This window comes from Rhinatrema bivittatum, chromosome 5 (genome assembly GCF_901001135.1).
Source record: "Rhinatrema bivittatum chromosome 5, aRhiBiv1.1, whole genome shotgun sequence".
Taxonomy (NCBI): Eukaryota; Metazoa; Chordata; class Amphibia; order Gymnophiona; family Rhinatrematidae; genus Rhinatrema; species Rhinatrema bivittatum.
The window spans coordinates 192,874,466-192,946,554 of NC_042619.1; the positions used below are offsets into that span (position 1 = coordinate 192,874,466).

The window sequence follows — 72,089 nt, forward strand, 5'->3', positions numbered from 1 at the left end:
GAGGGCCATACCAATCCTGCACCAGGCCAAGGGTCCACCTCCAGCGCAACATTAGCTGTCTCTTCTTCATGCTGAACAGCCCTAACCTCTTTATCCTTTCCTCATAGGGGAATCATTCCATCACATTTATCATTTTGGTCACCCTTCTTTGTATCTTTTCGAATTTAATTATATCATTATTGAGAAGTGGTGACCGGAATTGCCTGTTTATAATGTCCGTGTTACTTTGAAGTTTTTTTTTTTTTTAACTGTTTCCATTTGAAAATAAAACATTTTGCTTTATTAATAATTATCCCCTTCAATCCCTGACACAGGTCTATGTTTTGAAGTAATTGCTATGCATCAAGAGCCGCTTTCACAAATATGAGTCGTATCACAATAATATTAGCTTGATATATCTGTAAATAAGGCAAACACAGGGATTAAAACATATTCTTGCTTCACACAAAATAAACTGTAACATACTCAGCTTTCATGAAAGTCAATAATGGCTGTGTCTCTATCAATATACTTCACTGTGAATTATGCGAGTCAGCAAGTGTCTCATGAAACAGTTCATAAAAAAACTATCCTAGGACATGATGGGGAAAAGGGCACCTGAGGTCAACCAGTGCTATTGTGAAAATGGTGTGGGCCATAACAGGAGTCCAAGGGGGTACTCCTGCCACAGCTGGAATACTTGGGATGTACAGTAAGATTTTAAAGGTGTCTTAGGGGGTGGGAATATCAGATCATGTGTTAGCATTTTGATGCTCCAGTGGTGAAATTAACCATATCTTTTCAGTTGTGGTTAATTGTCCATCAAATAATGTGGTTTGATAACATTCCTACTGATTTCAATGCTTTTTTATGCAATTAATTCATAAATATACCCTTGTTGCAATGACTTTGTGAATATACAGACAATGTGCAGAATTGCTATCTGTGCTGTAACACCTATGCTGATTGTTAACATATTACTGCAGCTTAGTAGTTTGTATTTCAGAATCTTTGTTTCCAAACTCAAAAGGGATTAATGTCTTCTAATTATGCCCCAGGTTATTCATTACTTCATCAGCTAAGAACAGGAAAAAGAGGGAGTGGTGTGGTAATAATTTACTGCTCCACCTTAGCTATAGTTAAAAAGAACAAAACAGCAGTCAGTGGGCTGTGTTTGTGTGTTATATTGGGGATAGCAGATGGGGATGTTAAATTTTACTGACTCCACCTCCAACTGAACTGGTGAGTACATTATAAGATGTTTGATTTGACAGCTGATTTGATTTTATCCTCTCTTAGGGTTATTGACATAGGAGATTTTCATGTGCACTTAGATGAGCCTAATTGTGTAGCTTCTCAATATCTTTTTTCTGCTATGTGAAATTTAGGGCTCCTGCAATTAATCACAGTACCTACCCATACCATGGGACACATTTTGGATCAGTTTTGGTGTACCCAGGAGTCTGAGGCTCTGAATTGGGGTCAAATTTATTGGTCTACCATCTTACCTGGTTGGACCATTACTGATTATAGTTCCCTTTATTGATGAACTACCAACATCAATATATATAATGCACTTAGCTGCATTAAATGATGTCTGTCTGTTGAGGACAGGTAGGGTGCAATGTGAGTAGGTTAAAATGTTAGAAATTAAAAAAAGTTTTGCACTAAATCATTTACTACTTCTCATTAATATGTAGAAGACTTAATGATTGAGAGTAAGGATATATTTGATTTCCAAAAGGTGAATGCTGTCAAACTCAAGGTTAATCTAATGAATATGAAGTTTACCACTTGTCCTTTGAACCCATGTCTTTCATGGTTCCTGAAGAGAACTGATTCAGAGATCAGGATAAAGAAGAAACTTAAGTGAGAGTAATTAAGCTAACTAGTAGACTATGCATGGCATTTGGTTTGCAAAAGCTGTAGGGTTTGCAATTTAATGAAAGTATAAACTAATATATAAATTATCCATCTCTAATTTAGCCATTCTCTACAGCTGCTATAGCCCTGAATGTGAGAGAATAAAAGAATCATGGCATTGTCCAGAAAAAATAATTGCTACATTAAAAATGAAATCTTTGGCTGCATATGCCACATACATGATAAGGAAGTGGAAACATTTCTTGATCCTGTACCTTCTCTCAGTAGCAGTTGGTGACTTGATTGCATTTTGAAGACTAAAGTGAATTTTAAAAGCTCGACATGCACATAAAATAGGGGATGTGCATACAAGTCAGGCTTAGATGCCTAGATGCATGCATATCTCCCACTGCATGCACATCTCACTTAATTTCAAAAAGGGGCATGTTGTGAGCATGGTCTGGGTGGGGCGTGCACATTTCAGGGCATGGCCAAGAGATTTGTATGTAAATACTTATACAACTTTGCGTGCACCCAAGTCCACCACTGCTTAAGTTTACTTTTGCTAGAGGACGTGTGTAAGTTTAAAAAATATTAAAACCAGTCATTTTGACTGGAGTTAAAGAGTTTGGGGAAACTGGGGGAAGTGCAGGCTATCAAACTAGGAGGGTTTGGAGGACCTTGCTCTTAACTGGGTGAACTGGTGAATGAACTGGTGAAGCTGGCAATGGCATGAAATGCTCACCCATTATAAAATAGGAATGTGCAGGCAAAATGTTTTCGTTGCTTACGCAATAGGTATTTGTGGGGGGTCAATTCCGTTTCATGCGGAAGTATGGAGAATTCAATAAGTTGTCGATCTGTAAATACATTACTACTAAATTAACTACAACCCCCCACCCTCCTGAGCACCCCAAGACTTACCAAAACTCCCTGGTGGTCCAGCGGTGGGGTCCGGGAACTCACTCACACCCTCGGCGCCGATAGCCTTTGTCACAGGGGCTACCGGTGCCATTGGTCAGCCCCTGTCACATGGCCATCGGCGCCATCTTGTGCTCCTACCATGTGACAGGGGCTGACCAATGGCACCGGTAGCCCCTGTGACATAGTATGGGCAAAAGCTATCAGCGCCATTTTGAGTCCTGGCGTCGGACAGCAGGTCGCTCCGGGACCCCCGTTGGACCCACAGGTACTTTTGGCCAGCTTGGGGGGTCCTCCTGACCCCCACAAGACTTGCCAAAAGTCCAGCGGGGGTCGGGAAGCGACCTCCTTGCATGCTGGCCGTCCGATCCCAATACTCAAAATGGCGCCGATCACCTTTGCCCTCACTATGACGGCGATCGGCGCCATTTTGAGTATTGGCGGGATGGCGATGTTGAGTCTCAAAATGGCGCCGATCGCCGTCATAGTGAGGGCAAAGGCGATCGGTGCCATTTTGAGTATTGGGATCGGACGGCCGGCGTGAAAGGAGGTCGCTCCCGGACCCCCGCTGGACTTTTGGCAAGTCTTGTGGGGGTCAGGAGGCCCCCCCAAGCTGGCCAAAAGTCCCTGTGGGTCCAACGGGGGTCCCGGAGTAACCTGCCGTCCGACGCCAGGACTCAAAATGGCACTGATAGCCTTTGCCCATACTATGTCACAGGGGCTACCGGTGCCATTGGTCAGCCCCTGTCACATGGTAGGAGCACAAGATGGCGCCGATGGCCATGTGACAGGGGCTGACCAATGGCACCGGTAGCCCCTGTGACAAAGGCTATCGGCGCCGAGGGTGTGAGTGAGTTCCCGGACCCCACCGCTGGACCACCAGAGAGTTTTGGTAAGTCTTGGGGGGGTCAGGAGGGTGGAGGGGTTAAATTTTTATTTAGGCCGAATAAAAGAGAAATCTGTTTAATATGTGGGGAGTCGTGATGCGTTTCGCCTCCCCACGTATTTAACAGATAGCAAAAAATAAGTTGTGGATTACAAATACGTGGAAAACGGATGCACACCTCTATTATAAAATACCCTAACTTAATTGTTAGAATTGTGATTATTGTGCCTAGGTCCATGCTCACTTACAATTGACCACACTTGTGCAAAGCCAGGCTATTTTATAACTTGCGTGCATATGTGTGAGCAAATTATAATATGGCCACATATCTAGGTGTGCATTGAAGAATTAGGTTAAATTATTGCTTTAAGAAAACTGCCTCATGTTGACTAGTAACTGGAATAAAAAGGCCTGAAGAGGGAAAAATGTAATTGTCAGCCCAAGGCTGAAAATGGCGTGAAAGTGCAGAGTTAATTCCTGATAAAGAAAGTGCCAAGAAAGTTTCTAGAGACAAAGGAAGTACCGAGTAAGCAGAATGTGTGATGTTTGAGAAGTGCATGAAGGGAATTTACCAGCAAACGTAGGGGGTGAGCGAGGTGAGTTTTAGGCAGTTTCTGCTACTCTCCTTTCTTGCTTGCTTTTATTAATAAAGAGAGCTATAAGGCTGAGATATTTCTTTGGTTACCAGTCATATAACCCGAGAGGTATGGTCCTCGGGATGTAAACACAGGAGATAAGGGCCCCGGATGAATGTAAACACGGGAGATAAGGTCCCCAGTTGAACATTCTTGGTGCTTACTTTTTGCTGAATTTTTGTTTCATTGCTGACTATTACATAGTAGCTTAACGTTGGCAGTTTGTATTTTCTAAGGCATTCTAAGTTTAAATTTATTATTTCACAAGGTACAGGATTCCTCAGTTCCCTAGCATTAGTTTGTGAATTTTTCCCACATGATGTTAAAATCATTACTAAGCATTGTAAGAAATGGGCAGTGTGAGGACGGCAGTTTTACAACCCTGGTTTTGCAACAATTGCCATAATTCATTAAGCATAAAAGCCAGGAAAGTATTTAACATGGCATTTGCATTATTTTAACATGTTTATGGTTATACGGGAGCATAAGATAGGCACCAGATTAGATTCCTAAGAGTTCAGGATCAGTTCCACACTCCCCTTCCCCTTGAGAGAGCAAAGAATCAGAATGTAACCCTTGGTTAGGCTATAATACAGGGAACCTTACATTTACTGTTTATTTTTATAATTTGTAAAGATATTTGTATTAGGGATGTGAATCGTTTTTTGACGATTTAAAATATCGTCCGATATATTTTAAATCGTCAAAAATCGTTAGGGCCACGATACAATACCAATTCCCCCGATTTATCGTCAAAAAATCGTAAATCGGGGGAAGGGGGAGGGCAGGAAAACCGGCACACTAAAACCCCCTAAAACCCACCCCCGACCCTTTAAATTAAATCCCCCACCCTCCCGAACCCCCCCCCCCAAATGCCTTAAATTACCTGGGGGTCCAGCGGCGGTCCGGAACGGCCTCCTGCAATTGAATCGTGTTGTCTTCAGCCGGCGCCATTCTGCGCCGCCATTTTGCAAAATGGCGGCGCAAAATGGCGGCGGCCATAGACCAACACGATTCGACTGCAGGAGGTCGTTCCGGACCCCCGCTGGAATTTGGCAAGTCTTGTGGGGGTCAGGAGGCCCCCCCCAAGCTGGCCAAAAGTCCCTGGGGGTCCAGCGGGGGTCCGGGAGCAATCTCCTGCTGCGAATCGTTTTCCGTACGGAAAATGGCGCCGGCAGGAGATCGACTGCAGGAGGTCGTTCAGCCGGGGTCCGGAACCCCCGTGGGTTTTAGGGGTTTTAGGGGGTTTTAGTGTGCCGGTTTTCCTGCCCTCCCCCTTCCCCCGATTTAGCTACGGATCGCCGCTGGACCCCCAGGTAATTTAAGGCATTTGGGGGGGGGGGGGTCAGGAGGAGGCCCCTGACCCCCATCCCAAGGCTTGCCAATAATCCCTGGGGGTCCGGGAGTGATTTCCTTGTCGGCCGCCAGAAATCAAAATGACGCCGATAGCCTTTGCCCATACTATGTCACAGGGGCTTTTGGCGCCATTGGTCGGTTCTCCTACCATGTGACAGGAGCTGACCAATGGCGCCGGTAGCCCCTGTGACATAGTAATTCAGAGGCTGTTCGGCACCATTTTGAGCAAGGCTGACAATGGCGCACATGTGCACAGAGGAACAAATGGCACCAGGGACCCCGCTGGACCACCAGGGATGTTGGCAAGTCTTGGGAGGGATCGGGATTGGGGGGGGGGGGGTTGTATTATAGTTAATCTTAATGTTTGGGGTGGTTTTTAAATTGGAAAAAAAAAAATTGCCTCTCTCCCCATGCAAACCCGAAAAACGGATTTTCCCCGAAGTTCGGTGAAAATCCTTTTCGGGTTTCGGGGCCCCCGAACCACGACGAACTAGGCAATTTCGTTGTAATTGCCTAGTTCGTCATAAACAATTGCACATCTCTAAATGAGAGAAGTGTTGTGCCCGTCGGTCTCAGACGGCTTCGACCTCTGTGCCTCACCTTTCCTCCTTCTCGCTCCTCAAGCCTTGGGAAGATGGCTGCTGCCATGTCTTCATGCCACTCTCTCCAGTGTCGCCAGATCATCAACGGCGATGGTGTTCGCCATGATTTTCCTGAGGGCCTCCTAGGGTGCATGCACACACGCCACCCACGTCTTTATCCACGTCATGGCAGGAACCTCGGGGTTGTCCCCTCCGAGTGACATCATCACATCCTGGTATTTAGCCTGCACTTCATTTTCTAACAAACTGAGTTAGCAAGGATTGGATTGCCTCCGGTCTAAACTGCTCTGCCACTTCCCAGCTGCTGCAGGAAGCTCTCTCTGCCCTTTGGGGTATTTCTTCACTAATGTGGGTACCCATTCTTTGTGGGCCTCTCTGCTTTATTTCAGGTACCTATCTTGGGATACCGGATACTCACTCCTCGAGGGCCTTCTCTCCTTAATCTGGTGCCTGCCACTGAACAACTTCTGCCTGCCAGGACCTTCAACAATACAGCTTTCTGCTTCAGTGAGAACTAACCCTTTCAGTCTGTCTCACCTTCAACTTCAGCGCTCTGTGTCTACATCCGGGACCTGTCCCTGCTATGCCGCGCTGCCTATCACCTACTCGAGTGTGAGACTGGTCTCCTCTGCTGAGGACAACTGGACTACTTTACTGGGTTACTTTCACTGCTGCCTGCTCCCCGGGCAGTACCATTGAGCTGTACGATAAATACAACTTCTCTGGGTCTGCATGTATAGAGACTAGCGGTTCCTCATGGGGCACCTCCCCATGGGAGTGGCCATCACCACAATACCCAAGAATCCACTCCAACACCACATAACCATAACAATAAGATTCCTTTTTACTTTTCTGCTTTAATATATTAAAAATCACGTGGTTAGAACGGATTAGGATTTCTTTAGGTAAAACAATTCAAAGTAGTTTCTTTAGTAAATGAAAAACAAACAAACAGTTTTCCCATGTGATTAGACTTAAAAAGTAAGTGTTTCTACTATTTGCCTTTATTTTGGATATGATCTATTGGCATTCCTGCTTCCTGCTCTGCACTATATAATTGTGAGACATGTTTGTGCAAAATGTGCTCATTTGAAGCTATTTTCATATAATAATTAGATTTTGAAAGGCTATGAGTATTTAATTTATTATCAGAAAAGGATATATTACTTTTCTTTGCTTCAGAATTCCTAAGGGAGTTAATTACTAATGTTAAAGTTTAAAACTTGAAAGTACAAGGCAGTTAAGGGGTGAACAGCAGAGAGAAAGGTGGGTGAGTGGTTGATGCAGGAAAATGTTTCTCAGAAGAATACAAACGGAGGAGAAAACTCCATTCAATAAATTAATATTTTAGTTTAAAAAACAGATTGTGAGGAATTAAAAGATTTTAAGAATACTAATAATAATAATAACCTTGATTTGGCAAGAATGTTTAATTTCATTTGCAGTGAGTGGAAATCTGTCTTGTCGGTGCAGGGAATGCAGAATTGAATGGGCTCTTCCTTTTTTTGGAAAGAGTATTGCTTGTTTGTGTTAAGAAGGGGGTGTTTTAGTGTGCCCTTGGGCCTCAGCCTGACCTCAGACAAATCCAGGACTGAACCGAGGGTTGGCGACATGTCCCAGGATGGCAGAGACACAGTCTTGCCCTCTGCTGGGCCTGCAAGCTCCCAGCGCCAACAACATGATGATGTTGGTAGGAGAACAGTCCTCCAACTGTTCCGAACCCTTTCGGACCTGCTGCTTGGATCGGCATGGAGCAGCAGACCGGCCTGAGGTTGAGGGCAGATGGAGGCCTTGACACAAAGACATGACACCAAGGTTGATGCGACAGCATCACAGACAAGGGTTGAAGCGAAGACATGACACCAGGGCTGTTGAAGACATGACACCAAGGCTGTTTGAAGACATGACACCAGGGCTTTTGAAGACATAACACCAGGGCTGTTGAAGACATGACACCAAGGCTGTTTGAAGACATGACACCAGGGCTGTTGAAGACATGACACCAAGGCTATGGATGACATGACACCAAGGCTGATGCAACGGCATCAGAGACAAGATGAGGAACTTGACAACATCCAGACAAGATGAGAAGCTAGGCAGGAAGACATTGGCACTGTCTCTCAGTGCACCCTACTCAGCCCACCTTAATGGGCGGACCCAATGGGCTGGTTGTGGACCACCCTGTCCCACTACGTGCCCTACACAACCCAAGGAGGCTGGTCATGGACCACGAGGAGAGCGGGACGAGCACAGGGAAGAATCCAGCCGAGGCAGAACTTTGACGACGGAGCCAGATGTCATCCAAAGCACCACAAAGGCTGGCAGGATAAGACAGCACGGGAGCACAGGACACCAGTCCACTGCCAGCATCTCCCATGATGAAGCTGTGTCACCTGGAGATCCACAGCCGGCAGAACAGAAGGATCTGGAGCAAGAATGAACACCAAGGAGGGCTGGAACACCAGGAAACGATAAACCAGGAGATGAGACACCAGGACACCTGGACGGGGACTTCAGGCAATGAAGACATGACACGAAGACATGGTACAAAGCAGACAAGACGAGGAGCTCCACGAAGAAGACAGAAGACCTGACGGAGCTCTGGCAGACAGGAGCCTCCAGACTGAAGTCACTCCGATGCAAGGCAAAGAACAATGGAAAGACCAGCTCTTTTATAGGGCTGCAACAGGAAATAGTCACAAAGGTGAGGCCCAGGGCATATCCGGCCGTGGGCCCTTTAAATATAGAAGAGAGGCGCAGCCGCGCGCCTAGGAGGAAGGAGGCAGGAAGCTGTGCAGGACCATGGACAGCGGTCCTGCTCGACGTCGATGTCGCGAAGCAGCAGGACTGAGCCTAAAGGAAGGCCCCGATGATGGCAGTGGCTCCAGCTGCTGCAGAAGGCCCCGGGGGCAGCTCCAGCCACCAATGCAGTCCGGGGCTTGCTGCCTCAGCCGCAAAGATGAAGACGACGTCGGCGGCAGCTCCTTGCTGCATAGAAGAACAGAGAAGTCCGCAGCTCTGGCCGACGTGAAGAGAGTGAGAGGAGCGGCCTCTGTGCCGCAAGAGGAAATTGAGTCTGCGGCTCCCGTCGCGTAGGCAGGCCCGACGTTGGCGGTGACCAGCTGTGACGGGAAGGCAGCAGCACGGGGTAAGCGAGGCCTGCTCATGGGGATTAACTCCGCGGCAGGTTTATAACAGTTTAAGCAGAGCGTTACTACTGTGAGGTTTTCTGAGGGTACATGTAAGTGAACCTGATAGACTAGGTTATGGCATGGCGATGTTATTCAATGTTGAAGCAAGTTAGTTAAAGAGTATGTTATATCCTAAAGATGCCAGATCATATCCCTGTTTTTCTAAGTGTCTATAATAAGAGTTAATCACACAAAAATAAATCCTGGCCAGTATTAAATGACTACTGAGAGAATTAAGGCTGTTTTGCAAGTACAGCTTCCTTGGGACATTGAAAAAGTTACGAGCAATCCTTGGCATGGTATCATTGGTGGGAATAGTTTCAGCAGTCAGGGTTCCTGCTATTACAAAGCATCCAAGATTTGGTCATCACACCGACACACCTATAGCACCCCCTAGGCCTTTTCTTGCAAATACAAATTGATTTTATCAAATTGCCTTTATGTCAAAATTGCAAGTATTCACTAACAATGTTTGCTGTTTCTCAGGGTGGAGAAGACTTTCCCAGTAGTGAAGGCAGATATCTCTGAAGCTAAGATTCTGCTGAGAGAATTTATTCCAAGGTTAAAAAATAAAACTGGAATTATTCTACACCAGAACATGTGGTAGTGCCTACTAGAGGCATAACAATAGAAACAAGAAAGTAGCTTTATGACCGCTATTTGCTGAAGGCATATCAGAATGTTTAGTTTCAATGGAACTGTAATTTCACTGTAACCATTACCTTAATTTTGCTGCATGCCAGGTTTATATTTTTCCAGGTTGACTCTGCCATGTGAGATGTAATGTTTTCCTTCCACCACCCTGCACACCTTCCCCTCCCTTCCCCTACCTAACCCACCTAACCTACCCCCCAGCCCTATCTAAACCTCCCCTACCTTTAATCCAAAAGTTACGCCTACCCCAGAGTGAATTCCTGATAAGGAAGGTGCAAAGAAAGTTACTAGAAACAACGGAAGTACTGAGTAAGCAGCATATGTGATAAACATAGGGATGAGCAAGGGGAGGGGTAAGCATATGCGAGCCATGTTTAGCAGTATATAAAAAGACTAAGGCAAATTTAAAATATTGAGTAAATTGGCGTCACTCACAAAACAGTATATTCTATAATATGGGCTCCTTTACTCCCATAAGGAAATGTAATCTCCTGATTCCTTATTGTTTCCGCTATCTTAACTTTGTATGAATGCATGAAATAAACAAATACAGCCATTACTTTAAGATCTTTAGGCTACTTAATAAATGTTATGTTTTGAAACTGAAAGTCTGTTTCATCACTGGCTATCTCTGGGGAGGAAACCAGGTAGGGTAAGTTTCAAGGTTTGTAACAGCATTGATGAACATGCACCAAATTGTGCCTGTGTGCCGATTTAAAGTTACCATCTAAAGTTTTATTAACTTTTAAACACACAGGCTTTTAACATAAGAACATAAGAAAATGCCATACTGAGTCAGACCAAGGGTCCATCAAGCCCAGCATCCTGTTTCCAACAGTGGCCAATCCAGGCCATAAAAACCTGGCAAGTACCCAAAAACTAAGTCTATTCCATGTTACCACTGCTAATGGCAGTGGCTATTCTCTAAGTGAACTTAATAGCAAATAATGGACTTCTCCTCCAAGAACTTATCCAATCCTTTCTTAAACACCGCTGTACTAACTGCACTAACCACATCCTCTGGCAACAAATTCCAGAGTTTAATTGTGCGTTGAGTAAAAAAGAACTTTCTCCAATTAGTTTTAAATGTGCCCAATGCTAACTTCATGGAGTGCCCCCTAGTCTTTCTACTATCCGAAAGAGTAAATAACCGATTCACATCTACCCATTCTAGACCTCTCATAATTTTAAACATCTCTATCATATCCCCCTCAGCCGTCTCTTCTCCAAGCTGAAAAGTCCTAACCTCTTTAGTCTTTCCTCATAGGGGAGCTGTTCCATTCCCCTTATCATTTTGGTAGCCCTTCTCTGTACCTTCTCCATTGCAATTATATCTTTTTTGAGATGTGGCGACCAGAATTGTACACAACATTCAAGGTGCGGTCTCACCATGGAACGATACAAAGGCATAATGACATTTTCCGTTTGATTCACCATTCCCTTTCTAATAATTCCCAACATTCTGTTTGCTTTTTTGACTGCTGCAGCACACTGAACAGACGATTTTAATGTGTTATCCACTATGACACCTAGATCTCTTTCTTGGGTTGTAGCACCTAATATGGAACCCAACATTGTGTAATTATAGCATGGGTTATTTTCCCCTATATGCATCACCTTGCACTTAACCACATTAAATTTCATCTGCCATTTGGACGCCCACTTTTCCAGCCTCACAAGTTCTTCTTGCAATTTATCACAATCTGCTTGTGATTTAACTACTCTGAACAATTTTGTGTCATCTGCAAATTTGATTATCTCACTCGTCGTATTTCTTTCCAGATCATTTATAAATATAGGGGCGGATTTTCAAAGGCCCACGCGCGTAAATGATTCCGGATTTACGCGCGCAGGGCCCTCGCGCGCCGGCGCGCCTAAAGCCCCGGGAAGCGCGTAAGTCCCGGGGCTTCCTGTCGGGGGCATGTCGGGGCGTGTCGAGGGGGCGTGTCGAGATGACGAACCGTTTAGGGGGCGGAGCATGGCGTTTCGGGGGCGGTGACGTGGGCGTGGTTTGGCCCGGGGGAGTTCCGGGGGCGTGGCCGCGGCCTCCGGAACAGCCCCCGGGACCAGACCACGGAGCGGGGCACCCGGCCGACGTGCGCAAAGGTAAGGGGGGGGTTTAGATAGGGCAGGGGGGCTGGTTAGGTAGGGGAAGGGAGGGGAAGGTGCGGGGAGAGCGAAGGAAGGTTCCCTCCAAGGCCGCTCCGAAATCGGAGCGGCTTTGGAGGGAACGGAGGCAGGCTGCGTGGCTCGGCACGCGCAGGCTGCCGATATTGCGCAGCCTTGCGCGCGCCGACCCCAGATTTTATAAGATACGCGCGGCTACGCGCGTATCTTATAAAATCAGGTGTACTTTTGTTCGCGCTTGCTGCGCGAACAAAAGTACGCACTCGCGCAACTTTTTAAAATCTGCCCCATATTGAAAAGTAAGGGTCCCAATACAGATCCCTGAGGCACTCTACTGTCCACTCTCTTCCACTGAGAAAATTGTCCATTTAATCCTACTCTCTGTTTCCTGTCTTTTAGCCAGTTTGCAATCCACGAAAGGACATTGCCACCTATCCCATAACTTTTTACTTTTCCTAGAAGCCTCTCATGAGGAACTTTGTCAAATGCCTTCTGAAAATCCAAGTATACTACATCTACCGGTTCACCTTTATCCACGTGTTTATTAACTCCTTCAAAAAAGTGAAGCAGATTTGTGAGGCAAGACTTGCCCTGGGTAAAGCCATGCTGACTTTGTTCCATTAAACCATGTCTTTCTATATGTTTTGTGATTTTGATGTTTGGAACACTTTCCACTATTTTTCCTGGCACTGAAGTCAGGCTAACCAGTCTGTAGTTTCCCAGATTGCCCCTGGAGCCCTTTTTAAATATTGGGGTTAATTTGCTATCCTCCAGTCTTCAGGTACAATGGATGATTTTAATGATAAGTTACAAATTTTTACTAATAGGTCTGAAATTTCATTTTTTAGTTCCTTCAGAACTCTGGGGTGTATACCATCCGGTCCAGGTGATTTACTACTCCTCAGTTTGTCAATCAGGCCTACCACATCTTCTAGGTTCACCATGATTTGATTCAGTCCACCTGAATCATTACCCATGAAAACCTTCTCCATTACGTGTACCTCCCCAACAACCTCTTCAGTAAACACTGAAGCAAAGAAATCATTTAATCTTTCCGCAATGGCCTTATCTTCTCTAAGTGCCCCTTTAACCCCTCGATCATTTAACGGTCCAACTGACTCCCTCACAGGCTTTCTGCTTCGTATATATTTAAAAAAAGTTTTTACTGTGATTTTTTGCCTCTACAGCCAACTTATTTTCAAATTCTCTCTTGCCTGTCTTATCAATGTCTTACATTTAACTTGACAACGTTTATGCTTTATCATATTTTCTTCTGTTATTCCCTCAAAATTCTCTTTTAACTCCTAAAAAATAAAGTGAGTTGTTTTTTTTAATGGAGTAACTGAATACATTTTCTTAGTAAGACCTGTATTAAATTATTCCAACAAACCAACCAAAGTAGAATATCATCAATTATCAGTAATCTAAATTCTACTAAATTATATTGCTGTTTAAAGGTACAATGCCTTCCTTTAACCTAATAGCACTTAGCTAACATAGAGCAGGTAGCACAAGAATGAACAAGAGGGGAAACTATTTTAGAACCTGTCCTTAGTGAACTCAGGATTTGGTGTGAAAAGTAACAGTATTGGTACCACTTAGCAATAGTGATCACAACATTATCAAATTTGACTTAATAACTGGAGAGAGCGCACTAAAGAATTCTACTGTGACAGTATTTATCTTTCAAAGAAGGTGACTGTGATAAGGAAAATAGCAAAAAAAAAAAAAGGAGCAACTGCAAAGATTGGAAAGGTAACTTTTAAACAGTCTCGCAGGTGCACATATGCCCACATTTGTTGGCCCATGCCCAGGGACAAGGTCAATTTATAACATATGTGCCCAAATACGCACATGTTATAAAATAGCCTGATGCATGTACATGTGCACTCAATTTTGAATTTTGGAACGGCCTCGGAGGGAACTTTCCTTCACCCTCCCCACACCTTTCCTTCCCTTCCCCTACCTAACCCCCCCCCCCCCCCCCAGCCCTATCTAAACCCCCCCTTACCTTTGTTGCATGATTTACGCCTGCTAAAAGCAGACGTAAATCTGCGCGTGCCAGTGGGCTGCTGGCGCGCCATCACCCGACCCGGGGGCTGGTCCGGAGGCCTCGACCACGCCCCCGGGCCGGCGCCATGCCCCCAGGCCCACCCCCACAATGCCGCATCACGCCCCCAAAACGCCGCGTCATATATGACACGCCACCGACACGCCCCTTTTACAAAGCCCCGGAACTTACGCGCATCCCGGGGCTCTTCGTGCGCCGGCGGCCTATGCAAAATAGGCGCGCTGGCACACGAGGGCCCTGCGTGCGTAAATCCGGCCGGATTTACGCGCGCAGGGCATTTAAAATCCGCCCCATAAGGCCAGATTTTAAAAAAATGCTCGAACGCGTACTTTTGTTCGCGCAGCAGGCGCAAACAAAAGTACGTTGGATTTTATAAGATACGCGCGTAGCCGCGCGTATCTTATAAAATCCGGGGTCGGCACATGCAAGGGGGTGCACATTTGTGCAACCTGTGCGCGCCGAGACCAGCGCGTGCTGCCTGTTCCCTCCCCCACCTTCCCCTCCCTTCCCCTACCCCCCCCCCCCCGGCTTTATCTAAAACCCCCCTTACCTTTGTTGCATGATTTATGCCTGCTAAAAGCACACGTAAATCTGCACCGCGTCATCTAGGACATGCCCCTGACACGCCCCCGGCACGCACCTTTTACAAAGCCCCGGGACTTACGCACGTCCTGGGGCTCTGCGCATGCTGGCGGCCTATGCAAAATGGGTGTGCCGGCGCATGAGAGCCCTGTGCGCATAAATCCAGCCGGATTTACACGCGCATGGCATTTCAAATCCGCCCCATAATGTATGAAGATAGTCCATGAGTAACTCAGGTGAGCAGTCCAATGGAGGTACACCTTTGGAGGTGCACCAGGTAGAGTAACGTTTCCATTTATAACTGTAATTTTTCCTTGTGTAGTGTTTCCTGGATTCCAACAAGGCAAATTGTGCCATGTTGGAAACTCCTTGTTCTGTTAGAAGGAGCCGCTCATTCTCCACGCTGTCAAGTGTAGAGATGAGTGTAGCGAGTGTAGAAGCGTCCCTTGATCTTGGCAGAGAAGATCCTGGCGATTCGGTAGCTGAATTGGGTCCATGATGGATAGCCGGAGAAGGAAACTGTACCATGGTTGCCTCGGCCAGGCCGGGGCTATGAGTATCAGTTGAACTTTGTGCGCTATGCACTTCTGAATTGTCCTTGTTATGAGTGGTATGGGAGGAAATGCATACAGGAGGCCTGTCGTCCATGGGATGAGGAAGGCATCTTGAGCGATCCTGAATTGGCTTGGTCTTATTGAGCAGAATTTGGGAACTTGAGCATTGATCTCCGTTGCAAAGAAATCTATTGATGGTGTCTCCCACTGCGTGAATATGTGCCAGGGCTATTTCTGTATCGAGTGCCCATTCTTGAGGATGAAAGATGCAACTTAGCCTGTCTACTCTTGTGTTTGCAACTCCTGGTAGATAAGTTGCCTGGAGATGTATGCAATTTCGGTGAGCATGCTCGAAGATTGTCAGGGTCTCCTTGCAAAGGGACCATGAACTGGACCCTCCTTGCATTGTGAATTGCTCTGTTCCAATAAATTTATTTGCAGGTTCTGCTCCGAGATTGTCCATAACCCTTGTGTTTCGTAAATCTTGAGGTGTGCACCCCAGCCCTTGCGAGATGCATCTGTGGTTCGGACTGTGTTGTGAGGATGGGGACTGAACAATGCTCCTTTGGACAGGGTGGAGTCTAGAAGCCATCATAAAGCACCAAATGCCTAATTTAATGCTCCTTACTGAATTAGTTCTACCTTTTTAACTGTAGGCAACCTTCAGGACACATTGCTATGACACACTCAATCCCCCAAATAAATGCCTGTTTGTTACCGAATACTAATGGCACCACCCATGTAATGTACAACCCATATTTTTTTATTTAGGTGCCCTATTGTAAACTGTTATGATGGTGAATATCTTAATGACGGTATATAAAAGCTCTTAAATATATAAAAAATAAAATGTTATATCTTTTTTCATTTCAGCGGTCAGCGATACCTTCTGCATCAATGGTTGTGAATGTTGTTTCCATTGGCGTTTTAGTCCCCATTGCAGGCACCTCATGTGTAGCTTGGTGTTGGGAACCGTGAACATTGCTGCCGCCATGTCACCCAGGACTACCAAGACCTGTCTCGCTGACGGTCTCTGAGTATGGTTCAAGGTATGTAGAGGGTGACGGAAGTGTGATATTCTGTCACCTGATAGGTATGCCCTGTTGTACATAGTGTCCAGGCATGCACCTATGAACTGTAACTGTTGTGTTGGTTGTAGGTGTGATTTCTGGAAATTGATCACTAATCCTAATTCCTGTAAGAATTGTATCACCCTATGGAGGTGACCTAGTAAGATGTTGGGTGTTGAGGCGATTATGAGCCAATCATCCAGATATGGAAAGATGGTTATACCTTGTTGTCTAAGATGAGCCACCATCACTACCATGCATTTGGTGAACACCCTGGGTGCAGCCGATAGTCCAAAGGGGAGAACTTTGTACTGGTAGTGTTGATGTCTGTAGCGAAAGCATAGGTAATGCCACGAGGATGGATGGATTGAAATGTGTGTGTAAGCATCCTTCAAGTCGATGGAACACATCCAATCATTGACTTCAACGATACCATTTTGAATTTCTCCTTGATGAGAAATTTGTTCAATTCCCTTAGGTCTAGTATGGGATGAAGGCCACCCGACTTCTTGGGTATGAGGAAGTATGGGGAATAAAATGCTGCTGATTTGGAGCCTGGGTGAATTTGTTGAATTGCTTGTTGTTTGTGAAGCAAAGCAATTTCCTCCGCCAGTTGTGGTTGGGGTTTGAGAATCTTGAGAGTGGAACGATGAGGCAATATGGGTTTTGTGGCAAATTGGAGTTGGTAACCGTGACGTACTATCTCCAAAACTCATTGATCGGATGTTATTCTTTCCCAGGCTTCCAGGCAAGAACAAATTCTGCCTGGTGGAGCTTGATGTTGTGGTGGTGGCTGAGTAACTAAAAAGATGAAGCCGGTTTTGCTGCAGAAGTCGGCTGTTGTGCCTGTTATCTCTGGTTACATGGTTTACCTCTATGTTGATTTGAGGTATTCTGTTGTGGAGCAGGATGCTGGTAGGAAGGGTATGTTTGTGTACGAAAAGACTGATAAGATCTATAGGGTCTTCTGGCATATGATTGTCTTCGAATAGATCCCATGTAATGATGTGTGGTCGAATAATTAGGATGTGATGATAATGATTGCACTGTTAAAGCTTCTTCCTTCAGTTTACCTACTGCATCCTGGAATCTTTCTCCAAACAATTTATCTCCTGTACATGGGAGGTTTGTTAGTTTCTCATGCAAATCTTCATGTATTGAACTTGAACGTAACCAAGCTAGTCTGCGGGCTGCAATGGCTGTTCCTGATGCCCTAGATGATGTTTCAAGTGCTTCGTAGATTGACCTCAAAAGGTGTCGAGAACACTCTTCCATGTCATGAAGAGGTGGAGGTATATGATCCGCCGTAGAGGAAAGCATACCCTTCATAGCTTGCATGCACTCATATAGGTATTGTACCATATGGAATTGATGGTGCATAATTCGGGTAGTCAACATTGAGTTATGATATATCTTTCTGCCGAACTCATCTAAATACTTGTTGTCTTTCCCTGGTGGGAATGAGGAATGAGATTTTGTTTTCTTAAATCTTTGCATCGCCGATTCCACCACTATCGAGGAATGAGGTAATTGTGGTAGAGTGTACGGTGATATTTTCCTCATATGAAATTTTATGTCTGTTTTCCTGGAAACGGCTGCAATTGCATAAGGCTGAAAGCAGGAATTCTTGTGGTGGAAGAGATGTTGGTTCCCCTGGAGTATCAAAAATCTTTAGGAGACCTAGAGTTTCTGCTCTAGGGTCTGTTTCTTTTTGGACCTCTAGATGCAGTATTGTACCCAATTTTTCTAGGAATTTCGGGTATGTGAGGTCTTCCGGAGGGGAGTACGGTTCCTGAGGTTGTTCTTGGGGATCTGATGGGAATCCCGTAGATGATGATGGGGATGTTTGCATTGAAGGAGAATCAAAAGATCTATCCTGAGTATGAGTTGGTGAGGCTGGTTGATTTATTATGGGAGATGTCGGCGGATCCACCGATGGTTCTCTAGAAAGCTTCGCTTTGTATTCCAGAGAACTGTCATCAGCAATATTAGTCATTCTGAACAAAGACTGAAGATTTTCATAAAAACCTGCTAAGGATTGAGACAATTGATAAAAAGCCTCTCTTGTATGAGAGGGCATTGTTTTACGATGATCTGGTTCTGCTGATGCCCCTGCTCAAGGGTGCATTGGGATATTCTGAGGTGAAGTATCAGATACCTTTTTGTCGTTTCGTATTTTATTGTCCATTATGTTCCTCGAATCTTCTGAATTTGTAGAAGTGTCAGAGAAAACCACCTGTATTACTTCTCTATGGGAGATGGTATTGGAAGGTGGTATATTAGATGATTTAGAAGTGGAAGGGCTTATTTCCCATGTTGCACTCCTCTTTGCCAGTTTTTTATGGTGAGAGTGTCATGAGTGCTTACGATAATAGTGAGACAACGAGTCTGTATGACTTCTACATGAAGAAGGTGATCGTTTCCTACGTCTTATTGTAATTTCTTTGGTATCAGTGTCTGAAGAAAAGGAGATATCTGAATGAGGTGAAGTTAATGGTAAAGAAGCTGAAGAAGAGGTTCGTGAAGGGTAACTTCGTCATTTCAACTCATTCTGTAGCATCTGAGATGAGTGATTATGTCTCTTATGTGCAGATTTAGATTTAAGCGCAGATTTAGAACTGTGCGTGGATTTAGATTTATGCGCGATCATAGATTTGTGCGCTGATGAAGATTTATGCGCAGATCTAGATTTATGCACGGAAGTAGACTTGCGCATATCTTTCTGATTTTATGTGTGCAGGAGTTATTGGCGCCGATGTCTTCGGCGCCGCACACCTAGATTCTAACGGAGTTGAGCGTGTAGGTGTTGTCGGTGCTGTATGCGCAGATATCGATGGCACCGTGTGCGTATTTGCTCTGCACGCAGCATTCTTCTGCGCTGTGCGTGCTGGATTCTTTGGCGTTGTACGTGGAAGTGTCTTCGGCGCCGTGCGCATAAAAGATTTGTGCGCCAATCCATCTCTAGGCGCTGAAGTATTGTGCACCGATACTTGTTTGTGCGCCTACGGCGTCGTAGGCGCAGAAGTTGTAGGCGCCGAGGTTTCTGGCGCCAGTAAGTCACGTTGCGGTGCTTCTGGCTCTGTGGATTTTCTAAAATCCATTGGCCTTTGTTGTTTTGAGTTCTCCTTACCTCCAAGAGTGGGGGATTGAGGATCCGATTAAGATTTTCTCTTTTTTGAAGGAGCTGACGAAATTGGTGGGCCAGGCGATGAATGAGCCTCCGATGGTTCCCATGAGGCAAAAAGCTCCTGAATCCTGTAGGCCCTTTGTTTTAGTGCTCTTGGTGACATCCTGGAGCAAAATTCACAATCTTCCCGATTGTGATCTGGTCCTAGGCATCGGTAACATCGGTCATGGCCGTCTGTGACCGACATTACTTTGCCACAATGACAGGGTTTAAACCCCGATTTTGACATTGTTTACTTTTAAGCACTGAGGAGAAGAACAGCTCCGTGTGTGATCCCGCTCGTGGAAAAAACAGACTGAGGAGATTCCATTACTTTCCTGCGCGGGAACACACGCGCAGCCACAGAGAGCAAAGTTCTGTTCTCATGCTTTGACTAGCTCCGCCTCCCGGGCCTGATTGACAGATCCCATGACAGCATGGCTAATTCAGCCCTGCTATCAACGGGAAAACATTAATTAGTTGTTTACTCTTTTGAAAAGTACAAGGACTAAGGGACACACAATTAATTTACTAGGTAATATATTTAAAATTAATATGGGAAAATATTTTTGTACTTAACTCATAATTAAGCACTCTAATTGGTTGCCAGAGGATGTGGTGAAAGCAATATACTGCGTTTGAAAAACGTTTGGCCAAGTTCCTGGAGGAAAAATCCATTAACCGTTATTAAATTAGATTTGAAGAAATCCACTGCTTATTCTTGGGATAAGCAGCTTGGAATATTTCTACCCCTTGGGATCTTGCCAGATTCTTATGACCTGGATTGGCCACTGATGAAAACAGGATACTGGGTTTGATGGAACTTTGATCTGACCCTATGGAAAGTCTTATGTTCCTATGTCCTTTTAAGCTTATAGTACCCATATTTTAAAATATAATCTGAGAGGGATACATTGTTGAACTATATGACTTCAAACACATGTTCTAGCACTGTATGCATTATATAACATTCTACTAGATCTGCATATGTATATCTCTTACCTTACTTGCAAACACTGGTGTATTGCAAACACTGGTGTATAATGTCCTGACATTTGGTTTTTCAAGAAGATCCTATTATTGCATTCTAACAGACTAATAATGTGAAGGTCATTGTAACTGAAGCTGATTTACCATTTTTTGATGAATCTTTGTAAGTTTCAGCACATTTTGCAATTGGTGCATGTGATTTATACTCACAGACATTAGAGGGAGAAATCTGGACACATCCCTCTACACAGCTTAATGTTCATTGAAAATTTATGACTAGTTGTAAACCTAGTTTTGTTATTTATGCCATTCAGTGCATTTGTTATTTGGTATATGCTATAAAAGCAAAGAGGATGGTGCAGTCAAGATTAATAGAACATCATAATTGTATCAGAGCTAGTGCTAGATTTTTTTGCTGCTCTTTGCAAATACTATGCTTCCCTCTCCTCGGTGTTTTTTATTTTAATACTTAATTTCTATTGTTTATCCAGTCAGGACCAGGGAAAGCATATTTGTGTCCTCCTCTCTCCATAGCCCACTTTATGCTCAATTCTGAACTATGGAGTGAATTATTTAAAAAATGTGTATATAAAAAATAGCATGTGCATGTATATATATAAGTATATGTTAGTTTAGAAAAGGGGCAGGCCGGCATGTTCCAGGGAAGGTCCAACATTTATGCGCATACGTTGCTATTTTACAACCTGTCAAAGTGATGTTCATCAGTCTCTTACTTACATATATTTACTTGTAGTGTAGATGATCTTAAACATTTTAAAAGTGATAAAATGACTGGGTGAGGGGTTCTGGGTAAATGTGGGGGGTCAGGCTGAAGAGCTAAGATGGTCTGGGTGAACTGGTAGACTAATTGGTAAAACTGGTTATTTCATTGCCATGTGCATGTTATAATATCCCCTGACCTATGTGCATAAAAGCAAACTTATGGGGATAGTAAATAAATCTAAATAATATGAGTAAAATATTTGCACAATCCCTTTAAAGTTCAAAGCACAAATATGAGGTATATTATTTGTGCACACTTATCCGGCCAAATTTAAACATATCTGGCTAAGTAATGCTTTTCTAATACTTAGCAGGAGAAATTTGAACATATCTGAATAAATATCTCATATTTTTAGACTTATCCAGCTAAGTGCAGCTACTTAGCCATATACATCGGAACTTATCTAGATAAGTGCTGTTCCTTTCTTAGATAAGTAAGAACTTGTGTGGCTCAGGGTTTTTACATATGCAAGTATGATTGTGCACTTATGTACTCATATTTTATAATCTACGCATATCATTTTTTGCACAGGGTATAAAATACAGTTGTACATTTTTGTGTGCCCTTATAAACATGTATATGGGTCTCCACAAGCAGTTTTGAAAGTTATCTTCCCTCTCTTTATAAAAAACAATCTTACATGAAAAAGGACATAGAAAGTATAGTCTTTTGAGATAATAATATCACAGCAGCACATATATTATATTTATGTACACTGCTCTGGTACCAACAGAAAACTCTGTAAAAAAGACATTTATTACCCATATGGCATTAGGCCTGTTGTAAACATATGTAAGGTATGGGCTTAGCCCTCACAAAGCCAATAGTAAACTGAGTTATAATTAGTTATATAGTAAACCTCCCATACCTAAACAACACTAGCTGCTAGCACTCAAAGAGTAAAAACCCTAACAATGAAAAGGCCCTAGAAAAAACTAATACACTTCCTATTAACAAAATAGAATAGGCCAAACTGCTATAAATCTCTATACAGACAATGACATTAGTAGAATACCTCATTTTGGGCACACATACAGAACACAGACTCTTTCAAATATAGAATAAAGAGGAAATAAAATATAAATAGAAAAATGTAGTCAAAAATTAAACTGGAAACACCAAGAAACCAAACTTTGTCTGCAGTGCAACAACAACAAAAAAACAAAACAAAAATATCACAATTTCTCATAAAACATCAAAAATAAAATCAAGAAATATAAAACATCAATTATAATACTAAAATCATACGAATAACAAGACCATTTCAAAACAACTGACAAATAGAAAATCCAATAATTAAATTCATAAGAATGTTTAAACATTTCTCAAAACACTAATAAAATATTTCAAAACAGATGGATGAGAGTACCAGGGGTGGTGTTGTGGGCACAGTAGTCATTTGGAACAGCGTGCAGGCAAGGTTGGAACTCAGGAACAACATGCAGGTAAAACTAGAACTCAGGATGGGGCAGGAATGAACTAAGACAGGACAAGACAAGGCAACAGAGGACATGAACCATAGAACACGATGACAGCGATACAGGTAGGCCCCAAGGGGCAAGACAGGGAGAGGCCCAAAGAGGCCACAGAAGTAGGCAAGGCCTAGGTAGGCCAGAGGTCAGTAGACCAAAATAAACCACAAAAGAAGAAAGTGAGCAGAAGGCCTGGAGGCCTCAAGGCAAGGCTAATCTGAGATCATAAAGCTCAGAGGTCACAATGTAAGGTAAGGCAAAGAGGCAAAGCTAGATAAGAAGGCCTAGAGGCCATAAGGCAAGACTAGGAAAGGCCTGGGTAAGCCACAAGGCAAAGGTGGCTATGGCAGGAATCCAATGGAGACTTGATGCAGAAGCATCTTGCGACTGACTAGGCAGGGTGAAATAGTGGTAGAATCTGGCTGTATTGTAGGCAGGAGACAGGAGTTTGGCTAGCCTGGATGGCATGCTCTTTAGAGTCCACTGGTGGAATGAAGGCTACATAGCAGCTGAAACAGTAACACATATTTTCATGCTAAATGTTAAAAAGTGATGCTGAAAGAGAGAGGTATTTGCAACCAGTTTTGCACATACTTCTGCTTAAACTTTTGGTAGATCTAGGGTTGACAACGGTGTGGGTTTTCTCCAGGCAATACATAATTTAATGGCAGTATAGGGAATCCAGACGAAAGTATGAAATATCCAGAAATTGTCCGGATTTTCAGAGTCACCCGCAGTATGCCTATGGCCAATATGGCCATGGTCATAGGCGCCAACATGTGGGGCCACAGTAAGTATAAAAGCAGTTGGCCTGCCATCCACAGTGAAGATTCTGATGGGGACATGCTACTTTCCCAAACACAGGCATCAGAAATGGGAGGAGGCGCTGACAATGGGAGAAGCCTCATTGGTGGCAATGGGAGGTGCATGATTTACTTAACACTGTTCACCCCCGCAGTGCTGCCATGATCCCTTCACTTACTGTATCTGTTCCTGAAGAATGGAAGGAACGCAGCCTTGCAGCATGGGCTGCTTCTTTTTCCTTGGCTGTTGGCACCTGATGACATTGTTCAGGCATAGGAAGCAGCTTGCACTGCAAGATCACAAACCTTCTATTCTTCAGGAGCAGGGAGGGTGTGTGAGGAGATCACAGCAACACTGTGGGGTGAGCAGCATTAAGAAAATCATGTACCCAGAGGCGAGGAGGGTGATTTCCTGCAAGGTGCACTACTTTCTACTTTTTCCATTACCTGGTTACCCTACCTGATGAAAATTGCTTCGTTGGAATTTAAGAACTGAGCTTCCGGGGGTAGATGTAGTTCTGCCTCGACGGTGCTTTAAGAACAGCCAATCAGATCCTGAAACGTCAGTAGGAGGGGCCGGTAAGGAATTATAAATAACTTATCCTATCGGCGCACAGCTGCCGACGGCGCGCCGCCGAAGCTGCGCGCCAAAGGCGCGAGCGGCTCTGACCGGCTCCGACCGGATTCGCATGGATGAGCATGGACTTTTCTATTCTGGATAATGGCAACTTCCTGAAAGTGATTTAAAGGTTAAGGTAAAAGTAATTTACTTATCAAAATTGACTGAAGGGAAAGTAAAAATTTCCTTTATATCTCCTCTCTGCCTCTCAACAAGAGAAAGTTCATCTTAGTAAGTAAGTTTACTATTATCTTATTAAAAACCTAAGTCTAAGTTCCTAAATAATAACTTTTTCTATGCCTCATACAAAGAGAAAGGCTAAGTTGCGGCCAATCTCTAGTACTCCCACTATGGAACAAGGACAAAGGACTGTCGTGGATTGGTTATATTCTCCACAAAACATCCCTGGTGAGGGAGCCGCTGTGGGGCTGGATTTAGGGCAAAATCTACCACCACTGGCCGACGACATCTCATTAAGCCCAGGGGCGCCTGAAACTCCTACACCACCCGGTAAAGAAGGGTTATTATCCCTTAGTTTACCGGATACCCCACAAGGAGATTCTGGGAGTGTGGAAGTGACCGGTGAAAATATAGGAAAAGAACAAGGGATGTTGGTTGTAAAGATTGATCCTCCAAAAAAATTAGATCAGATGTTAATTCGAGAAGAAATGAATATTAATGAAGAGGAAAAAAAGACCTTCCAAAATAACTTTGGACACTCTATGGACATTTATGTCTAAGTTGGATAATTCTATGAAGAATTTAACTAAAGTTACGAATGAGATCAATATAGCAGTTAAAAGTAATGCAGAGATGACGCTTAATCAACAAAAGCAAACTAAAGAAATTGTTAATCGGTTATCATTAGTGGAGAAAATTCAAGTAAATCAGATAAAAAGTGAAAATGAGATTCAAAGAAAAATAGAAAATATTGAAAATTATTCAAGAAATCTGAATTTGCGTATCATTAACTTTCCAATTATTAGTAAAATGAATCCTATTGATTTATTCAGGTCTTATATAACACAAGTGTTACAGATTCCAGAACAATGTATGCCAACAATAGTAAGAGCTTTTTATATAAACACCTTGAATGGAAAGAAAGAGCAAGTGCAAGATGGAAAACAAATTAAAGAATTAGGAGATCAAAAAAAGGATGAAATCTCACTTGAGTTATCTGATCTTCTTGAAAAGTCTCAAAGTGAATTAATTGTTGAAAAAAGAGGAAATCTGTTAGTCACATTAGCATTCATCTCTGACAAAGATAATATATTTAGATTCTTTTTTCGAAATAGAATGAAGACCTTTTATGGTTATAAAATCTGGATATATCCAGATCTTATAAAAACTACCCAACTTAGGAGAAAGAAATTTCTTACTTTAAGACAACTTGTAATAGATAAGGGTGGTCAGTTTCTATTAAGATATCCCTGTAAATGTGTGATAAATTTGAATGGACATAAATATCAATTCACCGACCCTGAACAACTCAGAGTACTTCTAGGGGTAGATAAACAGGCATAAGCAGATAGAAGTTGGAGAATAATTCAACTTACTTTTTCTCTGTTTATTATATAATTGCAATAAGATTGCTCTATAGTTGATAAACTTTCTCTTTTTAATTTAAAGAATACAGAAAGTGAAATATTTATTTAGTAGTGTTTATTTGTAATGATTATATAAATTTTCTGGTTCTGTAATTGCAATATTGCAAGTGGATACTTGTATAATATGGAAAATGGATAAATAAAGAATTAAAAAAAAAAAAAGAAAATCATGTACCATCCCATTGCTACTAATGAGATTGCACATTCCCCTAAAGCAGGCAGAGGCTGCTGAAACGTCAGTGTCAGGAAGGGATAAACGCTGAGCATTTGGGAAAGCTTTGGAAGTGAAGAGAGCGGGTTCTTTATTTCAAGAGATAAGTGATTTTGGTTCATATTATATATATAGAAATAGAAAATAATGTTTAACAAAATAAGAGTGAGAAATAATAAAATTAGCATTAAAAATGAGTATTGGCCGAGGAGAACCAAGATGGCCGCCGCATCGTGAGCATGAAAACCTCTCTGCTCCGTGGTTCTTTTCCTATTTTTCTCTAAGAACACTTGCCTATTGAATTTCAAAGAATTACATGCCTCACTCGAAAAGGAAGGCAAGGATTCACGAGATCCTTACCTCTACTCCAGAAGCTTCAATGTGGCAAATCCGGTTAGAGGAGGTGTTTCGAGCGGTGCAACAAACACCGGTGAGTGAGGCTGCTGGCGTGCCCGATGGAGAGCGGCCGTCGGATGCCCAAGCCGATAAAATATCTTTAAGCCCTGGAGCCCAAGCGGGCCCCTCCTTGTCATATAGTCCCCAGTTTGTTGGGGGGACGGAACATCGGACAACACCGCTGTGTATACTCGGAGTTACTCAGAGAGGAAATGGGGAATCGCCATCGACCTCGGTGAGCCTGGAAGAACATGGCTCCAGAGAGAACAAGGACGAGACACGGCAGGAGAGTTCAGACAGGAGGGACCTCATGGAGATAAGAGGTGAGGAGACCGGGATTCATGTAGTGTTGAAAACAGACTTGGTAATGCCAGAAAAAATAACTCTCACTGAAATTTGGAAAGTACTTACAAAAATGAATACCGCTATGAATGATTTGACTAATGCTGTTAAATGCAGTATGGATACAACTCAAAACCTGGAGAAAAGAGTACAGACAGTTGAAAAAGTCCTTAAAAATGCTGAAAAGGAGATAAAGGAGGTAAAAGAAGTTCAAACCAATTTAATCAAATCAGAAAATATGCTTAATAATAGGATGGACTTTCTGGAAAACGAAATAAGGAGAAATAATTTAAGATTTCTTTATTTTCCCAAAACAAAATGGGCTAATGCAAAAGACCTCCTTAAAAGTTATTTAACCAATATATTGGGATTTCCTGAAAATAATATACCTGAGATTTCAAAAATTTACTACCTTCCTGGGAAAGAAGTCATAAAACAGCAAGAAGATCGGGATAACACTGTATTTGATAATCTCACAGATTTTCTGGAGAAATCCTATGAGGCTAAGACTGAAGCGAGAGCAACTCTGTTTGTGACCTTTATCCAGGCTTCTGATAAAGATAATATATTAAGATTATCCTTCAGAAAACAACAACATCTGTTTTATGGTTCTCAGGTGAGAGTGTTCCATGACATTACTAAAAAGTCACAAGAAAAAAGGAAGTTTTTTCTTTTGATGAAAAATGAGGTGCTCTCTCGGGGAGCCAAATTTTTCTTGAGATTTCCCTGTAGATGTGTCCTGATACATCAAAATGAAAGATATATGTTTTCAGAACCTCAACAACTGCGTCTATACCTGGACTCACGCTCTTAAATGTCTTCATGAGGAGCTGGGCATGGAAGAAAAAGTAAAATTGTTGCACTAAGATGAAACTGCCAATTCTTATTATGTTTTTCTTATGTACCGCTTTTGTATGGTTCTCCCTTTATTCTTATAATTTGTAATAAGCATGTATTTTCCTATACCTAGATCCGGAGGTAATATTACTCCTGTTATATTTGATTTAATTTAATTTCTTATATTATAGACTGGAGAAAATATTAACCCATCTTGTATATTCTGCTTTTTTCTCTTTAAATATTGTTGTCATTGTATGATAATGAAAATTCAATAAAAATAAAATAAAAAAAATAAAATAAAATAAAATAAAAAAAATGAGTATTACAAGAATACAATAGGTGGGAATAAGTAAATGATGTGAACATACTCTGCTCAGCTATATGATGCTGGTTGAAGCCCATTGAGGGCAAGAACATGTAATTATATTTTTGAGCACTATTTATCTGATACCTAATCCCTTTATAGTGTTTAGTGGCTTCAGTTGGTACATTTTTTACAAGTTAAAATGTGAGGCATTATTTGTTCTGTATATATTTGGATCTAATCATTGAATTTATTGGTAACATTTGCTGGCAGTCAGAGATGGCTCAAGGCAATCTGCTGCCTGAGGTGAAGGATGAGATGGTGCCCCCTTCCCTAGGTACCCAGAAAGATACACTCACCAAGAGACAGGTCCTCACCAAAATGCTGAATAAACAATCACAAATTAGAAGTGTTGAAACGAAAGCCCTCTTGCTTATAGCTCTTCCTCTGTGGAATGGTGTCAACCTTTCTCTCTGTGAAAAAGAAGTACACACCTGGCTGCACAGGTAAGGAGGAGAGATTGGTGAGTCATAGCCACTGGTGAACTGCAAGTGGAAGGAACAGTCATGCTGGGGATAGTTGGATATCTAGACATTTTCACTCATCACGCCAACTCCTACTGCACTGATCCCTGCCTTCAAAATGGCTATAAAAGAAAAATAATAAAAATCCCAAAGGTCTCTTGTGCAATTATAAAGAACCCCGGTCAATTTCAAAACCACCATTAAAATTATTTGATAGCATTATTCAACCAATTCTTTAGTATAGATATGGGAGAAAAGCTGAAGGAAGGGAATGAATTTCAATACAAATCATCCTGCACCTCTACATACACTTTGCAACCACTGAAATTCCCCCAACAATGGATGCTTCTCTTTGCAAAAAAAAAAATCTGATTCTGGTGTTAGCTCAGTAATAGCCTCACAAATACCTTCTACTACCAGAAACTTTGTGAAGTAACACAAAACACTGGAGAAAGCACGCTCTGGACCTAAGTAGCAAACCTTCCATACCATAACACACTGACTCCCAGGACTCAAAAGACAGCAACTGTACCTGGCGGCACGGGGTGGGAGGGGGCATGTACCTGGGCAAAGGCAGCATAACAAATATAACTAGAGGCCATAGACATCAAATATGCCTCCTATTGGGAAAAAATCCCTAAACCCAACCTAACCGAGGAAAAACTCAGCCCTAAGATGGCCATGTGCTCCACTTGCTTTCATTCCCCAAGAAAATGGTACACTCATGGGTACCTGCAGTCCTAAAAAACCTGGTAAGTATATTACACCTCCCCCCTTCCTATTGAAAAATCCACACTGGGTTCTGCAGGAATTGTCTGAACTTAGCTCCAGGACTAAATGTGACCCACACCTTTGTAGCACAATTTGGAAGAAGGGCTAGGAAGGGCTTGGGAGAAGGGCTAGGACATGCTGTTAACATTTCTTAGTTCATTTAATTTAGTTTGGAAAATTAACAAAAATGAACAAACATTTTCATTTTTCTTTTAATTTCATTTCTAAACCTCCATCCTTGCTGACTAAATGCATCACCAAAGTTAAAAAAAATAGTTCCTACATGCTTGCATGCATCCACTCACTTTCTGGAACCTCCTTCCCCACATCAGCATCTTACCCTATGTCTGTTTAAAATGGGGTAGGAACAATCCCCAATTGTTTCTGCCTCATTGGTGCCATAATCCAAAATGGGGCAGTACTTGGGTAGACTTGCACCATTTTAGATTAGAGCGCCAGTGAGGCAGGCGGTGTGGGGACCATTTTTTCCTGATTTTGACCTCATAGATGGTGCGATGTGGGGTGATCCAGGATTACAGTGGTGTGGAGAATGTGTTTAAGCACAGGAGAGGCTTTAAAAAATAAATACTTTGACAGCATAGGGTGGGAAGGGACATAAACCCTACAAAACACCAGTTTTCATTTCATTTTGTGTTTTTGCTTTCTTTTTTAACATTTTGTTTAATAATAAATTGAATGAAATGAAATATACTAGCAAAATAAAACATTTCTTTTCAGCGCACACCACTAATGAGCACCTTGAATGGCAAAGCATATACTTAAAATCATAAATGTCTTGCAATTTATGAATACTTGTCCTAAACCTCCATCATACAATGGTAATGATGTATTAAAGGTTTGCAGCAGTTTTGCTATGGTGAAAAGCATTCCGTTAGTTTCAAAGGGCAGATCACCAATAGAAAAGTTTAATAAATCAGCATCTATGTATAACAAATGATAACAGAAATTTTAGTGAATGCACATAAAACACTGGCGACAAACAAATATAAAACATTTCAGAACTTTTAGATAAAGACAAAGCAAACATAGAAAAATGCAGAAAACTGCAGGTTGCTACACATAGGTTGTGGTTAACATTCTTAGTTGGAGTAATCATATCTGTGGTAGAGGTACTGGGAAGACAAATAAAAGAAATGAACCTATGAGGGTGATTAACTTCTTGGATGTGAGAGTGAAGAAACAAAGGAACCTGATAATGAAAAGAATTGGTTCTGCCTCCTATTTCCTCTGAGTATTTTTTCTTAGGCCTTTTGAAATATATTTTGAGGTTAGTAAGCATACTGAATAGGAGCTTAATATCTACTTTAAAGACAGTAGATATTTGGGAAAAGCCAATATTCAATTACAATTCACCTCCTAAAAATATATTTGGCATTATTGTAACATCCAATTCACAATGTGGACTGAAGCCCTTATTCCAGGATATGGATATGCCTGAAGTTGGAAGTACCTATGGACTGTCTTTGGTAAAAGGAAACTTTCATGGGGGGTTGAGGGGGTCAGTTTCCTCATCCACAGAAGAGAAAAGTCTTTCTGTCTTGTAAATATCAATCTCTGAAATTGGTATACTACAGTGACTACACCATCTGCTCAACCATTGTCAAAGAACCACAGTAACCAGTGAAAGGTTTGGACTCACATCAACAAAGGATGTGCATTCATTTAAAATGAAAGTGCAAAATGTGATGAATAAGGCCAATTTGTTTCATCGGGGGGGGGGGGGGGGGGGGGGGTGCCCAAACCAAATCAGGTCACCCAGAATAAAATGAACCTTATTTGTTTGTTTTGTTTTAAATAAATACATTTGGCCTAGGTCTAGGCCCGAAGCCAGGGCCTTGGCTATAGCATAAAATGAGGCCCAAAACAGGAGCCACAGCTTATGCCCTAGGCGAGGCCCTGGCTTCAAGGCACCAACATCATATTCAGGTATAGGCCGAGGCCCAAGGCAAGGACCACGTCTAGGCCTGAGCAAGATGACAGGGTTACAACAGAAGCCCAAAGTCGAGGCCTCACCCAAGACCACTGAAAATTTTTAAAAACCCAAAAAACAAAATCTTAACTGATTTGTCGGGTATTTGTCAAAGGCTAGGTCCCAATGCCAGAGCCTCAGTCTGGACCAGGGCCCAAAGCAGCAACCTGACCTGGAGGCTGAGTCCTGATGCAGGGCCTTGCCCCAGACCGAGGTCCAACACTGCGACCCAATCTGAAGGCCGTATCCCAAAGTTGGCCAGGAGATTGGGTCCTGACACGTGGACCTTGGCCCAGTGTCAGGCCCAGGCCTCGGAGCCCAAACCTGGGAGCTCATTTTCACACATCTTCTGTATACATTCACAAGCATAATGATTGTGTCCAGTGGGGTTGCGCTGAATTTAACTCTGGTGCATTCAACCAGTGGAGGGTACCATTTTGATGTATGGCAATTGCTGTACATCAAAATGATGCCATGCATTGGGGTGAATGCGCCAGAGTTAATTAACTCCAGTGCGACCCCTCCAGATGCCGTCATTGTACAAGAGTGTGCTATTGGTTTTAGCTGTTGCTTTCTACTACACCAGTGTATGCCCCTGTGCTGCCATTATCTGTCTTGAATGGCTCTCCTGCTTTTTTCCTCTGCTCCAAAATAAGAGGGAGAGGAGCAAGTAGTGGTGGCAGTAGTACATACTATCCAAATTTCAACTGTTTCTTCCTTGAGCTGCCAGTGCTTTCCATTCCTACCATTCTAAGCTAAAAAAAATCTCTCTTTAAATTGGGAACAGAACTAGGGCTTTTTTATTCCTGCTGGTAAACTTGGCTGGATATTCACCTCTTTCTTTTCCCTTGCCAAAACTGCCAAGCCTGATATTCCCTCCTCTCCCTTTTCCTGACAAAATAGGATTTGTTAAAGACCACTACCTACTTTGGGTTTGGATATTACAAATTAATTTGTTTACTAATACTATAACTGTCTCCACTCACAGTAACACTCATTATATGGTGAATTGTCTATTTCACACACACAAACATAAACAGACACATGCTTGCAAACCTCCCCCCCCCCCCCCTCCCGCACACACACACACAAACAATATGCCTGATTTATAAAGCTTTTACTCAAGTAAAATTGGGTTTTAGTCAAGTAAATGTACTTTACTCCAGTGGTCTTTTGAAAATTGCTTCAATATATACTATTGAATTGTCCATAAGATTTATTTGCATAAGTGTTCTTTACTCAAGTAAATGGCTTTTGAAAGTTGATATGATTGCAAATACATTTACATGCATAACTTCTTTGAAAATTACCTCCAGAGAGTATATGTGTACTGTGCTGTGTGCACTGCTGACTGACTCCATACAAAAAAAGTTTTAGATTAACACTAAACACTGCCAAAAAGACTGGTAGCCTGGTATGACTATTCTTCTCTTCCTTCTGTCAGTGTGCTATGCTCACCTCATTTTCCAAACACAAAAAAGCACTAGTTCTGTTTCAATCTCCACACTATCTCCTAACCTAAACTGTCTCCTGTGAAAAGAAAAATCTAAATCAACAGCAATCCATTGCCTGTCTTTATGGTACAGTGAGACTACTGCAGCAGAAAGAAGATCAAAAGCAGCCCATTTCTAGTGCTAAATCCAAAGGTTTCTAAGCTTTTTTTTTAAACTGTGAGAGCTTCTACAAATATATCTTTCTCTGCCAACAACTAGATATGAAATACAGACTACTTCTTGAACATGCTGAGATTTTACAGTGGGAGTGGGTCAGTGACATTTTATCTAGATAGCAGCTATAGGCTATTTGAAAAGATGCTGCACCATGATTTGTCCTCTCTGTAGTTTCCTTGTAGACTTGATACAGAAGAATGATTCATACTTAATGTTTGTTACTGAATCCTGGCATACTGTAGAGGATTTTGTATTGATGCATTTTATTGATGCTTCTTGGTTATTTGTGTTATAAACAAGCCAGGGTTGGAAGATGGAGGGTTGGGGGTTTGAATTTTATAAGTATAATGTGCAGGTTTCTCAGATTCCAATAATCTTGTGTGAATATGAAGATGTATTGTTGATTAGCATTTTAAAATTATAGTTTTGTTTGAAACATGGCCCACCTGCTCAAATTACCATAACGATTACAGTTGCTTAATGGGTTGTTTGGATTGCTAATGTCTTATTTGATACTATTTTAATGGGTAATTTTATTTTACCTATTGAAAAGAAGTCTGCTACAGTGGCATATCACCTACTATTTATCATGATGGTTTCTGAAATGAAACAATTGGTTAAAGTTTCAACCCATCTGTTGGGACACATATTGAATCTGATTTTCTGTCAGATTATATGGATGATCAACAGTTGGTCAGGGTGTCTAAAATGTATCCATTGTTATGATCTTACCATTGTGCCTTGTTTGATGCTATAAAGATTAGGTGCTAGGATGGTATACAAGGAAAGGTTATATAGTCATTTAGATTAACAGTCCTTGCAAGTCTGTATTTAAGTGACTGCTCCTTAAAGAAAAAAAAAAAGAAACTGTTTATTCCCTCCCACTTTGCCCTACCCTTAGGTTGTTTTCTTTTTAAATAATTTTTCCAAGGACTTAGGTTAAGTGAATAATAAAAGACATGTTCCAATCTCAGAAATTGTATATTAGTCACTATTAGTAAAATGTATTTTATTCAGTGTAGTGACTGTGGTGCATATTTCATAAAGCCTATCATTTAGAGAATAAAGGACTGCCCAATTTGCCTTTAGCTGTCTGCAAAGAAAAATGAGTTGACTCATCTGAAACAAGAATTGTCCAGGTTTCAAATAACCTCTCCTTCTTTGAAGCATCCATAATATCTCTCCCAACTCCAACAGAGAATTCAGAAACCCAGGAATAAATAGCTTAGTGGGCTTTGATAGAACAATATCGATGACACTGAAACACCCAATTTCCACAACTTGGAACTCATTTTAATGTGAACACAAGAGTTAAATGCCTTCCAGGATCTTCAGCTAATAAAAATGAAAACCAGGTAATCAAAGCAATTATAGAAGAAAGTAGGGATTCTGATATCAATGTTATCATCCATCTGGGAACATATGACCTCAATTGAAATGATGTCCATCTGTGTAGAAAGATTTCAAATCTAGGGGATCAGATTACACACATGGCAAAGTCCATTGCCTTTTTGAAAGAATTACCTGTTCATGGAAAGGGAAAGGAAAGGCAATGAATAATAACATTTCAATTCTTGGCTCAAAATATTGTGAAAAGAAAGTGATTTTGGATACATTGGTGGTCAGGTATCGAGCAATTAAAGGTTATATGGTAAGGATGGCCTACATTTGTCTGTGGCAGGAAAGAGGATTCTAAGTAAGGAATTCAGATTATACATTAAAAGGCAAAAAGAACTGCATATAAGAAGTATAATGGATCCAAAAAAGAGGAACACAGGGAAGAATACCTGGTGAAACTGAGAGAGACAAAGAAATCAGGAAAGCAAAAAGTCAAGGAGAAGAAAGGGTTACCAAAGAAGTAAAGCGAGGTGATAAAACATTTTTCAGATATATCAAAGGAAGAAGGAAAGCCCAAAGTGATAAAGTGAATTTAAAGGTGATAAGGAACAAAGGGGCAGATTTTCAAAGGGTTATGCGCGTAAGATACACGCGTAACCCCCGAAAAGCTGCCCCTTCCACCCCCTGCGAGTGCCGAGCCTATCTTGCATAGGCTCGGTGGCATGCACAAGCCCCAGGACGCGCGTAAGTCCTGGGACTTTCCTGGGGGAGGCATGTCGGGAGGCATGTCGTGGCCGGCGCGTCATCGGGGAGTGTTCCGGGGCAGGGTCACAGGCTTGGTTCCGGCCCAGGGGCATTCCAGGGGCGTGGCCGTGGCCTCCGGACCAGCCCCCGGACTGGAACATGGCGGGCCGGCAGCCAGCCGGCACGCTCAAGTTACGCCTGCCTTGGGCAGGCGTAACTTGTAAAATAAAGGTGGAGGGGAATTAGTTAGGGCTGTGGGGTGGGTTAGATAGGGGAAGGGAGGGCCGGAAGGAAAGTTCCCTCCGAGACTGCTCCGAATTCAGTGCGGCCTTGGAGAGAACGGAGGATGGCTGCACGGTTCGGCACGCGCAGGCTGCTGATTTTACGCAACTTTGCGCGTGCCAACCCTGTATTTTATAACATGTGCGCGGCAGCACGTGCATGTTATAAAATCAGGAGTAGATTTGTTCACGCCTGGTTACGCAAACAAATTTACTCCCGCGCGCACCTTTTAAAATCTACCTCAATGTGTAGAGAAAGTCAAAGAAATGGTAGAAATATTTAATAAATACTTCAGTTCATTGTTTACTAAAGAAGACCCTGGAGAAGGACCGTTTTTGGTTGACAAGACCATATATGAGGGTGGAGTAGACAAAATTCCATTTATAGAATGGGGTCAGATGATGTACATCCCAGGATACTAAGGTAGCTCAAAGATGTGCTAGTGGGTCCGTTGAATGACCTGTTCAATTGAACCCTGGGAATGGGAGTGGTGCCAAAAGATTGGAGAAGAGTGGTTATGGTCCCTCTTAACAAGAGTGGTTGCAGAAAGAAGAATCAAACCTATAGGCAAGTTAGCCTCACCTAGGCGGAAGTAAAATTAATGGAGACTCTGCTAAAGGAAAGGATAGTGAACTATCTACAATCCTATGGTTTGTTGGACCAAGGCACATGGATTCACCAGGAAAAGGCCCTGTCAGACAAATATGATACATTTTTTAATTGGTGATTAGAGAAATGGATCCAGGAAGATCTCTCAATGTGATTTACTTGGATTTCTGCAAAGCTTTTGATACAATCCCACAAAGGAGGCTCATGAATAAAATGAGAAGCTTTAGAGTGATCTCCAAGGTGGTGAAGTGGATTACAAACTAGTTGAATGATAGGAGACAGCATGTAATGGTAAATAGACCTACTCTGAAGAGAGAACAGTGTAAGTAGAATGCCACAGGGATTTGTTTTCTGCCTGGTTCTGTTCAATATCTTTGTGAATGGCATTGCAGAAGTGATAGAAATTAAAGTTTGTCTATTTGTGGATGATACCAAGATCTACAACAGAGTGGATATGCCTGGAGGAGTGAAGAGAATGAAAAGTAATTTAAGAAAGCTGAAGAGTGGTCAAATATTTGGCAGCTGGGATCTAATGCCAAGATGTTCAGAGTCATGCATCTGGGGTACAGTAATCCAAAAGAGTTGTATGTGAAAGGGGTGAAAGACAAGTGTGCACAGACTAGGAAAGGGATCTTGTGGTAATAGTGTCTGGTGATCTGAAGGCAATGAAGCAATGTGACAAGACAGTAGCTAAAGCCAGAATGCTGGGCTGAATAGAAGAAGGAATAACCAGTAAGATAAAGAAGGTAATAATGCCCATATATAGGTCATTCATGATGCCTTACCTAGAGTACTTGTTCAGTTTTGATGCCTATATCTCAAAACAAATAGAGACAGGATGGAGGTGCTCCAGAGAAGGGTGACAAAAATGGCTTTGGGTCTGTATCAGAAGACTTATGAGGAGAGGTTGAAGTATGTGAACATGTATTCCCTGGAAGAGAAGAGATACAGGGGAGATATAATACAGACATTCAGATACCTGAAAGCTTTTAATGTTCATTGAACTTTGAATCTTTTCATTGGAAAATAAAATAATAGATCTAGGGAGTCATGAAATGAAACTCCAAGGGGTAGACAGAACCAACATCAAGAAATATTTCTTCATGGAGAGGTGGTGGATTCCTGGAATACTCTTTCTGAAGAGATGATTAGGATGAAAAGAGTAAACAAATTCAAAGGGGCATGGAATAAACACTGTGGATCCCTAAAGACTAGAGGTTGGAAATGAAGAAAAGGGTGCATGGGTGAAACTTCATGGAGTGGCAATCACCACCCTTAACAGAAGGAATGGGGATTACTTCCCTTAACCAAATATCTTTTTTGCTTTTGATACAAATGCAACATGCTCTTCTCTTTGACAGTGGGAGGTGGGGGAAGGGGATTTGGATTCAGACAACAGCCAATGCTGGGCCCCAACTTTTATGGTCTGGAATACTGATATGCAGACATTAGGGAAAAAGCACAGGACTGCTTCTGTAGCCAAGTCCAAAATCAAAGCACATTCAAGCAACATTGTCTTAATTATCAAGAAGGCTGCTCAGCCAGTAAAAATATTGCTAGGAGTAATTTGATGATGGTTTTGACAGTTACATGGTTTTGATCGTAAATATTACTATCTTTAATATAAGGCTTGGGGGTAACCAGCATGGTGCAACAGTCGGTTGCTACATAAGAAACTAGCTGGGCAGATTAGATGGAACATTTGGTCTTTGTGTGCCATCATTACTATGCTACTATAGTCAAGAGGAAAATATGTTAAATAATTGATCCCAAGCAGTTTAAAACTGAATAGGATCAGATGGGATTTTTATGGATTTTGTCATTAGATTTAACTACCCAGTGGTTTGAAATGTTACAGAGTGTATATAATTTAGTGGCTTCTGAATGTGAGGTATTAGTGTGTGTTTATAAGAAAATATTTTCATGGTTTACTTTGGCCTTGAGTGCTAAAAGGAAATGTGGAACAGAGATGGAGAAAGCCAAAATTAGATGTTGTTAAGATGAAATATCACAATTGTTTGCAAGAATATACGGAGGTGAAGAAGTGAAAAGTGCCTATTATTCTGAGCATATTAATAAATCTATAAACTGGCCAAGAGAGTTGTTTAGTGTAATAAAATCTTCAGTGTAAATGCTTGTGGGTCAGCAAGCTCGGGAGTTGATTGCGAAGCACTGGCTGATTTTTTTGACCAGAAAGAAATGAAGTTGCAGGATCTTCTTCCACAGCTGAACAATTTATGTTTGAATGCTTTTTCAGTAGGATATACAATGAGAGGTTGATCAGAGTTCAGTTTAATGAAAGTTGAAGATGTTTCAAAAGTGATTTTGCAGTTGAAAACAGTTAGTTCACAAGTGGATTCCATACCATTTTGGTTAATTACGAGTAAGCCTGGGATAATGTATGAGATAATTGTGCAGATAATTAATAAGTCATTAGAGAAGAGTAAAGTTCCTAAAGTGTTGAAGCAGACAATTATATGGCCTGTACAAAAAAATGTTTAGTTACCTGTAACAGGTTTATCAAATTTCTGTTCCATTTCTAATTTGTCAATAATTTCAAAAATTTAGAAACATGAGTTTCACTGCAGTTTGAGCATTATTTGATATAAATAGAATTTTGGATCAAAATCAGATTGGTTTCCCTTATAGATTATTTATTACAGGAATTAGATAAAGGGACATGAAGTTTTGCTAGTGCAGCTTGATGTTGCAGCAGCATTTGATTCTGGAACAACTGTAAATTATATGGTTTACTTCTTCTGTATTGGCATGGTTAACTTCTTTTTTTTTTTATCTTACTGAAGTCAGAAAATAGGGTTAGGGATAATTTTTCCTCATACAGTCTTATGCATTCCAGAGTATCACAAGTATAGTCAATCATCTACATTGTTTAATATTTATTTGCAAACAAATAATGATCTATTTCATTTCTTAAAGGTGCCTTATTGAATATATGCCAATGATATACAGTTTTAATTGTCATATGATTTAGAAGATGGATTACCAATTTGGGAGTTTAATGAATGTTTGGAGCCAATACAATCCCAGTAAAATGGAGTTGTAAAGGTAGTAAATTAAAAAAAAAAAAAGACAGTGGTACTTCGGGTTTGTCGACGGAGTATAGCGGACCATCAAAAGATTATTGGGTGGATTTTAAAAGCCTGACGAGCACCAAAGCCGGGAGATAATACGTTGGACCAGCCCATGCTGAGCAGATTTTAAAAGCTACCCGAGTATGCGTTTATTTCCTGGTATGTGTACAAATAAAAAATTCCGAAAAAGGGATGGGGAATGGGCGTGGTCTGGGCAAGTCTTTGATGTTCCTGGATTTATGAATGAAACCAGCGCATAAAAACACACTCACAAGCCTGCACCGGGGTCCTCTACCACATTACTTTACTTCTGCTATGGATGGCGTGTAACTCCTAAAACAGAAAAATATAGGCATGCCAGCAGAGTTAGAGGGGAAAAGGAAGGCTATTTAAATAGGGGGGTTAGGAAATAGGAAGTTCTATCCCTTCCTGTGCAAACTGGGAATGAAGTGGTTTAACAGGTAATTGCATCAGCGCAAATCTCTATTAAAGTCCCCCTACTTAATATGTGCATGTCCATATAAAATTGTGCACATATGTATGTGCTTACAGCCTATTTTATGCCATGCACACATATCTGCAGGTATATTATAAATTGGCCGCATCTCTGGACACGAGATGGATAACACACTTATAGGTGCGCCTGCACGTGGGATTAATGTTACTGTCCCTATTTGGTGATGTGGCTATTGGTATAGTTTTAGAGGCTTAGGGCCAGATTTTGTAATCTACGCGCGGGCAGAGATTAGTGCGCGCAACCCAGCACGCACAAATCTACGTCCAATTTTATAACATGTGCGTGCAGCCGCGTGCATGTTATAAAATCCAGGGTCGGTGCGTGCAAGGGGGTGCACACTTTTGCACCTTGCACGTGCCGAGCCCTAGGGGAGCCCCGATGGCTTTCCCCATTCCCTCTGAGGCCGCTCCGAAAATGGAGCGGCCTCAGAGGGAACTTTCATTCCGCCCCCCCCCACCTTCCCCTCCCTTCCCCTATCTAACCCGCCCCCCAGCCGTATCTAAATCCCCCCCCCCCTGACCTTTGTTTCTTTATTTACGCCTGCCTCTGGGTAGGCGTAGGTTGCGCGTGCTGGCCAAGTGCCGGCACGGGAGCCCCCAGCACGACTGCTGTGCCGGAGGCCTCGGTCCCGCCCCACTGTGCGTAACCCTTTTAAAATCTGCCCCTTAGAATCTAGGGGTTCTGTTGGATTTTGGATGGACAATGAAGCCCCAGCTCCAAATGATTGCAAAGGCCACCTTTTCAAAACTGATAATGATTTAGCAGTTAAAGCCTTTATTACCTCTTTCTGATTTTCGGATTGCTGTGCAAGCCTTGGTAATAAATAAACTTGATTATTCTAATTCATTGTAGCCAGGCTTGCCAAAGGCAATGTTACAGATTTTAGAATGAGTTCAGAATGGGGCAACACAAGTTTAATCGGGTACTGGTTGTTGTGAACATATTTTGTCAGTCCTTACACAGTTTGCCAATATCAAAAAGGATATATTTTAACATTTTATGTTTGACTTTTAATGCATATTATCTGCAGTTAACAAACTGATTTAGGTGTGTGCCTTCTCATTGTTAAGATGATCAGAGATTGATTGTGTTCCTAGCTTAAAACTGGCCGTTCTCAGGAGGTACGATCAAGAGCTTTTTCAATGAAAGGTTCCTGTGCTGTAGAATTCCATTGATTCTTTACTAAGAAGAAAAGAGGATTACAAGGTTTTTTTTAGGAACAAGTTTAAAGTTATAATTTTTAAACAGATATATGGTTGTTGATTTTAACAATTTGTTTTTATTTTATATATGTTTGCGTATGTGTCAGGTATGCATATTTTATTGTAAGCCAAAGTGATCACTTGGTTAGATATAGCAGATAGAGATGTGAATCGTGTGATCGATCGTCTTAACGATCGATTTCGGCTGGGGGGGGAGGGAATCTTATCGTCGCAGTTTTGTTTTTTAAAATATCGTGTAAATCGTAAATCGGGGGAGGGCGGGAAAACTGGCACACTAAAACATCCCTAAAACCCACCCCGACCCTTTAAAATAAATCCCCCACCCTCCCGAACCCCCCCCAAAATGCCTTAAATTACCTGGGGTCCAGAGGGAGGGTCCCGGTGTGATCTTTTACTCTCGGGCCTCCAGTGCGTTGTAGAAATGGCGCCGGCGCTACCTTTGCCCTGTCATATGACAGCAGGGCAAAGGTAGCGCCGGCACCATTTTGTTTTTTGTCCCCCGACGTCAGGAGCGTAGGAGATCACTCCCGGACCCCCGCTGGACCCCCAGGGACTTTTGGCCAGCTTGGGGGGCCTCCTGACCCCCACAAGACTTGCCAAAAGTCCAGCATTTCCCCTCTGCTTTGGGGGCTATTGATTGTACTCATGTCCCTATAAGTGCACCATGGGAAGATGAAGCCACCTACCGCAACCACAAAGGCTTTGACTTCCTCAGTATGCAGGTGGTGTGCAATGCAAAGGGTATCATCCTGGATGTAATCCCATGATTCTCAGGATTCACTCATGATGCCAACATTCTCTCACAGTCAAGAATGCATGATTAATTTCAGGAATGACACATCAAAAAGGGGATTGCTTCTGAGACCAAGATGGCTGCTGACTGAACTGCATGCTGAAGAAGTTCTCCTCTGGATTTCTTATCAAAGTTGTTTTCCTGAGCTAAAAAATGCCTCATACTAAAAGGAAGGTGCAGCTGAGGGAGATTTTGAGCTCTTCTCTTTTACCTGAGCAGCTTCAGCCTCAGATTGAGTCCTTCCTTGCAATGTCCCTGCAAACTACACTGGAAGGGAGAGCTGCTAAGGCGTCCGACATTGAGCATTCACTGGCTCTGATGGCTGAAGTCATGACACTCAGCCCAAGTGCCCTGACTGCGCCTTTACCTCCTCACACTGTGATTTCCAACTTAACTGAAGATCGTTCAGCTTTCCAAGCTTTGGGACAAAGAGGAGAGGTAATTTCAGACCCCAAGAAGGGATACCATTGAATTATTACCTTCAATTAATCCATTTGGAACAGATTCCACGGGCCTCCTCATTGCCTCGAATATGCCTGGAACTGAGGAAGGCGGCAGCAATCCTGCAAATGAAGGAGATGGAACTAACCAGGTACACCCGTTACTTAAACTTTTTCTTGAGAAGCCTCCCGTGATTACTTTAGATTTGGTTTGGAATGCTCTAGTTTCATTGGAAAATGCTAATACCTCTCTAACAGCTATATCTGTTGTGCGTCCTGGCCATGCTAGGCCTACGCCCGGGTCTGCTCACTTCACCCTCACTCCAGAGGGTCCCGGTCTGAACTCTCCCATGGCTGCAGCCAGCTCCCTATGCCCATGCGCCTCATGGCAGTGTCCCCAGGCCCTTCTGGGCCTTCAACCTCCCAGCGCTCCTCTCGGTGTGCCTCGGCATCCTCCTCTGCATCGGGTCCGCCCCTAGGAGTGCACGTGCGGACCGCCAAGCCCTTTATAGGGACCATGATGGGAAACCGCTGCGATGACATCACTTAGCATCACTATATAAGGTGAGGCCCTTTCCCCAGAACCACTCCTTGGCAATCCGGTCATCACCTCTGTGTGAAGCTAGTTGCTGTCCTTGTTGCTGTGCTTGTTCCAGTGTTCCTGCATTCCAGTGTTCCTGTGCCTGTTCCAGTGTTCCTGCATCTGCTCCTGTGGTCCTTCCTGTGTTCCAGCGTCTGTTCCTTCGTTCCATCGTTCCTGAGTCCTGTTCCATGTTCCACTACCCAGGTTGTACCTTCTCGGACTGATACCTGGTACTGACCTCGGCCTGTCTTTGACCTCGCTTGGACTGATACTTGGAACTGCCCTCTGCTTGCCTTTGACTTCGCTCGGACTGATACCTGGAACTGACCTCTGCTTGCCTTTTGACTACACTCGGACTGATACCTGGAACTGACCTCTGCTCGCCTTTGACTACGCTCAGACTGATACCTGGAACCGACCCTTGCTTTGGCTGACCATCCTCAGACGGATACCCTGGCTTTGACCCTAGTGCTCCATTCAGACACTCTCTTTGCTCCTCCTGTGACCACCAGGTCTGCCTGCTTGGACACCGCCCGCAGCCTTCATTGAGCTTGACCACTAGGCGCTGCCTATCCTACCCGGAGGACCTTCAGTTCCTCCCTTCTTCCCGTGGTCTCCGATCCTCTTGGTTCCAGTCTAGCTCGCCTGTTCACCGACAGCCGCACACCTCTTGGTGGGCACACCTCTCTGTCATCTCTCCAGGAGACCCCCAGAGGCCCACCTAAGCCCAGGCAGTCCAGGAATCCAAGGGCTCAACCCACGGAGCCCCTGGACTGTTATTGGTGAAGTTCCTGTCAGCCTCTGTCTCCTCATGTGCTCTGCCTCGTGGTGGCAGGCGCCTTCTGGGATCCCTCAGAGGGCCGTACCAATCCTGCACCAGGCCAAGGGTCCACCTCCAGCACAACAATATCTTTAGATACTAACCATCGTGCCTCAGCAACAGAAGGCCAAGTTGATTAAATTGGGGTAAGATTGGGTGATTTGGAAACATGAATTTCAACGTTGGAGACAGTACAGCATAAACTGGTTCAATCTGATGTGATATTCTCAAAAAAATTGGAATACATGGGAAAACACTTTAAGAATTTTGAACTTGAGAGTATTACATTTCCACTATATTAAATTGGTTTCTCCTAAGGATCTATTTAAGAATTATTTGGTTCAAATTCTTAAATTTCAAGTAGAAGCAATTCATGTCATAACCAAGGCCTATTACTTACCAGTATCAGAGGAAGGAATGCCTAAAGATCATGAACCAGAAACTGCTTTAAATTTGTCAGATATATTAGAACTGTCTCAAGAGATGTGTATATAGAAGAGGGCAAACATATCAATTACTTTTGCCTTTGTATCTGAGAGGAATTCAGTCCTGAAATTTTTTCTTCGGAATCGACAACAGCTATTTCATAGCCAAAATGTTTGGATTTATCCTGAAATTACTAGATTAACTCAAGAACATAGAAAAAAAAATTCTCTCTAAAAGATCGGAAGTGATAACACATGGGGCGGTTTAATTTAAGATTTCCATCTAAATGGTTGCTAAGATATCAGAATTCTAAGTATTTGTTTTTTGAACCTTCACAATTATGGATGTTCTTGGACTCCTATTCCTAATGTTCCTTGCAGGAAGTTTGGCTAGATTGGAAATGTCAGAGGGTGGAAGTTCAGGATGACATTTTGTGTATTTTATTTCTTTGTTATAATCACTCATTGATATTCTTGATCTCCTCATTTCCTAGTACAGGAGATAAATTATTTTGGGGATGTATATGTGATTTTTCACTATTTTTCTTTTTACTTTGTTACCAAACAAATGTATCATTATGAAATTTATCTCTATTGCTGGTACAAGACATTATTGTGTTATTTATTAAATTTTAATAAAAATAAAATTAAAAATAAAAAGGGGGATGTAGGTTTATAGGTAGGTTTATACATGTCATTACAAGCATCCTGCTACTAAATTATGTTGTATCCCACTAGTAGCCAATTTACTTCTTTTAAAGTATTATTTCCTAGGATTGGGTAAATCTTGGATCTTTATTGTGGGCTTGTTGCATGCTTTGTAACTTTGTAACATTGAGTATGTGTTTCCTAGGATATTAGCGATAATTACCTATAAATTATGTCATTACTTGGAAGTGTAACTTTTTCTTCTTTAAGTATTGTAAAATGTTACAAAATGCATGTATTCCCTTTCAAGTTAATACTTGATAAAGTTTGTAAAATGAATAAATAGAAAATAAAAAAAAATAAAAAATTATCTTTGTTGTGTACTTCAAAGAATTGATTCTGTTTATTTTCTATCTTTCAGAATTTTGTATTTTTCAGATTTCAACAAAGGTGAATCTCAGACTACCTTAGGTAAGTATATGTTTTTTTTTCTTTCTCTTGCTTTTTAACTTTGTCTGTTTTCTTTATTTTGTAAATAATATATGTATGTCTCTTTTTCTTTATATCTGTTGTTAGATTTTCTCTCTCTTTTTTTCTGGCTTTTTATTCTTCATGGCTATGGTTAGTGTTGGTGGTACCACTAATGCTGGTATGTTCACACACTTACCTCTATCATGGTGATCTCTTCTTCACTCTTATTTCTTCTTCTTTAATTCTTCTTCCTATTACCTATCCATTAAAAAATTCAATAAGAAAGTCTGTCTCTATATACCAGCAAATCTTCTGCAGACTACTAAGTAGGTAAGTCCCCTCAGTGTGTTTCTCTGACAACTTGTTGGAAACTGTGTCTAACTAAGGCCAGGATTCATAATTCTTCGCAGAATGATGAATCGTGTGAAACTGGGGGGCGGGGGGGGCAAAGGGGGGGTGGGCCTGCGAAAGCCCGCAGCCTTTGCAACACGGCGGTATGCCAACTGCCGGCTTTCTCACGAATAGCGCCACCATGAAAGGTAGTGCTATTCGGCGCACTACTATCAATGATAATGTTAGTAACAATATCGCTGGCAGCGAAGACAACGCCGACTCCTCCCCTCCCCACCTGACTCCTCCCCTCCCCTAATTTGCATAATATTGCATGTGAAAAGGCGCTTTTCACATGCAATAGAGGCTTATCGCGTGTGATACGGCCGTATCACGTGTGATACGCCTTTGATAAATGAGCCCCTAATTTAGAAAATAAAATAATTAAATTGCCCTAGTTAAAGGGAAGAACTGCATTATACTCATTCAAGGACTAGTACTCTTTCACACACAGCACTTTTAACACTGTATAAACTTTCCATTTGTTACCTTTTATAACAAATAAGGCAATGTAGTCTGGGTAAATAATTGGTATTATTGAGTGCTATTATTGAGGGAAGACTGAAGTAGAAAATTGGTGTGTATCAATGTACAATCAATTGTCTTATTCCCTGTACAAGTTATATTTTCTTCTCTGGCATGTACTCTCAGTCTTCACACTAGCTTCACTAAGCTGCTAAAAATCTCCACGTTGCAGCTTTTGTATTAACATTAGCCTTCCTACTCTCAACTTACCTTTTCTTGGATATAGTGTTTTCTATCTCACATTCACACAACTCATTCACTTTTATTCCCTGTGTATTTCCTATTACTTTCCCCCTTTTAAGGTATTTTGTCACTTATGAGGCCTCTTAAGCAGAGCACCTTGACAGAGCTTCTGCTTCTATTAAGCTCAGCTTCTCAACTGCCAAGATTCTCAACTGACTTTTTCTTTTCTGAGTTCCCTTGATCTTTACACGGTGATATCATTGAGCTCTATTTTTCTTTATTTATACTGGTTTCTCATTTCTTTGTGCTGGTTAGCCTTTTTAAGACACTAGTTTATCTAAATATATTTTAGAATTTTGTCATCATTTTATCTTAATTCAAGACTGAATTTCTCTAATTCACAGAGGAAGTGACAGTTAGATCTGGGACTTACCTGATTGCTGGACAGCAGAAGAGGAAAGCATCAATGGCTGTAAGACCCATTGGACTGGGCACAGGCATAAGTGTAAGAAGAATCAGGAGCAGCAGCAGTGAGTAGCCTGGTATAGGAGGAGGAGGACACTACCAGCAGCAGCGGTGATCATTGACACCTCCGTTCATTGCCGGCCGGCTGAATCCTCTCTTGCTGTCAACTCCATTGGTGGCTCCAGTAGCAGTGGTAGGAAGAAGAGGCTGGTACAGTGCCTTGTTGGTGATTTGACACCACTCCCTCTCTTCTCTCAGGCCCTCCCTCTCTAAGTTCCCTCTCAGCAAATAACAGCAGCAGCCATGGCAGCACTAGCACAGCTCCTCTCTGATGCTAGCCCTCCTCAGGCTGCGGCAGTCCAGCACAGCAATGGGGCTCGCTCTCTCCCCATCTCCTTTTTGCAGCTCATGCTTCTCTAGTTCCTTCTAGTAGTGGACAGCAGTGGCTCCAGCTGCAGTGCAACTGACGGGCTCAGGCCACGATGCCTCTCTCTAATTTGGGCTCCTCTTTACAACATGGCTCCAGGCAGTTCTTCTAGGCCTCACTCATTGTGGCATTCAGCTTCCAGATCTGTGGACTCCTTGTTGTGGCTCACTCAGCCTTCACTCTCTTGAGGCCTTTAGCACTACAGAAACTCAGCAATTGTCGCAGTCACCATCTCTCTCTCTCTCTTTCCTGTGATTCTGTGATGATGCCCAGCCATCTTCTCTCAGTCACGTTTTTTTAAGTCTCAGTCCAGCTCTAGAACCCTGGTATTTATTAATTTGTTTATTTTCTAGCTCTCCATTATGTAAACATAATAATTTTCTTTTTTTTTTTAATATTTCTTTTTTATAGAAATTTGAAAAATTTTGAAAATATGTCTAAATCATTTTCTAATATTTTTAATGTGTTGGCTATTTTCAGAATTGTATTGTTGACTGTATTTAATATCAACTGTTGTTTGGTTAACATATTAAAATGGACACTTCTACCAAAATTAGATTTTGACTCCTTAGGAAATGATGTGACTCAAACATGCTGAGAGTTTAGCCTTTGATTACCTGGCACCTTTGACAAATAAAGTTATTTTAGATGACTGTGCTAAACAATGTTTAGAGTTTATGACTGGTAAGCTTATAGATTTAATCATTGATTTTTTTTTATTATCAGTGTGAACATAATGTGAAAACTCATTCTTTTTGCATTGATTTACTTACATATTTGTGAAAGCATGTCACAACATTCACTTTCTCATATATCTTACCTTTCAAACTTCTTCCTGATAACCTTTTATAATATCTCTTCTATTCTCCTGAACTCCTTTGTATTGCTGAGTTATTTTTGTCTTTTCAATGTTCAGCAGCAGATACAACACTGACAATCGGTTTCCTATTTCTACCTTGTCTTTTATCCATTCTATAGACTTCTATTTCCTCCCTCTGTACTCATCTCCTTCCAGCTCTCTCCTACTTCTAATGCCTCTTTTCCCCTCATTAGTATCAGTTCTTTCTATGTCACTCTCTCCTTTCCTGCCTCCATTTCCCTTTTATTTAACCCTTTCTCATTTCTATCATCTCTCATCCCCTCCACAGCCCTCAGTCCATCCATTTTCACTATCTCTAACCCCCTCCTCCATCCTCCAGGCACTTTGTATATCTTTCAACCTCTCCACACCCTTCAACTGTTGTCTTCAACTCATGCCTCCTGGAGAATGTTTTGCTCCTGAACTTCCAAACCTTCATCTTCCTCACCTTTAACCCCTCTTCCTCTTCTGCCTCATCTTCTGTCCCTCACACCTAGTCCTGTCCATGGCCTGGCTTGGTCAGGAGGGAAACAGTGCCAGTGCCTCAGTATTTCTAACCCACTCTTCCTGCCACAGGCAATTCTCCTTCTTACATAATAGCTTTTTGAACCATTTTTGAGGGAGAGGTACTAGAGGAAGAAGGCACTTAAAAGTGAAAAGACACAAATATTTTTCTTCAGTATTGCTGGCCTGGATGTTGCAGCATTTCTTCTTCTGACCAGTAGTCCATATCAGAAGGGGAGTGGTGGCAACTCTTCTCTAATCCCTATGAGCACATTGAGAGAGGCAATTGCCCTTCTTCAGTCTCATAGTCCACATAATGAAGAGATGGTGATGCTCCAACATACTTGACACCCTCTAGCCCCCACAGATTGTACACCTGAAAAGCTGGTTCTACCAGTTTGTCATTATTATATTTTATAAGAATATTAAACATTTATAAAATTAAGGCCAGATTTTATAGTGGAATACATGGTTGATTTGTATTTCAGGGCTAAAATTTGTCCACTGGCAATTTACTTGTTTTGTGCAAGTTAATCTGCAGTGCATTTGAGTACGTATTTCTGTATTGCAGGGGTCCATTCTGGTGATGTTTCTAGGCTGCCATGATAATTAGAAATCAGTGGAAAAGAGGGATTTCTCCAACTGATTTCTAAAAACGTAAGAAACATACAAAAGTGTCCCAAATGAACAGTTTTGTAGCACAAACTTCAAATTTTCAAGAAACGTTTTGCAAATGAAGGAAATATCTAAAAACAGGTTTGCAAGTAAATGTTTTCCTGCTTTTCATCAATGGCAAATTTGGAGCAAAAAAAGGGCTACTCAGATACAATATATTTTTTTAAATTGAAATTTACAGAATCTTGCAAGGTCCAACTTGATTTTAAAATTAACATCAATGCACTCAAGTAATATATGCAATTAAGTTGCCAATTGCAGCTGCTGGTAAATAATCCTTTGAGCCCGGTACAGTGCCAGAGTCAGATTGTAAATTTTATTGAACATTTTGTGCCAGCGCTATGCTTTAATGCTAGTACAAAGTCAGATGTAAATAAGACCTTAAGAATCTGTCATTAGAAGAAAAATGCACCAGGAGTTTGTAATAGTACTTATAACTGAGAGTAAACATAAAACATCAGCAAATCTAGTAGAAAAGTGTGTAATATATATATATATATATATATATATATATATATATATATATTTGGAGTTGTACAAATCTCATCTTTGTGTACCTGTCATCACTCCAAATCACATCAAATCTTCACTGATGTCTATTGTGCTGTTTGTACTGCTGACTGTGCATGTAAAACTGCCCCCCAAAACCTATGCCACCACCAGAACCTCACCTCAAGTTCCCAGTTGCCCCTCTTACAGTGGTATAAAAAGTTGACTAATATGATTGCCTCGCTAGAGTCTTTCTCTCTCTCTCTCATATATGCACAAGATAACACCATAAAAAAAATGTAGTAAAAGTGTGTCACACTCTTACATGCAATATTAAACTCCTCCCTTTTGACAAACGGGGTAATTTTCGAATGCTTATCGCATGCGATAAGCCACTATCAAACGCAATAAGCCGCTATCACATGCGAAAAGTCTCTTTTTGCGTGCGATAGCATGCTGGTGCGGAGTCGAGGTGGAGTTGGGACAGCAAGGGGAAGAGTCATGGCTGCGAGAGGAGGAGTTGGGGTGGCGAGGGGAGGAGTCCGGGCAGCAAGGAGGCGAATTTGGAGGTGTCTTCACTGGCGGTGATAAGGTAAACAACGTTATTGTCGCCAGTAGCGCGCCCAATAGCGCCACCTTTCACGGTGGTGCTATTGGGTGCGAAAGCCGGCAGTGAAAATGCCGCGGTGGTGCAAAGGCTGCTGGCTTTTGCCCGCCCACCCCCCGTTTTCGCTGGATTCACCATTCTGCAATAGAATGGTGAATCTAGGCCTAAATTTGCATTCACATCTCACGATGCATTATTTATTACAGGCATTCTTAAGTGATTTGATGAATGACCTAGCTTGTTATAGCAGGGTTTCCCAAACCTGTCCTAGGGATCCCACAGTCAGTTGGGTTTTCAGGATATCCAAAAAGAATATTCATGACATTAATTTGCATACTATGGAGATTCAGTATATTTAAATTTTTCTCATGTATATTCATTGTGGATATCCTAAAACCTTGACTGGCTGTGGGGTCTCCAGGACAGGTTTGGGAAGTTCTGTGTTAGAGACTTTGGGCCGGATATTAAGAGTTACGTGCGGGCGTAGATTTGTGCGCGCAACCCGGCACGCACAAATCTATGCCCAATTTTCTAACATGCGTGCGCAGCCACGCACATATTATAAAATCCAGGGTCAGTGCGCGCAAGAGGGTGCACAATTGTACAACTTGTGCGTACTGAGCCTCGCAGCCTTCCTCTGTTCCCTCCAAGGCCGCTCCGAAATCGGAGAGGCCTCGGAGAGAACTTTCCTTCCGTCCCCCACCTTCCCCTCCCTTCCCCTACCTAACCTGCCCCCCAGCCCTTCCTAACCCCCCCCCCTTAGCTTTAACTTAGAAGTTGCGCCTGCCTCTGGGCAGGCGTAGGTTGCGTGCGCCGGCCAATGGCCGGCCCGCGATCTCGGGCACAGCAGCAAATGGCTGCTGTGCCTGGAGGCTCAAGCCCCACCCCCTCCCCGGATCACCCCGCCCCCTTTTTCAAGCCCCTGGACATACGCATTTCCTGGGGCTTGCTCGCATCGCCGGGCCTGTGCAAAATAGGCTCGGCGCGCGCAGGAGCGGATTCTCGGGGTTACGTGCATAACCCTATGAAAATCTACCCCTTTGCTTTTTGCGGAGGAAAATGTGTCCACAGAAAAATCAGGTACAAATCTGTGCAGCTACTTTTACTTTGGGCAGTATTCAAAGGGAAAGTATTCTCACATTTTCCCTTTAAGAACTGGTGCAAAGTCCACCATTACCTAATACCCTTTATGAAATAATCCACACAAATTCCACAGATAAAACAGTTTTTTACTGAGGAAATGAGTTTTTTGACAATTGTCCACCCTCTTGTGGGTAAACATACATGTGCTGTTGAACAGCATATGTATTTTTCACCCATATATTATGGAGATGTCCCTCTGGGTGTAGTAAGTTAGGTGTGGCAATAATTGGTATAATTTGGGATTTACCAAACTAAACAAATGACTTTATGAAACCCCTACTATACAATAGAAAATAAAAAAAACTCAGGGGTATAAAATGTTGCTAAATAAACTCTGGTGTCCGGTACTGCTGCCTGGAATCTCTCACAATAGCGTTTGAAACTCCATCAATTATTCAATTACTCATTTTCTCTAACCTAGATTACTGTAACTCACTCCTTTTCAACTTACCTCTAAACACTATCCGCCCACTCCAAATCCTACAAAACGCAGCCACAAGAATCCTCACTGGGTCTAAAAAACATGACCACATCACTCCAACACGTATCTCACTACACTGGCTACCAATACAATTCAGGATTGAATACAAAATACTATCCATTCTACATAAAATCATATATGAAAAACAAGAAAAAACTGGCTAAGTTCCTCCATAAAACTACATACCCCAAACAGAAACCTCAGATCAGCAAATAAAGGACTTCTAAAGACACCACCTACTTGTTCCAAACAACTCACCTCAACATCCAAGAGAGCAATCTCTCTAGGAAGCCCAAAACTCTGGAACTCCCTCCCAACCAAACTCAGAACTCAAGAAAACCTAAAAACTTTCAAAAAAGATCTAAAAACATGGGTGTTCACCAAAGCATACCAACTCACCCAATGAACAAAAAACAATGCCAACCCCCTCCTGTCTAACCTGAAAAAAAATTGAAACTCAACACAAGTATATATTATAACAAAGAATTGAAACGTGAAAAAACTGAACAGCACTACCTTGTATATGATAACCCTATGTTAACAATCTTTTAAACCCTTTTGAAAACCTTGTTATCCTCCTTAACCTTGTAAACCTTTGTATTTTTTGAAAAACCGTTATGATGGCGAAACCGAATGATGGTATATAAAACTCGATAAATAAATAAATAATGATTTTAAAAAAAGCAGATGCTGATTTTACTATAAAATTTTTAAATGTGTACACGTGATATAGTGCTTACATTTACAGTTTTTGCTCTGAACGTCATAATGTTATCTTCCCATAATAGTGTGTTTAAGCTGGAAACAACTAAAATTATCTACCCCAAATCAACTCTCCAGTACAGTGCAATTCAGTTTGTTATATATTACTCATAAAGAGCTTTCCAAATTATCTTCACACTGACCGAAGACAGTCTTGGATGATCTTACTTGTGGATGTCCCGCCTGACACTGGCAGTGCTTCAGTGCCTCGTGCCTGCTTCAGGGGGTGGACTTGTATGGCGTGGGTTGCTTGTGGATGCTGCCTCACTGGTTGGAATTTGGAATTTCAAAACAAAGCTGAGCTGGGCCTTTCCCATGTGGAAGGAGCCGCGCCGAGACCCTCCCTTGCGGCAGGAGGCCGCAGATGCCGCTGCCGGGGTCCTTGGACCACAGGGAGGCCTTCCCTGCTGATGCCTGAATACTTCGTGGCATGGAGCCGACCCTGGTGTTCACTGTGACTGGGAGCCATGGACTTTGGTCCCTTCTTCATGGCCTGGAGGCTGCCATCGATGCCAGCCATCCTGCGACTTGGATGCTGCAGTTCCTGGATCTTCCTGCGGCTGGAGCCACCCTCAGTTCTTCCTGTGCGGCAGAGAAGTCACCTCCCACATCGGGGCCTGCACGGCCCAGCTTCAGCTCCTCCTCAGTGTCAGCATCTGCAGGACCGCTGTCCAGGGTCTTGCAGACTTCCTCTTCCTGCCTTTGCTAAGGCGTGGGGCCGCCTCTCTCTGCCCTTCTTGTAGAGCTAGTGAGGGAGTGGGCCCTGGATGATGTCACTTCCCAGATCCGCCTCTTCAGCCTACAAAAGGCCTCTCAGGTCAGTCCTTCATTGCCTTTTCAAGGAGTAAGTCCTCCTTAAGTCTCCTCATCTGCTTCTCCTCCTTAGCACTCTGTTCCATGTGGGATCCCGTGTCTTCGTCATTGTTCCATGTACTGGTCTTTGCCCTGATGTCTTTAATGGTCCTGACGTCCATCCATTCTCAATATCTCAATATTCATCTGTTCCTGATGTCCTGATGTTCGGCCATTCCTGGTTCCTTGTCGAGATGTCCTCAGCTCCGTTCGGACCCGTCCCCCATGGCCTGACCACTCCTACCGGGGTGTGTGAGGCATTGATGGGTCTTTCCTCTGACAGTGCTATGGAGTCATCTCTTCCCTTGTCTGACTTAACTTGTTCCTGATGTCTGATATCTGCCTTGCATTTGATGCCCTAGTTTGATGCCTACTTGTGTGGTCTGTGACTATCCCAGTGGGGCTGAGTATGGTGCTAGAGGGACTTTCCCGCTTGGAGGTTCCAGACTTTTTAAACTATAGGTTTTAGGGATGTGAATCGTTTTAGGACGATTAAAATTATCGTCCGATAATTTTAATATCGTCTTAAACCGTTATGGAACACAATACAATAGAGATTCTAACGATTTATCGTTATAAATCGTTAGAATCGTGAGCCGGCACACTAAAACCCCCTAAAACCCACCCCCGACCCTTTAAATTAAATCCCCCACCCTCCCGAACCCCCCCCCCAAATGACTTAAATAACCTGCGGGTCCAGCGGCGGTCCGGAACGGCAGCGGTCCGGAACGGGCTCCTGCTACTGAATCTTGTTGTCTTCAGCCGGCGCCATTTTCCAAAATGGCGCCGAAAAATGGCGGCGGCCATAGACGAACACGATTGGACGGCAGGAGGTCCTTCCGGACCCCCGCTGGACTTTTGGCAAGTCTTGTGGGGGTCAGGAGGCCCCCCCCCCAAGCTGGCCAAAAGTTCCTGGAGGTCCAGCGGGGGTCAGGGAGCGATTTCCTGCCGCGAATCGTTTTCGTACGGAAAATGGCGCCGGCAGGAGATCGACTGCAGGAGGTCATTCAGCGAGGCGCCGGAACCCTCGCTGAACGACCTTCTGCAGTCGATCTCCTGCCGGCGCCATTTTCCGTACGAAAACGATTCGCGGCGGGAAATCGCTCACTGACCCCGCTGGACCTCCAGGAACTTTTGGCCAGCTTGGGGGGGGCCTCCTGACCCCCACAAGACTTGCCAAAAGTCCAGCGGGGGTCCGGAAGGACCTCCTGCCATCCAATCGTGTTCGTCTATGGCCGCCGCCATTTTTCGGCGCCATTTTGGAAAATGGCGCGGCTGAAGACAACAAGATTCAGTAGCAGGAGCCCGTTCCGGACTGCTGCCGTTCCGGACCGCCGCTGGACCCGCAGGTTATTTAAGTCATTTGGGGGGGGTTCGGGAGGGTGGGGGATTTAATTTAAAGGGTCGGGGGTGGGTTTTAGGGGGTTTTAATGTGCCGGTTTTGCGATTTTACGTTTTTTTTCGATTTTTCATCACGATTTTTCACGATATTTTACCCCCCCAAACGGCAACAATACGATTCCCTCCCCCTCCCAGCCGAAATCGATCGTTAAGACGATCGAGGACACGATTCACATCTCTAATAGGTTTCTTAACCTTGCCCTGTCTTGTTATACCTTGCCTTGTCCAGCGTCCTTATGTTCCAGGATCCTATTTTTCCAGTATCCAATTTCAATGATTGAATCTTCGTCTACTCCAGTGACCAAGTCTTCATCTACTCCAGTGCCCAAGTCTTTGTCTACTTCAATGGCTAAGTCTTCATCTACTTCAATGACCAAGTCTTCATCTACTCCAGTGCCTGTCTTCATCTACTCCAGTGCCCAAGTCTTTGTTTACTTCAATGACTAAGTCTTCGTCTACCTCAATGACTGAGTCTTCATCTATTTAAATGACTGAGTCTTTGTCTACTCCAGTGTCCAAGTCTTTGTCAACTTCGATGCCCAAGTCTTCATCTACTTCAATGACTGAGTCTTCATCTGTCCTGCCACGCCTGTCTTCGCCTGCCTTGCCATGCCTGATGTCTTTGCCTGCCTTGCCACACCTTGTTCCATGTCTCCATCCGGCCAAGACCTCTGTCTGGCCTGCCGCTTCAAGCCACTACCCAGTGGCTAGTCCGAAAGGGCTTGGAACGGTCAGAGGACCATTCAGAGACCACCATTGTGTTGGTGGCCTCACGGAAGTGTGCAGGTTCGGTAGAGGGTAAGGATCTCCAGTCTTGCCAGCAGGGACATCTCACCACTAGGGCGCACATTCATTGTCCTGTGCTCCCTTCCATCCGCAGCACAACAGGTAGCTTCTGCTATGCTGGGGAAGTCTGAAAAACCCTAAGGCAGCTTCAATGCAACCCCCAAAGGAAAACATTTAAAATAAAGAAGTGGGAAGGATTGCATGATAGGGTGCCATGTACTAGCCTCCATTACTTGTTCCAGGGCATTTAAGCATGTTAATGGGAGAAGAGAAAGCCCCCATGCCAGGGCTCCATGTCATGCAGGAATCCATGCCAGATTTTCCTGTGGTTCATTGTATATTGTATTTACTGTGGCAAACCCAAAAGCATAAAGGCTAGCCTCATGGTTTTTGCAAGTGAAATGGCCATCATAGGGACACAAAAGGAGTAAAGTGATAAACACAGCAGCTACTTTGAAAAATGCATAGAAATTAATTAGAGGTGGATATTACTTGTACCGAGGTACTAAGTAGATTGACAGGTATAAAGTTAAGGTATATAAAATGTTTTTAAACTGGTACTGCTTTATTCTGATGTTACAAGAGCAAGGAGTTGCTCTAAAAGAAAAATGGCTTCACATTGAAACTAGAGCAAAAGGAAGGTGGTATTGGAAGAAGGCAGAAGCACTATTCACCAGCTCTGCCATAGTTTAGAGAAAATTTGATGAAGCTAGCCTGCACCAAAAGGGGACGGTCTCCGGGATTATTAACACTGTATGCCTGAGAGATTTGAAAAAAATGTGAGTTTAAATTCAAGTGATTCTTGTGCTCTGAGCCAAGGTTAGGGGCGGGATAGGTACTTGTAAAGAAGTGAACAGTAACACAGTCCTGTTTTGCCTGCTCTTATTAGAGGGGAGTGAGATGTTTGGGAGAAAGAGTACATGCTATTCACCTAATAAATGTAAGATAGGGTATTCTTTCTTATCATTTATTTTCTATAGCTAAATAACCAGTTCACTTAGTCCAGGGGTGGCCAAACCCAGTCCTTGAGAGTTATGAACAGGCCAGATTTTCAGGATGCCCACAATGAATATACATGAGATAAATTTGCATACATTGGATGCAGTGCATGCAAATCTATCACATGCATATTCATTGTTGTCAAGGACAGGAGTTGATCACCCCTGACTTAGCCGTTGGACACCTCACTAGCAAGTTATTTAGCAGGCAGAAGGTTTACAATGCCAGGGAGGTAGACTTTTTTACTAGTTTTGAACAGTCAGGTAGTAGGTAACCCTAGAGGTGAGGACGCTGATGAAGGGAGGACCAATGCCCATAGCCATCTGGACTCATCACCTTGTGGATGCCCACTGCATGTGAAACATCTGCTGCAATCAAGACTGTCACAGCAGAACTTATAAAACCACACACCAGGTCTGGCCAGCCTAGTACAATTTATTGAGTTCAATAATAAAGCAAAGACTGAAAAAAACACAACAAACACATACTGAGATGAAAAGACTTACTATAAAAAGACTTACTATAAAAAGACTATAAAAAGACTTACTATAAAAAGGACTCTGTTTCATAAGAGTCTAAACAGGAAATATCACAAAGACTCAATTTCTTAAGGTTATAATCTGGAAGTACAAACAGAATCAGAGTAAAAAAAAACAACAACACAGAAACAATACTTATCTGACTTATGACTGGTTTGAGTTGAAAGCATTCGGTAAGTATCACATCCAGCATTACAACAACTATAAATAAATATCTTTCAAAAATAAAGATTTTGGACAATTTGAGATTTCATTACCCCATCATTTATTGTTTTTGACTCTCACTGTATGCAACAAAACAACTGTATGCAACCTTCTACAGGCTTTAACGCTGAATGTGATGCTTACCGAATGCACAAATATCCCTTATAAACAAAGAAAAATGCCCTTACCTGTGTGACATGTGGTTCTCACACACTCTCGACTAGTGGAGCTCTTCTGCTGTTTGCATCTAGATCTAGAAGCTGTGATTATTGGTCCCTCCAGACGCAGTTGTACGAAACATGGTTGCTGTCGGGGGGGGGGGGGGGGGTAGTTGAAATTTATAGTAAACCCATAATTATTTGTGACACATCTGTGCAACTATAAATACATATCTTTTAAAGATAAAGGCTTTTGACAATTTGAGATTTCATTGCCCCATTATTTATTGTTTTTGACTATCATATGGTTGGAGCAATCACCTTTTTTTTGGTGCAAACAGTAGTAGAACATCTGGTATCTCCTATACACTCCAGATGGTAAAGGACTTTCATTGATAGTTCCCCCAGAAATACAAGCCTAGAAGCCTCAGAAGGGACCTTTGGGGGGCTACTGTAACATTTGCCAGTTATGGGGTCATCCCGTGACTGGCTGAACTCACCCAAGGATGCAGACTTCCTCCGAAGCGGTGATAATGCTGCAATTATGCTATCAGTATTCTCGCTCCTCAGGCTTCCCTAGGAATGTGCACACACGGCACGCACCCTTTGTTGTCTCTGTGACAGGAAAAAGACTGTCTTGTATGGTCTGATGAAATCACACAACTGAGTATAAAGGCCCCAGCCACACTCCCTTCCTGGCCTCAGCAACAGGTCTTCCTGCTTTTTTGCAGTATGTGTTACTTCTGTGTTCCTGATGCTGTCTTGGTTCCTGCGCCTTGTTCATCCTGCTTTGCCTTTCCTGCCTGCCTTGCCTCATCCAGTCTACCTTGTCTTCTCTGGCTTGCCTTATCTTGTCAGGCCCATCTTGTCTTGCCCAGTTCCTCTGGCCTATCCTGTCTACAGCCTGACTTCAGTACTGACCTCTGCTATGGACTCGAACTACTCTTCTGCCTGATGCCTGCCACTGACCTTAGCTATGGACTTTGCCTATGCCTTGCTTGACACCTGCCTCGACTCTGATTTGTTTTGCAATTCACTAATAGTAAATTTGAGAGATTTAGATTGAACCCAACATACCCTGGCTTATGAGTGAGATGTATTCCTGTCATGGTGTATGTAAAACAAATCCATTAGGAGACACTACCCCCAATGTTTCAATGATCTAGCTGAGCTACTTAGAATGACAGGGGCTATTGATTACACACTGACATCACCTCACAATATGCAAGTGGTGTGTGATTTCAACATAGCTCTTTGAATTGTGGTTTCTAGGCATTTGGAGTCCTGCAATGTCTCATATATCCTGCATATACTGTATCTGCTCTCTTCCATTGGTTTCAGAGGATCATGTGTAGTAACAGATACCCAATTGGTAAGTTATCCTCTGCTTTGTAATATGTTTTCCATACTTTATCTGTCATGCATCTCTATATCTGCCATACTGCCAGGGAGCCACTGATATTTCTGCACCTGCTGTATCATTTTCAAGCACACAGGATAAACACTTTCCATAAACTGGCTCTGTATATAAAAAATACACAACTTACCAATGGCAACTGATTAGCTATCCTCTTTTTTGGTGCACATGATACAGGATATGGGTATATGCCATGACTTTTCATGTTTGTACATCATTCTAGGACACTTGCAGAAAGGAGAGATGAAGTATATAAGTGTACTTGCTATTCAATCAAGAGTACTTTTGGAGTGTTAAAAAGTTGTTTCAAGGTATTTCGATAGATCATATGGTGCCTACAGTATTTGCAAACACACACAGCAAGGACAGTGTTGGCCTACTACATCCTCCAAAATATTGCTATCAGGTTTTGGCTCCTTGCTAATGTAATCTGGATATGCTAGATATAGTTCATGCCCTCTTGAATGTGTCAGGTAAAGTACAGTGAGAGGGAGCCAGATCCATAGAATTATGATTGAGGCTATCTTACTATTAAGTGTTACACAAGTACACACACTTGCCATATCTTTTCTTTTGGGAGTGATGGTCTGCAGTCTGGCCTACCTTTAACTCCCTTTCAGTGCTTCTTGATTCATTACAGAAAATAACTGCCCTGAATGTACTCAAATGGATACAACTCTGGACACAGAAAGCATACTCCTGCCAGAATAATTAATTCAGCATTGGCTAGTAGGTAAGATGCAAAGATGTATTTGAGATATAGACTCATCAAAAAGATGTTGAAACAGTGAAGCAGCATGCAGAACAGCTCAAATTCCTATTAAGAGTGACTGCACACATTGTAACCTGGGGAATCAGAAGGATCATAGATGAGGCACCCATTCAGCAGGGCCCATCCCATAGCTGGCAAGTAACCCTACCAGAAATTGGAAATTTGAATCCAGACCCTATTTCTTAAACCCCATACACTTTCGTTTTTAAGCAGAAATTGCCAAACCCTCAATACAATGTGCCCCATTAGTAGGGATGTGAATCGTGTGCCCGATCGTTTTAACGATCGGGTTCAGCTGGAGGGAGAAAAAAATCTGATCAGTAGAGATGTGATTCAGAATTGGTTCCGATTCCAATTCACATCGCTAATTTTTTTTAGTGAGGCCCAAGCCGATAAAAGAAAACCCACCCCGGCCCTTTAAAATTGACCCCTTAACTTCCCCCACCCTCCCGAACCCCCCCAAAACTTTTTACAAATACCTGGTGATCTAGCGGAAGTCCCGGGAGCGACCTCCCATTCTCGGACCGTCGGCTGCGCTAATAAAAATGGCGCCGATGGACCTTTGCCCTTACCATGTGACAGGGTATCCGTGCCATTGGCCGGCCCCTGTCACATGGTAGGAGCACTGGATGGCTGGCGCCATCTTTAAAAATGGCGCCGGCCATCCAGTGCTCCTACCATGTGACAGGGGCTGGCCAATGGCATGGATACCCTGTCACATGGTAATGGCAAAGGTCCATCTGTGCCATTTTTATTAGTGGCAGCCGACGGGCCGAGGTCGGGAGATCGCTCCCGGGACCACCACTGGACCACCAGGTAATTTTAAAATGTTTGGGGGGATTGGGAGGGTGGGGGAAGCTAAGGGGGCGCTTTTAAAGGGTCGGGTGGGTTTTTTTTAATCGGGCCATCGGCGTCATTTTTATGAGTGGCAGCCGACGGCCCGAGAGAAGGCGATCAGTCCCGGGGCTTCCACTGGACCACCAGGTACATGGAAAAAGATTTTGGGGGGGTTTTGGGAGGGTGGGGGAAGGTAAGGGATTAGTTTTAAAGGGTCGGGGTGGGTTTAGGAGTTGTTTTGGTGTGCCGGTTTTCCCACCCTCCCCCCAAATAACTCCCTTTAGTGGACACTATCCCGATTAATGATTTTTTCACGATAAATCGGGAGAATTTCTATTGTATCGCACTCTTTAACGATTTTTGACAATTTAAAAAATATCGGACGATATTTTAAATCGTCAAAAAACGATTCACATCCCTACCCACTAGTTTAATTCTGTACTGGTCTATAGTCTCCCTTCTGGACCCTCCTCAAATCACAGTTTAGTCATATATTCTTAGTCAATGTGATAAATCCTGCAAGAAACCCAATACATAGTGGAATCCTTATGGATAAGAGTACAAAATGCTAGTAGAATTCAGAAAGGCCAAAAAATAATATAATAATAGGAAATTTCACTTATCCTTGTATCAAATCGGTCTGTATCTCATCTACATGCCAGAGAGGTTAAGTTTCTAGGTGCCATAAATGACTATTTCACAGAGAAGCTGGTCCTAGAACTAATTAAAGAGGGAGCTACTTTAGATCTAATCTGTAGTGGAATGCAGGACCTGGTACAAGGAGTAAATGTAGTGAGGCCACTTAGCAATAATGATCTTTAATGTAATCAAATTTGACATAATCACTAGAGGGAGAATATTAAGAAATCTATTACAGTAGTGTATACTTTTAAAAAGGGAGGCTATGATAGAATAAGGAAATTAGAAATAAACTAAAAGGAGAAGTTGCTAGGGTTAAAAATCTACATAATGCATGGACGTTGTTTAAAAAAATCATCTTGGAAGCCCAAATACAATGTATTCCTTGCAACAAAAAAGGCTGAAGTAAGTCCAAACAATTGCCAGCATAGTTTAATGGTGGGAAGAAAGAGGCAATAAAATCCAAATAATGCCTGTTTAAAAAAAAATGTAAAGCAAATCCAGATAAGGAAAATAGAAAAGAACATACGCACTGGCAAGTTAGATACAAAATGGTAGTAAGACAGGCCAAGAGAGAATTTGAGAAGACGCTTGCTGTAGAGGCAAAAACTGATAATAAAACTTTTTTCAAATACATTTGAAGCAGAAAGTCTGAGAGAGAATCAGATGGGCTGCTAGATGACTGAGGAGTAAAAGAGTTCTCAGAGAAGATAAGGAAATAGAAAAATAGACTTTTTGCCTCTGTCTTTGCAGAGAAAGTTGTTAGAAATGCACCCAAACTGGATTCTTTGATGGTGATGATTCTGAGTAACTAAAGCTAATCTCTGTGATAATAGGAAAAGTAATAGATCAACCTGACAAACTGAAGAACAACAAACCTCTGGGACCAGATTGCATTCACCCCAGAGTTTCGAAGGAACTCAAACATGAAATAGAAAACCTGTTACTTGTAATCTGCAACCTATTATTTATCGCAGCTGCAGCTCCTGATGATTGGATGGTGAAGTATTGGATATCATTTCTTTCTTTTCTAAGGAAAAGAAAAATAAAGAGTTGCTCTATGGAGATGTTTAAGAACCAGGTCCTCCCACAGCTGCGATTAGGCTGGGAGGTTATTTTTGTTTGGATTGTAAATCATTTTATTCCAACAGGGGGAATTAAACAATGCAAAACTGTACAGCTAGCACAAATTTTATAATATAGAGGGTTACATAGCATTAAGGAGGTCTCTATTCAGACACAGTCTGGATAGCAAAGTTATAGTCATTCATCAAAATGTGTTATGGCATTAACGCACATGATAATGCATTAATGCATGCATTAACATCATAATGTATGCGATTATTATGTAACAGTACGGTACAAATGCAAATTTTTTGAAGGGGTGGGTTTAGGTGGGATTAATTAAAATGAGGGGCAATATTACACCTTTTTTCCTGGTGTTAAGCCCAAAATGGCAGAGAGAGAGAGAGAGAGAGAAAGAGAAAGAGAGAGAGAGCACCTCTGGGGAGCCCTTCACAGTATTCAACTATTTATATCTCTATAGAAGGGCCAGCTAATAGCTTGAGGTGAGGTGTTGGTGGTAGTTTAGGGGCCAGTTTTACATGCAGAGTGAGACATGCGAACAGCACAGTACATCTTGGAAAATATTTAACGCCATTTGGAGTGAGGCAATTTCCACAAAGTTGAGATTTCTACTATGTTCTCTCACCCTAGCTTGATAGTACCCTGTTATAGAGTCCATCAAGCTAAGGTGAGAGAACATTGTAGAAATATCATCTTTGTGAGACTTTGCTCACTCTAAAGCACGTCAAATCTTCACCAAGGTGTACTGTGCTGTTCGTACATCTCACTTTGCAAGTAAAACTGGCTCCTAAATCCTAAAATACCACTACTACCTCACCTTGAAGTATTAGCTGGCCCTGCTATAGAGATATATATTGTTAAATACTGTGAAGGCCTCCCCAATGCACTTTCTTTCTCTCTCTCCTGCTCCCCCTCCCCCCTCAAGTTATAGTTATCTGTATGGGCACTTTGCAGGGTGCAAACCTTTTCTACACCCGCGATACACTACCTATGTAAAGGGCTGTGGTGCAGTAATTCTAAAATTATCCTAAACACACCCCTTTTTCCTTTCACAGGCATTAGCCATGCTTTATTATAGCATTTTGATGAACCTAGGGTTTAGCTGGCTAAATGTATCTGGCTAAATTTGGAGGCAAATTCAACAGTGCAGCCATACTATTGAATATTGCCAGCTATCTTACATCTGGATTTATCATTCTGTTATAAATATAGCGGAATGATGAGCAGCAAGGAAAAAAGGGTGGGGTGATAATGAGCAGGTGGGCTCATCATGGCAGTGCGTTTTCACTTGCCATGGTTGAGGTCACACTGCACACTATAGCCCCCATAGTGCCAATGAAATAGCTGCAGCTATTTCCAGCAGTAATGCAGGCAATAATGTGCAATACATTATTGCCCACAGCATTATAGGCCCCTAATTTGCCTAAACCCCACCCAAACTCCTCCCCTTTCCCAAATTTATATTTTTGACTCACAATGCGGTAGTTATCAAATGTGTTAGGGCATTATAGCACGCGATAACGCCATAATGCACGCGATAACAGCCCATTGTGATTTGAAGAATGACCCTCTTAATTAGTTATCTGGATAACTTTAGAACAGCTCTTTGACTCAACCAGAATTAGCCATCTAAGATATCCAGCTAACTCTGAAGACTAGAGTTAGCGGGTTAATTTAGCAGACTAACTGAACTCCTAGTTACACCCCTGGATCACTCACAATGTATTAGCCAGCTAAAGTTTAGCTAGATTAAGGCTGAATATAGCTAGGGATGTCATTTAGCTGGATATGGGCCTCTACATAATCAAACATAGCATTTAAAAGCAACATACTGTTTTCACAGTCAATGCAGATTTCAGGAGAAGGCTAGCTAGGTTTTGGTTTTTTTTTTTTTCAAAAGGAAATCCAGAGGAATATTTTTCTATAAGTTGGATGCAAAGCAACTGAATGCACAAAGGCTCATGCAGGCTACCTTTGCTGTAGCTAGTGAAGGGGAAATTTAAAGTGCCTGTTATAAGGACAGTAGTTCTCTCTTTGGGGTGTATGTAGGCAGGAGATGAGACAAGTGTGCTGGGGATGTATCCTGGAGGTGAGACTAGTATGCTGGAGATGAAGCAAATACTGTAAGCTAGGGTTGTTTGGTTAAGCAATTTGAATACAATATAAAACACTGTAAATGTTATCCTGCTCTCAGTGGGGAACGAATAGAGGATATACAGGATAAGCTTCACATGGTAACTGAGAAGTTGCCAAAAGCCTTGCTGCTTGTTTTTCCAACATTTGGAGGCCCTAGATGCTATGCTGTATACTGTGGTATACAGAATCACAATATTTAATAAGGTTGGTGCCTAGGGAGTGAATTATGGTGACTAGATCGCTTTTCACGAAGAAGTTGCATAATTGTCAAGGTTGACAAAAATGGAAGATGCAGACTTCACCATAGCTGAGAAGTGGATTTTCATTGAGAGTTGGTGGCCAGGATGGATCCCCAGTATATGTATAGAATCTGAGGGTTAGAGTGTGGTCTCTGAAATGGAAGGTGGGATTAACAGAGGTTCTTCAGACCAGTATACCCAAAGAAGTGCACATTTGGACAGTTTAAGTTTGTGATTGATGAGCCATAGGGCTAATGCTGAGAGACCTTTGTAAAGATTGCAAATGGTAGAGTGTTGGTCATCATTTATTTTAACCCATAGATAGATATCATCAGCAGCAAATAAATGACTTATAGGATTGAATGATATTACGGTTTGGCCTGATATAAATGTTAAAAGGAATTGATGAGTGGACCAAGTCCTGAGGAATTCTGCATGAAAGACCTTTTTGGAGAGATCAACTTTGGATCCTTGTGCCACTCAGCCTTGTTGCCATGTGCAAGTTTTACAACTTGGAGTTCTTAACTTCTTTATGCCTTAGCATTCTCTTCTAGCTCTTACACTTTCAGGTCTTCATTTCAATCTATGGTGCTGCTGTGCACCTCTCCTATGCTTTTTAAATCTTGATGCCACTCTTTCTGATTCTTAGTCCCTTTATCTGTACCTTGGGATGTTTCCTGCCATGTTTTCTGTTTAATTCCCCCTTCATGGTGCCTTAGGGTGCTGATGCTACGTTCAGTGCCACTTTGCCTCTGGTAATGCAATCAAATGTTCATATCACCATTGCTGGTGTCCTCGTTTTCTACCTTGGCATGTTCTTCCTTTTCTTGCTGCTTCTTTGCTCTTCTCATGGTACTTTGGAGAACTCCTGCCAATGCTCTAAACCTGGTACCCCTTTGCTTCTTTGTCGAGCCTTAGGCTACTTTATGCAATTTTTTTGATTCCATTTTGCCACTGACTAAGTACCTTGCAGTTCTTTCCACCTTCTGATGATTTCTTCTCACAAGTTTCAGAAGAATTGATAAGAAAATCACTATTCTAGAGCCCAGAATAGACTGCAATGCTTCCCCCATAGCTTTTAATGGCAAACAAATAAACTAATGAAATGAATAAACATTTTTTTCATATTGAAACTACTGAAATTAATTTGGATCCCAACAAAATGAATGAAAAAAACCAAAATAAATGTTTTTCTTCTGTACATCCTTCATGATGGGCTAAAGGCACAACCTGAAGCAAAAAGCTGACACTTACAATCATCAGTTAGTGACCTTACATGTTACTGCAGATTCAGCAACTGACAACATCCACATGTGTCATCTGAATCATAGGGTCTGCTGGACATGCAGATAGAATGAATCAATGATGTCTTACATGTGTTTCAAAGGCAGTGATGATATTCAAGTGCACATATAGTAGCCCTTCACTTATTTCATTTTCAAAGCACATATCCAATATTGCTGCACTCCCAAACTTCTGTTAGGTCTTTCCAAGCTTGCAGTTTTCAAGTTAGGTTGCACATAGCCATGCATAGCTGTTCCCAGCTATACCTATATAAACAATCACTAAACACTCATGTACAGATCCTGAGAGCCTTGGGCCTTGGTGTGTCATCTGTATTCTGTTTGCTGCACAGGGAGGCTATTGAAGAATGCTGTTCTAACCATCTAAAGCCTGGCTGAGGAATTGGATGGTATCATGCCTTCACATGCTGTATATTGAAGGCAAAGATAAATAATAGTCCAGAGTAGATTTAATGGTGCCAATAACTACACCCACATGTGGAATTAAGCAATCTTCAGTTCTTTGAAACAAAATGTAAGCTATGTAAGAAGCAATAAATCAAAATTAAAAACTAGTACCAGGTACACACTGGGAAATATGCAGATATTTGGGCCCTGCAAGGACCTTTGCACGGCAGGCTCTAGGCTATGCATCTAGACCTGATCTGATGAATTGCTTGTTTGGTCTGATTGCTTTTAACTGTTAATGTACTTATCTTATATGTGACCAATTATAAAACACATTGACAGTGGACTCTATGGAGGACATGCTCTCATTATTATCATCATATTTCAAGCAAAGGACTATGAGGCAGATTTTTAAATGAACACTCACGGGGTACATTTGTGCGCGCTACCCAGCGCGCACAAATGTACACCCAATTTTATAACATGCGCGCGGTAGCGCGCATGTTATAAAATCCAGGTGCACACAAGGGTGTACACACTTGTGCACCTTGAGCACGCCGAGCCCTAGGGAAGCCCTGATGGCTTTCCCCGTTCCCCGTTCTCTCCAAGGACGGAGTGGCCTCGGAGGGAACTTTTCTTCCGCTCCTCCTCAACTTCACCTCCCTTCCCCTTTGCAAGATAGGCTCGGTGCACAGGGGCAGCTTGGGGCAGCTTTTCGGGGGTTACATGTGTATGTTACGCGTGTAACCCTTTGAAAATCTGCCCCATAGGTATCATTTGGAAGCTAAGATGTCCTGTGAACCCTCATTAATGTTTCCTTTAAAACCTTGGCTTTTTAGCTCATAAGGTCTGGAGGTGGCCATGTCCATTCCAAGAAACAATCAGATAGCCTATATGTCAGGCAGTAGGGTGTAGATAACAATTTTTGTTTAGTCATAACTCTGATAACCCAGTTTAAAGATGCTACAAACTTGGCCCTGAAATCATTGATGTTTCATGATGAACTGCCAGGAAATGAAAATGCTAGCCTCAATATGTAACCTAAGCGCTGTTGGAAATCTGTAAACAAAAGTTAGAAACATGAGGTGCCGGGGCCCTAGCAACCAAAAATCTATGTCGGTTGCTGGGGCTCCAGCAACCAAAAATCTATGTCGGTTGCTGTGGCTCCAATAACCAAAAATCTATGGGGTAGATTTTAAAAGGCGCACATAGGTGTATATTTGTTCGCGCAACCCGACGCGAACAAATCTACGCCCGATTTTCTAACATGCGTGCGCTGATTGTAATTTCATTGCTTTTATATATTTAATGAAATGTTAACCACTGTGAAGGCAACGCTGAGACAACGGTATATAAATGACAAATAAACGTTAAACCTTAAACCTTAGTTGATCTGAGACGGTATCTCTGTGCCATGGAGAGAAGCTGCTAGCAGTGCCATTTTGCTGCTTAATTCACACCCTGGGGTAGGTTGCAAGCAAAATTTGGGTGTTGTGGGTGGGAGAGATATATTCAATTTCTAGCTAGTTTGCTAGAATTTCCATTGAAAAATATATTTCATCAATTTTCTTGCTGTGCCAACAATTCCAGCTTTTTTGTTAACTGCATTTTTTTAAATTGAACTCACTCAGTCTCTCTGTGAACTGGGCATCAGTGCCAGTGGGCACTGGGTAGTTTTGCAGACTCAAGTATATTGGGACAGTGGGTGACTGAGAAGCCAAATTCCCAGTGGGCCTCTTTTGTAGTTACAAGTTTGGCGTGTGCACACACATTACATTAGTGCACATCAAGGCATTGTGCCCGTGGGCAGCCAGTTTTGCAAACTCAAGTACATTGGGACAGTGGGTGCTGTGAAGCCAAATCCCCAGTGGGCCTCTTTTGTAGTTACAAGCTTGGTGTGTGCACATACATTACATTAGTGCACATGAAGGCACTGTGCCCATGGGCAGCCAGTTTTGCAGACCCAAGTATATTGGGACAGCAGTGGTCTGTGAATCCAAATCCCCAGTGGGCCTCTTTTGGAAATAATTATTTTAATTGAAATCCCTAGTAGCAGTGACATTAAATCCATAATGTCAGGGAAAGCTAGATGTCGATTGATTGGGACTGGCAGAGGAGGCACTTCAAAAGCCATTAGTGCCAGTCCCCCATTAAAGTTAAAAAGAGACCTGTTGCAATCTAAACTCTTTGGAGGGGCTGGCAGTTCCATCTGAAAAAAATGAAATTTAAACATGATGCATTGCCACCACCTGTTTCTGACCCTGTAGCTTTGGAGGTGAGGGATGGAGAGGCTGAGTCATGCCAGTCAAAATGTCGACACCCAAAAGCAGCAGTGGGACAGCAGTCTCAACTTAGTGTTGACAATTTAGCACAGGAACTATTTGCTTCTGATTCAGATGAAGAATCATCTTGTGTGGGATTCTCATCAGAAACGGAATCAGTAATAGCTGACAAAGTTTTAGGAGGATTCATTAGTCCTGTTTTCGCCTCCACTTCAGTGCAGCAGGGGAGAGTTGAAACTAATGATGATGATGAGGAGGAAGAGCAGTCAGCACAGGCAACCACTTCAGCTGCAGTGCCAGCATCCACCCCGAAGGCTATACAGAAGGGAGGATCACAAAATACATTTGTGATCTGGAGCAACTTTAAAGTGATGATCCATGTTTTGCTCGGTGTATTAGCAGAGGCAAGTAAATGGGACATCTATCTAATTTTGGCATGATGCATTATATAAAGACGTAATACCCAACAACAGTACTGCCATCTGGGGATGGTGGCAGTACTAATCAAGGTAGTGCCACCATCCAAGCAGTGTAAAGTGGTTGAAAAAGAGCAGAGTCACCCCACACCCTCAGCCCCTTCTAGCAGTCAGGTGGCAGGCCAGCAACCCCCTGACATGTGGCAGAAACGACAACCCACCATGGAGGAAATGGGGTGGAGTGTGTTAACGCTATCCTGGAGTAGGAGGCAGGCAGCCTCAAAAGTTGTAACCAGGAGCATTGGGGAAATCATTGCCCTTGATGACCAGCCCTTGCAGATAGTGGAGAATGTCGGTTTCAAGCATTTTCTGAAGATCGTACTTCCAAATTACAAAGTCCCCTCCAGAACCACATTTAGCAGAAAGGTCATCCCCAGCCTGTACAAGCAGTGTTGCAGTCGCATCCAAGTGCTGCTACCTAAGGCAGAGGGGAGTGTGCATTTCACCTGCAATATCTGGACTGCCATGAATGCTGCATACTTTTACCTCTCCTTGACAGCACACTAATGGGACCTGGCTGAGGCAGGGGCAAGCAGCAGCTCTATTAGTGAACAAGTATCAGGGTGGAGGTGGGCTTTACTGCACACCCACATGACAGACCAGGTCCCTACTGCAGCCACTATTCTAGCATGCATCAGACAGATGCTGGAGGGCTGGCAATTATACGAGTGAGATAGGAATCCTCAGGCAGGGTTCTTTGTCACAGACAATGGTGCAAATATGGTTAAGGCAATAACCGAGGGGTGCTTTAAGAACATCCTATGTTTTGCACACACTCTGCACCTGGTAGTGAAGTCAGCTCTGGGGTTGGAGTCTAAGCATGAAGAGAATTGATACATGTATGACTTAATACACAAGTGCAGGAACATAGCAGCACACTTCTACAGAAGTGTGAGGGTGGGACAGATTCTCCAACAAAAGCAGACTGATTTGGAGATGCCTCACAAACATCTCATTCAAGACATTGCCACCCAGTGGAATTCCACATATATGATGCTGCAGAGGTTAGTGGAGCTGCAGACACCACTTCATGAACTTTCTGGTTCAATGGACATAGGTGTGCAGAATCCCCTAGGGCATCATGATTGGTTAGTCAAGACTCAGCTGGTAAAAATCCTGCAGCCTTTCAAGGATGCCACAGAGGAGCTGAGTACCAGAAGTGCCACCTTGGCTGACATCATCCCTATTGTTAATTTCCAGGATGAAAATTTGGAGGACTTTAAACAGGAAGAGGGAATGACAGCTGAGATGCTGCATTGTCTGGATGTTTTGCAGCAGCAGGTGCAAGAGAGATTAAGGCCTTTAACAGAAGAGCACACATACATGCTCGCCACAGTCTGTGCTCCCCGTGTCAAAGGGAACCTCGCCCTATAGTACGATTGCCTCCTATTGGTGAAGGACCTGCTGTTAGCAAAAGTCCATGAAGAGGAGTGCCATAGGCAGAGACAGATTAGGCGTGAAGCAAAGGAGAAAACAGCGGGCACTTCAGAGTGTTGTGCTAGCCCAAGCATGAGCAGTACTCTGTCAGTGACAGCTAATACCTCCAGCTCCTCCACTTCAGTATGCCAAAGGCATGTTGCCCATAAAGATTCATCTTTTGTGCTATAGGCTAGAGAGAAAGCAGCTGGCATGAGTGACTCTGGGGCCACTCAAGCAGAGGAGACACCAGCACAACTGTCAGTGACACTGTATCTCTCAGAGTCTACAGAGGACATGCAGACAGATACACTGGCATATTGGGCACACAAGTCCACTGTCTGGCCACACCTAGCCAAAGTGGCTCAGTGATATCTGTCATGTCCACCAACCAGTGTGCCCAGTGTACGTGTATTTTCAATGACAGGGGATAATATGAGCCCTCACCACTCAAGGCTGGCACCAGAGTTGATGGAAATGCTAGTGTTTTTGAAAATAAACCTGCCTTTGCTTAGTTTTCCAAATTTTCCCTGTGAATGGCAAGATGAATAAAATGCTGTGCGTGCCGTCCACTGTCCGGGCCATACGTTCCTACAAGGGCCTGACCTCAAATGCTGTGCCGGTCTGAGTTTTGTTCTGGTATTTCTAATTTCAGTGCTGAAGTGCATAAGTACAGTTAATAGCTTCTGGGTATTCACAAATAATCTCCAGCTCAGTCCTTGCTTTACAAATGGCAGTCTCTATTGCTCTAAAAGCATCCTCTGTTTAATTATCTTTCAGAAATGAAAAATATGTCATTTTATTCTGGCAGTGAACCAGTTCACGAGGAAGTGACAGATCAAACCACAACATACCTGCACAAAGCAAATCCTTGAATGCTGTGCCTGTCTGTCCAGGCCTTACGTCCCTATGAGGGTTTGACCTATATCCTCTAATGCTGTGCCTGTTTGTCCAGGCTTTATACCCCTATGAGGGCCTGACCTCTATCCTCAATGCTGTGCCTTTTTGTCCAGGCCTTACGTCTCTCGAGGGCTTGACCTGTATCCTCTAATACTGTGCCTGTTTGTCCAGGCCTTATGTCCCTATGAGGGCTTGACCTGTATCCTCTAATGCTGTGCCTGTTCGTCTAGGCCTTACGTCCCTATGAGGGCCTGACCTCTATCCTCAAATGCTGTGCCTGTCCGTCCAGGCCTTATGTCACTATGAGGGCTTGACCTGTATACTCTAATGCTGTACCCGTTCATACAGGCCTTACGTCCCTATGAGGGCTTTACCTGTATCCTGTAATGCTGTGCCTGTTCATCAAGGCTTTACACCCTACGAGGGCCTGACCTCTATCCTTGAATGCTGTGCCTGTTTGTCCAGACTTTACACCCCTATGAGGGCCTGACCTCTATCCTCAAATGCTGTGCCTGTCCGTCTAGGCCTTATGTCCCTATGAGGGCTTGACCTGTATCCTCTAATGCTGTGCCTGTTTGTCTAGGCTTTATGCCCCTATGAGGGCCTGACCTCTATCCTTGTATGCTGTGCCTGTTTGTCCAGGCTTTATGTCCATAAGAGAGTTTGACCTTGAATGCTGTGCCTTTACGTTCAGGTTTTATGTCCCTAAAAGTGCTTGACCTTTATTCTCAAATGCTGTGCCTGTTCATCCAGGCTTCACGCTCCTACGAGGGCCTGACTTCTG

At 42.7% G+C, this 72,089-nt stretch overlaps 1 long non-coding RNA gene across 1 annotated transcript; it reads left to right on the forward strand.

The window, feature by feature from the left end:
* The first annotated feature begins 1,164 nt into the window (after positions 1 to 1,164).
* Positions 1,165 to 47,195, forward strand: LOC115091537. Its single transcript, XR_003856760.1, has 3 exons — positions 1,165 to 1,221; positions 44,916 to 44,965; positions 46,468 to 47,195. It is a non-coding gene; the product is annotated as an uncharacterized LOC115091537 (long non-coding RNA).
* Positions 47,196 to 72,089: the final 24,894 nt, after the last annotated feature.